A 72,089-nucleotide genomic window follows, 5' to 3' on the forward strand; every position below is an offset into this window, starting at 1 on the left:
TTCACCCTAGAAAAAAGTTACAGTAAAAGTACCTTGAAAATGTTGCTTAAGTATAGTATTTAAGTATCATTAAGACAATGTAAAAAGTATTAAAAGTCATAGCACTCAAGGCAAAAAACTAGTAACTAAAGCTGTCTGATGAATGTAGTGGAGTAGAAAGTTCAATATTTCTCTCTGAAATGTAGCAGTAGAAAGTGGTATGAAAAGAAGAGACTTAAGTAAAATACCTTTTTTTACTTAAGTACATTACTTGAATAAATGTACTTAGTTACATTCCACCACATCTTTGTGAGAATTGTGCCAAATAATAGTATGTAATAATATACCCTCAGGGAAATGTTCTATTACCTGAACCAACTGTTTTTCTATTTAAAAAAAAAGTTTATCTTAATTTATCTTACTTTTTTAAATGTGTTTTATACCATTACATCTGTGAAACACTGCTCAAAAGATATGTAGGAGCTATTCTTGCTTCTAGCGTGCTTGTGCTTGTTAATTTGGGATGCGAGACTTGTGGATACAGTGACAAATGAGCCCACAGTGTGTAATAATGTGACAGAAGCAAAACACGCTCAGAAATGGCTTGGTTTTCACAGGGTTAATTGATTATCAAAATAGTTGGCAATTAATTTAATAGTTGACAATGAATATTAATCTTTGCAGCTCTAGTTTATAATGATTTGAGACAGGATTTTAAAACTCTGCAGAGTTATTCCTGCAGCAATCTTTATATGTATTATTATCATATGTGATTATGTCTGAAGTACACAGTAAGTAGTAAGTAGTATAGGCCCACAGTTGCACATGCAGTGCTTTGGGGTCCTTCTTTAAGTTACTTCGAAATGAAATGGTTCCCGAGAATGCTGCAAGCAGCGATTCAAGTGGCAAAGCAATCAGCCCATTCCAAACAGGCACGTCTTGAACAGGCCCTGCAGTAGTATCCTAACAAACTCAGTGACTATGCATGATTGCTCAAGCATATGCAGTCATTTTATCTGTTTAGTGGGTAATGGAGGAACAGGTAAGAAGCTGGGATCCTTAACCTTACTAAAGGTCCATGACAAATTGTGAAACAGACAGGAATCAAGTTAGCATAATTCACTGTACACTATGGAAGTTTGATATTTACTTAGTGTTACTCATTTTACATGTAAGGACCATCAATTGCATTCAAATGGGAGATTAAGAAGGACAGAGAGAAATATAACAGATATTAACTAGAGTAAAATAAATAGCGAGAACAAAGGTGGAGCAGTATATAAAATGATTATTTTATCCTCACTCTTCAGCCTCTTGGCAGGGCATGTCTTTTTCAATTGTGTCCCTGTTGCAATGATACTGTCATCAGGCCCTCAGCGGATCAATATGCTCGCCTTTAATAGGCCTTTCATTAGCAACGCATCAATAACCTTCCAGCAAAGGACAGCCACTTGATGCCCGGCACCAACAACGTTTTGGCAGAAAACAAGTTTAGAGGGTTGAAGAGAGGTAATGATAATGGACTAAAAACATCTGGCAAATGGATGGTAAGAAACACAAAACCTGGATAACTAATTTAATGAGATTTCACATGAAAAAGGGATAATACTTCGCCTACTGTTAAGCTTGGTTTTGAGCTTTGGTGCATTAAAAGCCATTGAATATGAACAGAGAGAAAGAGATGAGAGTATGGGTGAAAGCTTGGAAGTCTGAACGATACGCATGATTACGATTGCTCATCATGCGGCAGCCGCATCATGCTGACTGAAAGTACTTTAAGGGACATTTTGAATTTTAGCTGGCCGTTTTTCTTTGCCAAGTTCTGGGTAAAAGAGCTTTATAATTTGTCCTTCAGCTTTAGTTTCTTAGAGTTGCCAGTCGCCTCATGTTGGTTTGAACACCAATTTTTGCTGCACTTGATAAGGATGGAGGAAATAACAACTTCTAAAATCCTCTTACACCTCTACCTTTATTCAGCAAACTTATCCACTCTGTAAAACACACTGATAATGTACTATGGCATGAGATGTTAAGTTGTTTTGGGAAAAATGCTCCTTTATCAAAATTCTTACCTATTTGGGGAAAAAAGAAACTTTGGTACTAAGAAACTTGGTTTTAAGTTATGGGCAGACAAAGGTATTGGTAAAAATTTCAGATCTGTTTTAAATTTTAACTAATGAGATTAAGCAAAAGATTGGCATAAACTCTAAACATTTTTTTGAGTACCTTCAGATAAGGAGATGCTTAATAAAGACAGATCATATTATCATAGCTGCATCAAGAGAAACCTCAGAGGATAAAAGATTAGCATGGTGTCTAGATCTTCCGGAAGGAATCACTGTGGAAGAATGGCAGGATATAAGTTTCGGGTGCCAAGTACAAACAATAATAACAAAATTCAAACTCCTCGGGTATAAATGGGTAATGAGACCATCCATTACCCAAGAATTACTACATCATATTCACCCTAACACACCGGATACTTCAAGTGCGGTGCACAGAAGAGTAACTTATTTCACTGCCTCTGGGAATGCACCCTCGTTCAAGAATTTTGGAAAGAGATCAAAACAATTTTATCAGCTAATCAATGAACAACTTCAACTATGTCCCAAACTTTGTATTTTTGGATGTCTCCCAGCAAGCTGTAGACTAAACAACAGCAGGAAGAATATGGTAATATTTTGTCTTCTTGAAGCTAAACATAAAATTGCACTGTCATGGAAATCTATTCACAGACAGACTAAGCAAAGCTGGGTTGAAGGGCTACTGCAATGCCTTGCCCTAGAGACTCTTACATATGTTGTTAGGTGAAATATAACACTTTTGTAAGAATGTGGGGCTCATTTATGCAGTTTCTGGAGGAGGGGGGGATTTTATTGCAGCTTTTGTAGTCTACCGGTTTCCTTTTTCTTTCATCACTGATCATATTTTGGAGTGTGTGAGCATTCAGCACACAGTGAATCCATCTGCGCATGTACTAGTTTGTCACTTGTCAATATTATTCCTTTCTTCTTAAACGCCACAATGTTAGTCAGTGTGTTACCATAGCAGTAAAACATACCACTACCATGTCTATATTGGAAATATCTTCAAATGCCTATTAGTTCTTATTGATGTGCCTTGTTTTGTTTTGCTCTGTTTTGTATCTTTGACTTGTAATTGAAAAACTCAATCAAAACATTTGTCAAAAAAGAATTGCCAGTCAAGATTCCTCATCTCAACCAAGTGGTGCTGAAAACTCTAAGATAATGAGCTAGCATGTGGTGAGTTGTGTCTAAAGGTTTCAATGACACTGTGAGATATAACACTTTTTAAATGTGTGACTCTGATTGTATTCCTTTAATAAGGGAGTTGGCTGTATTTTTCAATGATCACCTTGCAGAGATCCTTACAGCCCTAACAAGCATAAGGTACTGATGGCAAAGTAGCATCGGCTAACTGGAATATAAAGTAGCAGCACAGACATTAGTAAGATGGTAAAATCACATACAAAATTATTTTTTTTGCCTTTTGCATAATTTGCAAATCAAGGAATTTATTCTGTTAGACTCACATTTGGCCACCCCTAAGGATATCGGTGAGAAAACATTAAAGGGGCCCTCAGAGCAGGGCATAAACACAAATGTAAAGGCAACTGATCCAAACTGAAGAGAGAAAAAAGACATTTGGAGAAGAGCGGCAGAAACTGAGGAAGGTATGATGTGTTGTGGTCAGGCTGCCAAGCAGGCAATGAACTGCCAGCACTGGAGGAGACTGCTTTCTCATTTGTACGCCACTAGGCATGGGTGCAGGCATATACTCACACCTTATACTTCACATTCAAAAGATCTGCCTCAGTCTTCAACCTGAAGTGTTTGAAGATGTGAACATTTTGAATGAAATGTCAGTGCAAAGTCCAAAAAACATCATTAATTAGAAAGGAAAAGACATAAAAAGGTGCAGTATGCCCATGAAAAGCAAAGAGGATAGGAGGTGCTGATGAGCTGATGTCATGCTGCCAAGTCAGCCACAGATCACCAAGAGTGGAGGAGCTTGTCGGTCCATATTCCATTACCCATAAATATGCTAATTTTCTAAGTAGACTACTTAATGAGCCAACAGTGGAAGAGAATGCCTTTTCTCTGCCTCATCTATCCATAGGCATGGGGGAAAAGTAACCAAATTAGTCTGTCAACTCAAGTTGCACTGTGGTCTAGTAATTACGTTACTGTCAACGCATTGTCATGAAAGGGTCATGTGATATGTTACAAAAACTCATGGACTCATGCACAACAATTTGTATGATATCCTACAAAATTAGGGCGAGCAGTCGCATGACAGTTAAGTTTAGTGGTCTTTAAAGGTAAATTTGGCCTAGACAAGGTTACTGTGAGCCTGCTACAGAGCACCGTTTGACCCTGGATCGTTTAAGTAGGCGTTACAGTTTAGTTTAGCCTGCAAAGATGACTGTGAGCTGAGTCGAAAGCACCGTGAGGTCCCTTTTGTTACAGCAGCCGTTGCAGTATAGCCTACAAAAGATTACTGTCATGCAATGACAAAAGTTACGCTTAGGAACCAAAAGATTCAAGATTTTTTTTAAATTGTGGTTTGTGGTAAAACACCAGACCCATTTCCTGGTTGATAGTCTTGTGTTTTTCACATTAACTTCTTCGGGAACATGAAATCCACTTCAACGCTTAAAAAGCCCATTGTTTTATTATACATTTTTAAAATCCTCCTCCCCAACCCTCTTCCCAATGCAGCACTTTGCACTCTTATACATCATCAGTCATTGTGCTGCACACAGAAATAAATAAGTGGAATACATATGAATTACAATGCATTACTTTTTTAAGCAATACATAGAAATGGTTCTTGAGAACAGCCTGCATTTGAATGGTTTAGCACTGGACACCAGTCAGAAGTTATATTGGACATCTTTTTAAATCTTAAATCTTAAGCAATATATTTGTAAGGCTATTTAAAATATTCTACAATAACCAATTAGTGATTGTGACCTTTCATCGTACTACAAATGACTTTGGTCTAATTGGGTAGGACTCAAATCTTGACAGCTCTAATTAAGCACCTGTCTTGATTTAAAAAGGTACAGTACATGCAAAACTGGTTTATCTTTTAAGTGTGCCTGCCTTTAATACACACTAAGAGTCCCAAAGGATTTGAGACCAATCAAAAAACTGATTTAACATTGTTTTTGCGTTTTTGGATGCATTACATTGATGGTGTCTCACAATGATAGTTTGACATCTAGTCTTACAGTACAGAGTGCCCCAAGTGTCTCCAATGTGAGATTGGGGACATGACGTTCACTGTGAGCAAGTCTCAAGTTGATTTTCCAAATGTAATCAAATAAATGTGAACCAATAGCTGCCTTGAAGCTAAGAACCGCTCCCCCACCTCCCCAACTGCTTCCACACACGGCTCTTTGCACTCTTATACATCAGCAGTGGATGTGCTGCACACAGAAATAAATAAGTGAAATACATACAAATTGTAATCTAATACGTAGAAATGGTTAATGAGAACAGCCTGCACTTCAATGGTTCAACACCAGACACAAGCTATTGGACATCTTTTTAAATCTTGAGCATTGTATTTGTAATGGCATTTCAAGTATTCCAAACCAACCAATTAGTGAGTGGAGGTGTCACTAATTAGAACACTATGTGTGGCCTTTCATTGTACTAGAAATTACTTTGGTCTAATTGTGTATGATTCATAGCTTGACAGTTCTAATTAAGCACCTGTCTTGATTTTAAAAGGTACAGTAGCCTACATGCAAAACTGGTTGACTTTTTAAGGGTGCCTGACTTTAATACACACTATGAGTCCCATTGGGATCCTAGACCTGCTAATCAAAAAACTGATTAAAGATTGTTTTTGCGTTTTTAGATGCATTACAATAATGGTGGCTCACAATGATAGTTTGTCATCTGGTCCTACAGTACAGAGTGCCCCAAGTTTTTCCAATGTGAAATTGGGGACATGACGTTCACTGCGAGTAATTGCCTGACTGAAGTAAGTCTCAAGTTGATTTTTCAAATGTTATCAGATAAATGTAAACCAGTAGCTGCCTTGAAGCTAAGAACGACTAAATTGGTACCACTTTCTAAAAAGCTGGTGCATGAGTTGTGACTAATGGTTTTATCAATGGTTAATTGATCATAAATGCTGCTTATACATTAATAACTAATCATGATATCAGCCATCAGCTAAATGTTGTATGTAATCTGCAAAATGTAAATGTTTGCAAGTTATTATTTGCGTTGTTACATTAAGTATCACATGTCATAAATAGATTATTAGACCAAAAAAAAGATTAGCAATAGCATATTATGGATCTAAAAATTAGTATTAAATGAATATGTAATGCTAATAAATTATTAGTTAAAAATTATAAACCTTTTAGAAAGGGTGCCTCTTTCAAAAAGTGAAATGATAAAATAAGTCACTAAATTACTGACAACCAATTTCCAAAACATGAAGATAAAAATGGTCTGGGTTTTGGGAACTGTCTTCCTTCAACAAACAGTGTAAGTCAAACTATTCCAATTCTTTACTGAAGTAGTAAGTCAATGCCAGGCTGAGAGAAAAAGCAGTGTTTTGAAAGTATGAAGTCTGATGCACATCTGGCCACACCCACCAGTGATGTCACGGTGTACTAACTCTCTGAAGTACACTTCAAACAGCGAAAGCACACCAGGCGCACAAGTGTCACGTATAGCCCGCATAGCATAGATACGTACCCGATCATACATCTGGCTATTCATAAAGGTCACACACACAGGTCCTTCTCCTCTCGGCTCTCGCTCTCTCCTATAGACAGAGACAGGATGAGCAAATAGTAGTGTGCGTGTGTGTGTGTTTAACTATCTCTGTCCGCTAAACCAAGACATCTGAGTGCGTAAAGTTGTATATTGAAGCAATGTATTCTCATGAATAGGTTCAAATGATATCTTACGAAAACGTATGCACAACACTTTGTGTGACACCCTACGGAATAATAACACATTCTCAATCCCATTGTGTAAAATACGGACGCTTGGCCGAGTGCTTTTGGAGTTGTTATTGACGCTAAAAGTCTTGTTTAAAGTACGTTTACCTGACATGCGTCACAAGACCGGGACATTTGGGTTTAGGAAAAGATCGTGGATTGCTGAAGGGTGCTTCTTGCGTTGCATCAGTTGCTGAAAGGCGCTATTCAAGTCCGTATTTTCTGAGTTGGAAGTGAGAACGAGTTGCAAATTACAGCAACGGCCTGCCGCTCACCTGACGACTGGTCACATAACCAACAAGTTAAGCCGGTTTACAGGTAAATTTAGTGAAAAAAAGGTACAGAACACCGCGAGGAAGCCGACAATAAACGTAAATGTGCTGTATTTATATAGCGCTTTTCCAGTCTTAACAACTGCTCAAAGCGCTTTTACATCTACAGGAAACATTCACCATTCACACACTGTGGCCAGGGCTGCCGTACAAGGTGCCACCTGCTCATCAGATACACACTCACACACATTCACACTCCGATGCGCAGCACTGGGGGTAACTCGGGGTTCAGCGTCTTGCCCAAGGACACTTCGACAATGACTGCAGGGGCGGGGATCGAACCACCAACCTTCCGATTGGCAGGCAACCGCTCTACCACTGAGCCACAGCCGCCCGTACTGGGCCACCCAATACTGTTGTTGCTGCAATAATGTCAGCAACAACAGTATTGGGTGGCCCAGTACGGGCGGCTGTGGCTCAGTGGTTACGTTAAGGCACCAAAACCACTACTTAAAATTAGAATAAAAAGTTGCAGTTTAGATTAAAACATAATTTCCCTTAAGTAGTACTTGGGGGACAAAAACTTTGTCCCCATGTTTGAAAGCCCTGTGTTTTATGACACAGCCAATAGCCCCAACATCCTACCTGTGCGAGTCTACACGTCCTCATACAGTGGCACTTATTGTGGTGTACATGGTAATACATGGAATACATATGAATAACAGTGCTTTACTTTTTGTAGCTGTAATGGTTTATGAGAACAGAATTATTAAAGAGGGTTCATGAAGCTTCAGCTATTGGAAACAAATGTTCTGGCTCCTCGTTGGGGATCTAATAGGGTCAATACACCGTGTCAGTGTGTGTATGTGCATTATCAAACATATCTAGGAATCAAGCAGTGTGTTGGAGCCAGAACCCTGTCACATAGAAGTACAGCTCTGTCATCAGTAACAGGAGTCCATTCAGAAGCCTCTACCCACCCACACGCCCCCTTTTCTCCCTAAACCACATTCCCATACCATATCCCAAGCATTCATCTGAGGTGAATCACGAGCTCAGTTAACAGTGCAGGACTGAGTTCAGAGACAGCACTTGATCCCAGTGAGAGACGACATAGGGACACATTCAGCGCGGCATTCAGCGCGGCACAGCTAATCATCATTAAAGGCTTACAAGAGAAAAGTAGAGGAACAGGACGAAGAGAAGGAGAGGGAGGGTGGGAAAGAAAGACAGGGAGGAAAGGAGAGAGGCCAACAATAGGAAAAAGTAACAATAGGCCATCTGTTCCAGTTTTGGACATCAAGAAAGAGCTGAGAATATGGCAGCAGAGAGCAGGCAGACAGGTTGATAGGCACTTTTAAAGCTGCACTGAGCAAGAGGTTGCAGTGAAAAGCCACCTCTGCAAGATGCAATACAATAATAATAAAACATTGCAATACAGTCTGTGCACACACAGTGATATACAATATATCAGGGTTTCAACGGTGTCTTTAAAAGTATCAAATTTCAAAGTATAAATTTACTGAAGTATTGTGTCCTAGGTCTAAGATAATTGGAAACTACTTCTATGCTACCTCTCCCTCTATTCTGCAGTGTTGTAGTTCTTTCTTTTGCTAGTCCAAATATAATTTCTACAAATGAGACCAACATGCAACTAATATTGAAGCCAATCAGCTTTCTTGATATATCTTAACATATAAAGACATATAAAAAGATTTTTTTCTTTAGCTATTCCTGGGTTTTCTCTGGCCAAACTGGTCCAATCAGCAAACAACAGAGGGAGTGGCTGAGAATGATGACGTTAAGGCTCTGTGCTGGAGTTGTAGTTCCGTATGGGCGGACCTGAACGCTCTGGATCTGCCAAAAAACATAACGTTTGAATGTGAAATAGTTTTAGTAACACAAGAGCCTATCAAAATAATAGAGGTCTCTAAACTAACTCTATGTGTGTGTATGTGTGTGTGTGTGTGTGTGTGTGTTAGTGTTTGTGTGTGTGGCTGATGTGAGTGACATAAGTCACAGCAGGAGGAGTATAGGGGAAATAACAGTCCAAAATCTTTTTGGATTTTTCCAAAACATACGGAAGGTTAAGAAGTTAGAAATTACCAATATAACCTGCATATTTCTTTATCATGATTGTTTTAGGCGTTGTATTTTTTTAACCTCATGTTGCATTACGTTATGGTGTGGCTCCAAAATTAACTAAAATGGTAAATGACTTCTTACTTTTACTATATTTAAATTTAGAGTAGTTAGAGAGAGAATGAGGGCAAAAGAAACATCCGCTGATGATGAAGAGTACACACTGCACCTAAAAATTGTGTGTATGAGAGAGAGAGAGAAAGAGAGAGAGAGAGAGAGAGAGAGAGAGAGAGAAAGGGGAAAGCCTTATCATATTCCAACGATGATCCTCCTACAATCCCCCTACAGAAGGCTGGGCTAAGCCCCAATGTTCTAAAATCTTAGAAACGCCCCTGTAGAGATTGCTGTACTTTGAAAAAAAAAAAAAATCCAAAAGCTTTCCCGGAATAACAGCAGCCATTGTGTTGAATTTGACCAGAAATTATCATGTCGGATGATGTGAAAAGATCATATTGCTTTTTGAGCTGCGTGCCATTAATTTGACTTGACTGCAACCATGATCCCTGAGCACAGCATTTAATGTGAAATGACAAAATATTACAACCAGCTCTCTCAAATGTCAGCAATCTTCCCCAGTGCAGCTCACAAGCCTTTGTATGCCTGCAGCTTTTGGAGTTACTCAGATATGGATTTGATGGAGAAAAAAATGCACATATGAGAGACTAAGTAAAACCTTAGCAACAATCTGACATGGAATAGATGGTGAACAGCAATGTTGAAACCTGTGTAAATATAGTGACAACGTAAGCGAGATAATATCTTTACTTTTCGATATACATGTTCAAACTTAAGCTTTGTCAAATGAGTTTAAAGGGAAATATAATTGCTGATTCAAATTGAAGCATATCTGTTCTGTCAGACACAAGGAGCTGCTTGCACAACTCTACACATTGTTAGAATAATTCTTTCCAATATAGGGTGAATGACAGACTGTGGCCGACTAGTGTCCCCTTGCGGCCAAAATGAAAAAAATAATTAGGGTCCGCCAAAATAGCAGAGGGCTGGCGGTATGACACAGACGACTCAACAACAGGCCGGAAACATCCTGTGTAGACAGCTTGTTACTGGGATGTACTGTACAGTACTGATTCAATAAATAACTTCATTTTTTGATTGATCTTTTTAAAGATGTTGATAATAATGATCTCAAAAAGCTTGATTTTTTTTCATGAAATGTCATGCTATGCGAAAAACATTGTTTTGTTGTATTTCAATCAGTAAAAGTAATACACCAATCTCATGCACAGTGGCAAAATCAGGAAGACATCAGCCTATGTCAGGGAAACAGGGGTTTTAAAGCTATAGTGCATAGTTTATTTTGCCCCCACAAGGATTTTAGTTTAGTTTATTTCAATCAATCAATCAATAAACCAGTCACATTGATAGTGTCACCTTAGTCCATGTAGTGTTATCTTAACTTGTTTATAATCAATACAATGTAATTCTAGTAGTAAGTAATAACAACAAAGCTGTTGGTGCGTACACATGATACAAGCCTTCTGTGATCACACACAGCCCCCACCCTTCCCCTACACAATTGTTAATAGCCAATGAGGACACGGAGGAATAAAAAAACACTTGATGGACCCTTCAGAAGAGGTTATTCTCTTCACTTCTCTTCGCTGAGATATCCAGAGAGAGTTGTTTGGAGCTGATAGTCTTAATCAGCTTTGTATGAACTCATTTGGCATTGACTTGAATGTAACGGACGTTCATTAATATCAAAATGTTAGGCACTAAAGCTTGTGGTGACATAAAGTTATTCAGGCCAATTACCAGATAAGAGCATCGATATTGGACAATAATGCAAGACCACAGCTTGTGTGATTAAAGATTGTTCTTTGTGCTTTTAAGCAAAATTTTTAGATGCACAGGAAGGGGGGGGGAACAGAAGCAGCCAAGGTCCGGCTAGTGAGCTAGAAGGTGCCCTCAGGTTATTCTATTTGACAAATGTTTATTCGTCAAATGACGAAAAAAATTTAAAATATTTGCAGATGGCCACAACACCATGGTTAAGATTAGTGAACAGGATTAAGGAAATATTGTGGGTATGGTTAAGAGAAAAGCATAGTTTAAGGTCTGTGAGAGGATTATTGCCCTACCTTTACTTTCCACCTCGCTACAAGGACACACTATACTTTGCGTTTTATTGTAAATTCTGCGGTGAGGAATTATACAGTACAAACAGAATTCCAAGGGATACTTGGCCAAGGTATACACACACAACAGCAAGAGAAAGCCCCTAGGGCTACAAATGAATATGTTTGAGTAAGTGAGGTCAGGACATGATGAAAAGCCACTGAAGCCAGTTCAATCACTAGAGACTTCATTGCAAAAGGCTTATTGTACAAATTCATAATACGGAATGTACAGAGTCTTTAGAGATTAGACTCCAACTCTGTGAATTCACATATATAAATTAGAAAATGTCTGCTCCCAAAATTCTTCAGCTGGCTGAAAGCAAGACATCTTAAGCATAAGACGAAAAGCATTGTTCCATATAGAGTGCTACATTCACATCACATTTATATACTGACCCATGCATGAATTTAGACTGTAAAAGACAAAGAGTGAACAACACAATGAGTCATCACTAACCAGTGGCAAGATGAACAACGAGCTGACATTGTAAATGCCCTGTTTAAAGCAGCAAATTTTAATTTCTGTTGGCATAAAGCAAGAATAAAGCAAGTATGTTTTTGTAATTGTTAAAAATAGAAGACCCTTCACTGAAATTGAGAACCTCATTCTTCTAAAACGTCTTTGCTTGAGAACTTAATCTGGGTTGTCAGGCTTGACCCCCCCCCCGACACACTCCCTCCATCCTCTACTACTCTTCACAGCACAGTCCTAATTTCAGACTATTTCCATCGAAGTCTTCCACCCTAATTTTCTCCTGGCAGGGGATGCTACCTTTAGTGCATGGAGCAGGTATTTGCATTTAAAGAGATCAGAGTCGTTTCCCCAAATATCTTGAAGTAGGGAAAGGTGAAGAAAAGAGCGAGAAGACAAGCCAATGGGCAGAAATGTAAATGTAATGGAAGCACACCTGGGTAGCAAGAATGACAGAAAATACATCAGAACACTGAACGCCAAATAATGAATTTATCAGCTCTGGCATCAATTCCAACCCGGTAGGTCAGAACAATACCTTCTGGAGTCCTGACGAGGCTCCAATGGGGTCAAAGCATCAATGTTTTTTAATTAAATTCACTATGTACCGTATGACTCATTTCACTGTCGATATGACTCAGGCTGACTCAGAGTCTTCATGCTGAAAGGTAAGAGGAAAGTGCATTTCTGGCTTCCCATAGTTTCTTTGTCAGTGTGAAGATTGAACATACAAATAAGTTTTTTCGTTGCGTTGCCAGCACCCACACTAATGCACTCAGAAAAACTCTGCTCCAGATAAAATACTTTGGTGCTACTTCATCAGAACAGATACTCAAGGACTTCTATCATTGTCTAAAAAATTCAGCAATTGGTGGTCTAAGACATGTACCACACATCTGAGTATGAGTTGTATGTCATCTCTCTTTGTCTGCCTGTGTTTACTGCCTTTCAATTATGCACATAAAACAGCAACACATTCAAAGCATTGCCTGTCGCTGCCTTAGTCAATGTCATTGGTTACTTGAAAGGTAGAAGAACCCCACAAGCTGACAGGTAAGATAAGATCAAATGTATCCAGAGAGAAATAGTTGCGGTACAAAGTACAAAGGATTGTACAAAAAGCTAAAAAATATACACAATTTAAGGGTAACTTGTGGCTGGTATTAGATCTATGGCATCTAATATTGTGTGATATGACTCTCCTTGTGTTGATTGGCATATAAACGGAAAGAAAAAATACATATGAACTAGGATTGTCAACGTGTTATCGCGTTAACGGAAATTTGTTTTAGCGCTAATACGTTTTTTGACGCCCTAACACAACTTCTGTCATGATTGATCATGAAGTGCAGTGTAACTGTACAGTTCTCTGGTTTATCAGTGAAGCGTATCCCTGCCGCCTGAAATCTGAATGGGTCCAACAGGGTAAATGTGCATCGTCAGGTCTGCGTTATAAATGTCTGGTGAATGAAATTTCTGTATCCTCACTGCACTGCATGTGTGCTTTCTCTCCTGTCAGCTCTATTACTAATACGCCAATTTCACATTAATGACCAGGGTTTGGCAAATATGCTTTGCTTCCTCATAATTGTGAACATAAAAAAGGAATACGCTGAAAAATTGAATCTGAAATCTAGAAACTATGAAGATAATAGACTTTTTATAAAGTTGACAAAATTATTTTTGGGGGCTTTTCCCTTTATTAGACTGACAGTGGTTAGACATGAAAGGGGGAGAGAGATTGGGGACACAGGTTGGACTCGAACCCGGACCACTGCAGGACTCACCCTACATGGGGAGAACACTTACTGGGTGAGCTAGAGGGGGCCCACAGTAGACATGTTGACATGTTATCGGGGGAAAAGCACAGATGTATTCAAAACCATTAATGATGGCTGCATTCCACTCTGGAGAGGCCCTGGTATTGTACATCACTGAAATAGCTCACTGGGACACTTGATGAAATTGAGCCATCATTAAGGTTATCAGTTTTAGCTGTGCTTTTCCTACTATGATAAGTCAAAATGTCTGCTCGGAAAAAGGTCCATTAAGTGATAAACTCAATGCACACTGTAAACATGACTGTTTCACAGAGACTTCATCAATAACCCACCACTCAGCAAAATATTGAGGCATTTTCTTACTGTTTTTTCATGAATGGGCAGTTGTCTACACTACTGTTCCAGTGAACTAAGACTATAATTAAGGAGGATTGTACAATTTGGATATGTTTTATAATTGTAGAATACAATCCTCTTGAATTGTAGTCCCAGTTTACTGGAGAAAACACAAAGTGTGTGATCAGAATGGCATATAAAAAGCATGAATAAAATACATGATCCTTTCTTGTTAAAGAATAGCAAAATACATAAATCATTTAAAAAAGATCTATTGGTCTCTGACCAGTCAGCCATTGTTAGAATAATTTTTCACACTTTAAAAAACATTGTCTCACTAACTACTAGCTGCCTGTCCCCAGAAAACACTGTAAAAAATGTGATCTCTCTAGACAGCCCAGGGTCTACAAATGGCAACAGAAACAAACTTTGCCTACCTGCAACACGAAGCATACACAAACAGTGTTCCAGTGTTCCAGCCAATAACTGAAAGAAGGATTTTTGGGGGGGGGGGGGTAGTGCATGGAAGCGCAGAAGGTAGTAGGGCGGAATGAGGAGAAGGGAGGGGCAAGCTAGTCTCGTTTTGTTTTGAAAATTCTTTGAACGTCAACTTGAAGTAACATCAAACAACATCGCTTAGAGCACCTTTAACAGCAGAAAAAAAGGTCTGTGCGCCAGGCGCGTGGTTAAAAAGGGCTGTACTTATAAATCATAGCCGTGTTTAACATGCAATAAAACAATCAGAGTGTCATGTCCCATTCCTTTCAAAAAGGCATGTTTGGATCTTGGCGAATTGCTATTATTATGGTGGATACAATCTGTAAAAATTGGTGGATACAATCTGTAAAAAAAAAAACTCATTGTACCAGATGAATCAGATGATGATTGAATATATCAATCAAATCAATGTGTCTCCAAGAGCACATGAATTCAGCCCGATTTTGAACCCAACAGACAATGTTGTAGACAAATATTATAAGTCTGATGTTGAGGGCTGGGACCGACATCGTGCGTCTTTACCTCTTGTAGTGTGATATAATCAAAGATCTAACATCTGGGACGCTTTGGTCTGTGAACCTGTTGGTGACATTCTTGCAGCCTTGCCACTCTTCTCTCCAAGACACAGCAACATGTTTTGGTGGTCTTGTTTTTTATAGTTTTCATCGTAGCCATAGGTTCATCTGACCATTTTCAACTTTTCTTGTGTTTTCTGTTTTCAGATACATTTGAAAACTTTGACCGGCCAGGCCACTAGAGTCAGCAGGAGATGGCTGAGTTGATTATTACTATCTTGATGAGCAGCTCATAGTCATGAGATGGCAGCTGAGATAGTTTGGCTAGCTTTAGCTCATCTTCTCCACCTTGTTCTCTGTTTTTAGTCTGATGTTAACATTTGAAAATTTGACAAGCCAGCTGGATAGCTAGTCAATGCTAGAACCGTAGGCAGGGGGTTAGCTGAGTTGGCAGGAAAGTTGATTTCCCAAAACTGATAAAAATATAGCTACATGCACTCACCTTCCAACATCAACCACATAAAACACAACTAATATTTGTAAAATAGACAAGTCAGCACAAATAAGCTGACGAAGAGGCTACTGGAGAGGTCAGTTATTGAAGCCTAAGCCTCTAAACTCTGCATATTCAACTATATCATCAAAGAGTATATGTAGGAAGTAAAACCCCACTCCGCCCTGCCTATTTAATGCGTATGCATTCATGAACCATGTATTTTGGTTGATATCCATGGAGTGATCTTGCTTTGCCAGACCATCCACACATTGCAGAGCAAGAGGTCTGGCTAGTCCACATAGCATTCCGGGATGGGAAAGAAATATGTGAGCTGGATTATCCCTGCTCAATGATGTTTTATATTTTTTACGTCAATTGTCATCACACTATGATTAATGTGTTAAACAATTATCGATTCATACATTTAGAAGATACAAAGTAATATTAGCATACATTTGGAGCCATGTTTCGGATAGCAGTTCCAATTTGTTTACACTCTTTTGAGCTCTGCTTTTGGACTCCACAAACTCCTAACTGTGTCTGGCTACCGTTTAGTGCCGAGCAGGTGTAGTTAATTTGTTACAGCTTTTTTGATCATAGCAGCTGCCTTAAAATTCTCTGTACTAGAAGTTTATCATTTCGAAAGATCCTTTTTGCATGAACATAGTCAATTCATCCACTTTTCAAATGAAATATGAATTATTGCAACTTTAAAGCACATGCAGGTGGTGACCTCAATTGCAATTGTGAATGTATCATCCATTCATTTATCTATCCATACATTAATCCAAACAGGCCTTGACCAACAGCACTGACCCCTGCAATGACAGCCTCCCACCCACCCCAAGTCATGCTTTTAGACACATGCATAAAAAACATGCACAACATCACCTTACCATTAAACCATCATAATGATGGTAATTTGCCCTGGCTGTCAGACAGATTTTGGTCAGAGGCGTCAGTGGTCTGTCATCATGATCTCAGCACTGTGAAACATGGCACAGTGTGCAGCCTCTCAGCACTCAGGCTGGATATTACTTGGCTGTTACATGTCCAATTAACAAAATGATATCCTATGGCTGACACGGTCTTCAAACATTAACTACTTACAGGGGAAACACAACAAGCAAGCAGTCCTACTGAAGTGCAACAGTTAACTTCCATTAAATGACAGTAAGCACATATGAATATACAGCAGCACTGTCTCATTGTGCATCTCCAATCTGTGTGTGATCAAATTCACAACTAAGCCTGTTATGACGCATAATGATGACCAAATCTCTTTTCTATTATCACAACTTTTGATAGATGGTGGCACAATTTTAGACATTTCTCTTTCTTCAAATAATTTATTCCATCAGAGTTACCCCTATTTTCCACCAGGTGCGTCTGTGCTCCGTTCTGGAGGCGCATTTGCGGCCATTCAAGTCAACACTTGACATTTTTTCAACATTTTTGTGACTTTTTTACCGTTTTCAACACTACGTAATACAAACTTATTAACTTTAGTTTTAAAGTTATTTTCGGGATTTTTGGTTAATACATAAAGAAATTATACCTAATGTTTGAGTTAAAAAAGCAGAAAGTAGAAATGATTTAGAGTTATGTTGATGGATAATCACCGACTGGAATATATCAACTTTTACTCAATACTATATAAAATTGAATAAGACTTTTAAAATTAATGAAAGTAGAGATTTGCACTTGCCATAGAGCGTTGTGTGGAATCAGTCATGTTATTTTGGGTACTTAAAAAGCACATTGATGTAGGAAAACGGGTCATTTTGACCTGAGGACAACATGAGGGTTAAGATGAACTTTGTCAATCTGAAATGAAATGATTCAGCACCTGCTTGGCTTATTTCTGCTTAAAATGTTTCCAGACACACGTTTTGGTGATCTATTTTCATAAGAGATCATATTCCGAACGAGCCGCCTTTAAGAAACCACCAACTGTTCGTCCAATCAGTTGCAGCCATGGGGGTTGTAGGAGGGTTTAGTGGTCATTGAAGAGAAACTGGAACAGTCACTCTTTTTTGTGATGCCATTGAAAAAATGTTTAAAGCTATAGCGCGTAGTTTCTGCAATATGTTGCATTTCGGCAGAATACTGAAAGCATCAGTAATGCAGAACTGAGTACCATTTACTATCTGTTTCATTTATCGCAAGTAATATCGTTATTGCATATCGGATATTTTACCTTACTACGAAGCGTCCCTCTTCGGGAAAGTTGAACAGCGAGATCATCCAGTTAGTTTACCAAATGACACCCCCCAATATCATGTATGTCCCCTCTACAACACAACGGACAGCGCAAGATTAGTCTTATTAATTATGAAATCATAGATTATTAAACATGTGATCGCCCTGTAAAGTACTTGTATGGACAATATAATACGTGAATTGGGCAGGTAAGACGCTCTCCTTCTGAGATGCTCCTGGTGTGATATAGTGCGTGTAACAATCAAGGTCTAATTCTAAAAAACATCCTTTTTCTATCCCTGCATTAGGAACATTCAATGAAATGATGGAAATGGATATTTTTTTCTAATATAAAATATAGGGACAAAGCCCACAGTCCCACTTCTGTGCGGAGTAGGTCTGTTCTTAGGGTTATCTGAAGTTTATTTAAAGGTCCAATGTGTAGGACCTTCTCCCATCTAACATTGAGATAATTTATCGCAATCAACTCTCTCGCGCCATGAAGTTTAAAGTACGTATTACAGCTACGGTAGCCATCACGCTTCAAAAAGCCAGCCTTTTGCTTTCTCTAGGCGAAGAAGAAGACTTCTGTTCCTAAAATGGTGTGGTCCTCCATGTTTCCTTCTTCAAGCTTGCCGGGGCCGGAAAGCAACAATTCCCATTAGCAGATTAGCAGCACTTGTGATCATTTGACAGCAAAAATGCAAAAGGCAGTATATCCTGTATGTCCCTTACCGGCTAATGTATTTCAAGATAACGCATAAATACGGAGCGTCTAACCCAGTTCATGCCAATAAGAATACTTGGAATTGACAGTGGTAAATATTAATAAGCTTGTGAACGGGCAACACCAATTTTGATAATGAACTAAACACATTACACACTGGACCTTTAACAATAGACACACTATTTTTCCTAAAATACCTTTTCTTCACATAACTATTTATTGTTATAATGATAGAAAAATGTTTAGAAATCCAATGAGATGGCTCTTTGGTGAATCCACCAACAGAAGCGCCAATGAACTGTAGTTTAATTTGACAGTTTCTCTCAGTTTTTTTAAATGAAAGATTCTGCAGCTTAAGGCAAGGTTTGTTGGTATACTCTAAAATACAAATGTCTGATTTTGATATTGAACTGAGTGAAGTGGTAATTTTGAAAGAAAAAAAGTATTTTCAACTCAAGGGCTGTGTCATGTGAGGTAGTTGTTTGTGTTTGCATGGAAATAAAATAAGAAAATAATCACATGTGAGAATGCATGGTATGGTTATTTTGAACCACTTCCTTATTGAATAAAAAGAAGAATAACTGTATTGTGATACATATCATTACCATTATATACAATTCTTTTTACCGTAATCAAAGATTTTGGCCATATCACCCACACCTACCTAAAATAAATTTGGGTAAATATGTTGAACTCCGTCACAAGACGTGTTGGTGCAGTTCTATAGTTTTAAAGCGTGAACAGGATTAAATATTTACTGTAAATGAAAGCTAAAGAGTGTTAAAGCAATTGTTGCCTTGATTTAACACTGGTTTTAATCTCTCAGCTAATGTTACTATGTGTCTTATTTTCCCTCCATTTTCTAAATTCATGCTTTCTTGTGACGCATCTTGTAGTATTTCCTCAATGCTGCTGTATAGATTATCATTCCATGCTCCAATTTTCTGACCAACAATAGGCACATTGAACACGACACAGAGCCACATTAAAAACAAGAATTTGCATCACATTGGATGTGTGTCCACACAACGCTGCTGTTGACGTGCTTTCACACTCTTCCTCCAACGCCTCGTTATAAACAGCCTCCATTCATCTCTAGAAATGACAAACTGAATCGCACATTGAAGTGACAACTAGATGACATGTGACACAGTGAATATTGCTATGGAAATGAAATTTCTGGTTTGTAAAAACAGGGTATTCTGACTAGAAAAATTGCGTTCATGTGTTGAATTCGGTCTGTTGGGCAACAGTGTTTGCCTCCTGCTGAGCCTGCTGAGTCTTGCAAGGCTGCAGACACATCATTAATAATGCAAGACCAGGTCAGACAGTGTCATTGATCCAGCTGTATGTGCATGTGTCGCAGGCTGTGTATATGTTCAAGGAAGCATGTATACAGAACATGTGGGAGCTAGTGTGTAGTTTTTTACTCTAGTGAGTGGGTTCTTTCTCATGCATGTGTGTGTGTGTCTGTGTGTGTGTGTTAGAGGGACTTGTCTGAATGTCAGCCGGAACAAGCAAGTAGCCGCTGCTGCCGCGGCTTCTGCTACTGCCGCCAGTGGCACCACTGTGGTCTCCACAGCAACCCCTGCTTTAAGGATTCAATGCTTCCCTAAAGAGACACTGAGGCAGGTTGGCATTATGTGATGTTGAGCAACACAAATGCATCATAAAACAAAGGAGAGATATATAAAGAGCTACATCTGATCCAAACAAATATGTCTCTTTTTCACTTTCAACATGTATATGTACTTTTAAGCATATAACTATGACCCAATTATCCATATTTTTTACACCAGCTAACACACATTGCCTTGAGTGCCTTCCTTCTACATTGGCAGCTGCCTTGTTTTATTATCTATTATTTTTATTTTAGGTACGTGTGATTTGTCTTATTAGTCCTGCAGAACAAAAGACTGCAGTAAAACATTTAAAAGGCCTTCCTCACAGGTGTAATTATTAACCTTAACGATGGCTGCATTCAGTTTAGGCGTTATAGCTCCAGAGCTCCTGTATTGTGCATGCTGGCTTACGGGCATTCATATACTGGGACACCTGAGATGGAATGGTGCCCATCCTTAATGATGTTATGTTATGCTCTTCCTGCTATGTCAAGTTAGAATGTCCACTGTGAGACAGGTCTATTGAGTAAATCCAGTAGAGTAGTAAGACTGAGCAAGTAGCCTGCAAACAGAAATGTTAACGTTTCTGCAACCTGTTCTCATTTCCTACTCATCACAAACTGACACTTTGCTAGAAGGCTGTTTTAAACATGTGGGTAACTTTGTGAATTAAAACTATAACTACATGGTTAGGTTCAGGAAAAGAATGTGGTTTGGGTTAGAATATGTATGTTTTTTTATGCAACTTCATTTCTCCTTCACACGGGACAAAAATTGCGTCTCCTTGATGAAATACATTTCGTATCAACATATCTGTGATTTGCGGAAATTGTACGATGCCAACATATTTGTCTGGCGCCTGGGCTGTAAATTCTTTTTAAATCCTACTAGTTGTTTTCTTGGTGATGTCATCTAACGTGCATTTTACAGAAGTACTGTAAATCGATCAAACGGAGGAACATTTTTGAAGTACAGTAAGTATTATATAAGAAAATGATTTGGAAAAGACACCCAGAAGCCATGTTGAAAGCATTCTATCATTTAACACAACAGCATGTTATAGCAACTTGAGTGCAAAGAGCCAAAGACAAACTCTCCAATATTGTTAACACTGCAGGTGAGAAGTCAGAAAAACAACATTGCAATTTATTTGACAGTGCTGTACACACAAAGTTGCAGATAACTCATTCACACCACCGAGGTGGACAATAAAATCAATATGATCTAATCTAAAATAAGGAATTTAAAGCAGCAAATTGCAATTTGACTGCAGTTATGTTTCCAGGCTGAACACAACCATTCACATAATTTAATTTTCATTAATGCAAGTCATTTTGGTTGGTTAGTTGTGATCAGAACTATTCAATCTGACATATTAGTCTGTCTTTTTATGTTAATACTTTAACCATTTAGTCTTTAAAATGTAAAATAATTAACACTTCACCAGGTCAGGTTTTTTAAATTGATTGCTTTTTTTAACTGTCCAGAAACCCAATTGTTACAACATTGTAATGACATCAAACTGAAAAAGCAAAAGAAAAGTTATATTTGAAACGATGCTACCAGAAAATGTGTGGCATTGTTGCTTTATAAACAATTAATCAATAATCAAAATTGTTGTAAAACTAATAAATTGTTAATTTCTGCAGTATTTCCTGGAAGGCTGGAATACAAACTAGGTGAGTGTTCAACTGCAACCTATACAACACATTCTCTTGAACGGGTCTGCATGATATTGTACAAAAATGTATGCACATCATTACATTTATTATACTGCAAAATTAGGAACCTCCGGCTGGCCATGAGCTCCATGATGCCAAGCGGCAGTTGCTAGCTGTTTAAGCTGCTACAGAGCTCCGCGACGCGGGCTACGGACCTCCGTCACAGCTCGGTCATATCAGCGACAGTTAGTGGATTAGTTTCGCCAAAAATGGCTGACTTTGTTGGGCATACAGCGGTTTAAATAAATCCACAAATTATGAGCATTTTCCCATGACGAAAGTTAAGATTAGGCACCAAAACGACTAGTTAATATTGGGAAAAAGATTGTGTTTGAAAAAAGGTCAAACTGAAATGTAGTTACCCTTTAACATCTCCTTCTTTACACATTGTTAGCTGTTTTTTTACAACAATGTTTCAAATGTTAACTTTTTTTAATAAAAGCTCAGGATATAGAAAAAATAACTGCAGGTGTGCCAAATCGCAAAAAGAATATCAATTTTAGGCAATGTTGCTTTAAGTCACATGCTGACATCATTATTGCTTGCAGCCTTTAAATTTGTCACAAATCAAATACCTGAATTTCTAGTTGAGAACTTCTAACAAAAGAATGTTCCTTTCGTTTTGTGGGACAATGAGGAAGTACGAAGGTTATTAAATCTCTCACTCTGTCTCTCTCTCTCTCTCTCTCTCTCTCAAACACACACGCACACACAATAGTGAACAATAAGGTACTTTTAAAATATTAAAACAAAGTGGGAAACAGCCAGCGGTCCCAGAGCACATCAAAGAAAACATACAGAGACTGTGTGCGCACACACACACACACACACACACACACACACACACACACACACACACACACAGTACCAAATTGTGCCCAACTGTGATGGAGACACATTGATATGCTGTGATATCTTTAAAAGAAAATGGATTCAAACAATGCTTGTTGCATTGAATGTGTCCACAGGGAATTGTCTGCTTCACTAAATGACAAATATTAATTTTCATCAAACAATTCGCCCTCTCCCTCTCAGTTTGTGTGAGAGTGTGTGTGTGTGTGTCTCTGTTTCGGTTTCTCTTGGCCTTTTCTCAGTTGTGGGCCCCTGGGAGACAATGGGCTGCTATTTGAAGCTCAGGACCTAGTTTCACCGCCACCATGGGCCCTGTCTTAGATGCACAGAAAAGAATGAAACAGCGGGAGAAGGAGACAGAGATAGAGTAGAGTTTTGTGAATTTAAATTGTGCATAATACAGTTTGATGAAATTTCCCCCTGGAGTGCTCCATGTCAAATTAATTGAAATTAGGTCAATCAAATGTGACAAGAAAGCCTTATTTTTAATTTTTTTAACGTTAAGGCAACAGAGGTAAACCATGTGGTGAGTTGCTGATCTGTCCTGTGTGTTTCCCTGCCACCTTTCCCATTGTCACCCTGAATTGGAGTGAGAGAATAAATGAAAAATGACAATGAATGCATTATCCTTAACTCTCGTCTTTTACAGACATGTAATCTATAGAACATCACAGGCTTGCTGCATCTCCCTTTAAAAGTAATGCTTGTCATGCTTTCAAACCCAGGTCTCCGTTGTAAATGTTCCATAATGGCTCTATTTAAACATGACAGGACCATTGCAGATTGTGTTGCCCGTGTGGCATCTTGTACACAGAGGAAATGGTAGACTGCTGGAGAACAGTGATAAGTTGAAATATGGATGAAAAGAAAAGTTTTCTGTTCTCATCTGGAATGAAGTAATTGATGACTTACTGTATATAATTCTGCTGACAACTCAACTTTTAAATCAATAAATAAAAGCCATTAGAACAAAGCAACACCATGGATAAAAATTAACAAAACATTAGTTTTAGAATACCTAGTTCTTAGACACCTACAGTATTTAAAGTGGGAGGAGAGAAGGACTGTAATGTAATATTTAAATTGTCCAATTCAGAGTATTTTCATTGGGTATAGCTGATTATTTTATGGCTACATTGGGCCACCTGGGTATCTCTGTTGGTAGAGCGTGCACACCATGTACAGAGTCCTTGTTCAGTCGTGGGATCAATTCTGACCTGTATGTTATTCCCCCTCTCTCTCCCCGTCCATGCCGATACTGTCCTATCAAAATAACGGCCTAAATGCCAGTAAATAATCTTTAAAAAAAAAATACAACTACATCTAAGTTTTCAACCGAGCCGCCCCATTGTAAGTGTAGTTTTAAAGACCATTTAAAAAAAAAAAAAAATCTCACTCCCATCTCGTAAAATACGGAAGCTTGGCCAGGTGCCTTTGTTGTTGTTGATGTTAAAAGTCTCCTTTAGCATCATATAACACGCGCTTGGTCATCTCCTTTAGCTAGTAGCTAAAACATCTTGTTATTTGTCAGATGAACACCAACTTCCACATGCCAAAACGCTGAAATATTGCATTAGTGTTAGCTATGTTAAGAGGAAATAGTGCTTATCATGGGGTTTAACAGCAACAAAGCAGTTTCCCAACCCTTTGTAGACTAGCAACTTTTTCCTTCCTTTGTTGACTGGTGCCCGAATATGTTGCTGGGGAAAATTCAGATTTACTGTCCATTGCATAGTTACAATACAGCGATCTCAATCAAAACTAGTCCATTCATTTTGCAAAATGAAAGTCGGCTTTTAATTATTGGAGGTTAGTAACCTTCACTTGTTTTACCAAGAGCAAGTTAGTACAATATCAGTGGTCGTTAGTTAATTGTATCTGTAGCAAACCTACCACAAATGATAACCAACTCATTGAAAACCAAATACTGTTTATCTACCTACAATTTCAGTTTACCGATGGCCGTTCTAATAGAAAAACAAACAAGCTCATTACCACTTAACATAATGTAATCCTTCTAGAGTTCCATATTTTAGGGTCATATAACACGCGATTGGTCGTCTCCTTTAGCGTTATACAACACGCGCTTGGTCGTCTGCTTTAGCGTCACATAACGCGCTTGGTCGGTCTACTTTAGCGTCACACTAACACACTCTTGGTCATCTCCTTTAGTGTCACATACACTCTTGGTTGTCTCCTTTAGTGTCATATAACACACTCTTGGTGGTCTCTTTTAGTGTCATATAACACACTCTTGGTTGTCCCTTTTGACATTGTTAGGTTAAGGAAAGCTTGTGGGTGTGCTTACGGTTCTGTGACACTCGGGAATACCAGGCCGGTTAAAGAAGAAAATGGCTTCCCTGACACGCGGCAATAACAGGACAGTGAAGGACACATGCAGGACACAAACCCCGCCCTCCTGGGTGAAAGTCCTGTTTTTGACCCATCCACCCCCTTTTTCGTCGCATCAGACGTGGACAGCCACTGTCCAACCGTCCGTATTTTACGCGTTCGGAGTGAGAACGGGTTAAAAAAACACAGTCATCAAACAATTATTTTCCGGGCTCCTGGGTAGCTACATATAGAGGTTTACTCCTCGATGCAGCGGCTGCGGGTTCAACTCTTCTTGTAATACACTGGGGGAAACCCTATACAGACATGTAAAATTGCCATTATATTTAAGCTGTATATTTATATTTATTATTGTCTCACTGACCTGCCGAGGGACTAAGGTTGGAAAATAGCACTTGTGCTACAACCCGGAACAATGCATCTCTCCTTATTCTTATACAAGGTCAATGTTAACTTGTGCATTGTCCCTGTTTAACTAAAATAAATATGAATAAATAATTAAGTGCCTGTTTGAAAGGGCCTTCTGTCACACACAATTTTATTCAAGGGGAGAATCACTTTCTGGGGGATTTCTGACGGAACCCAAATTATTGTATGATGAAATCCATTTCTGTTCATTAAACCTTCTAATAGGAAATAATAAAAACACATTGAAAAACAGATATTCTCTGCTGGTGATAAGGGATTAGACAGACTCTAATCTTCTGTTACGGTAGTCTGAGTGTTACATAAATGACTTGACTTCAGTGGTAATAGACCGGCAAAGATAATGTAGTTGAGACTAGGCTGGGTGAAAAGAAATCAATACAGTGTATCGCAACATTTTCTGGGGCAATACTGTATTGATACACAGACAATCAATCTATAAAAATATGTGTTTGTCTGCTTGAGTATCCCATTTTGCAGCAATAACATTGAAGTGAGATGAACAAACAGAGAAACAGATGTTGACAAAGTTTCTTGTTGGGGACAAATTTAAATTATATATCGCAGAATATTGCAATTTGTTTAAAATCCCAATAACATCCCATTGTGATATAATTATCGTGATTGTATCGTATGGTGAGGCCTCTGGTAATTCCCACCCTTATGTAAGACCCAGGATATTGATTTGTAGGATGATCAAGTGAATAATTTCATTTGACTAATCATGCTGCAAAGAAGACTCCCGCACACAGTCTAGCTGTTCAGTCTAAAATTTTAAACAAAAACTAGACCGTCTTCAGGCAAATGCTGTTATATCTTGAGAAGCCATCTTATGTTGAAGGTGACTGTTTTTTGTGCACCAATCAAAACTTCCATTTGAAATCAGGCATAAGTGCATAACATTTACATTTACATATCCATTACTATTAATAGAGCTTAAACTTCAATACACAGTAACCATGACGATCTATAACCAGTAAATCATAACAGAGCAATCAAAAGTACATGGATGTCAATTTCTATATGATGAATCCGTACAAGAAATTATGTAGAGCATTCATGTGCAGGGATATTTCTAAAACCTGCTGGTACCTTAATAGAGGAAAAAAAGCAATAACTTCATACTTTACATTGCTTTTTTGTGTTGAAGGCGCAGTATGTAATACTGACAGCTAGTAATAGTTACTGCTGTACAAATTCAAAACACTGGAGAGAGTTGTCTCCCCCGCCCACTCGTCTCCAGACTCAAAGTTCACGTGGTTGCCAGTCTGAGACCGCAGCATCCACAACCATGTTTCTAGACGCTCGTCTCACATAGCCAGACATTACTCCACAGCACACAGTTATATTGAAAGTCATAAAAGCCTGTGCTCATGCGGAGCTCTGCACCCAACTGACGTACTTTTTCGTCTTAGAATTACGTTAGGAACCGCTAAAAACACTTGTTACCTCGTCGTCCTCTCCACCTGATGGACGGACACACTTCCTTGGCTTAGAATTAGCTACAGTAGGAACCACTCAAATTAACACTACCTCGCCTTCCTCTCCACCAGACTGAACACACTTTATTCGACGCTGAACAGGCTGTTATTACACGTTGTTGACAGCCGTGGCCCGGGAAAGTTAGCGGTTAGCGAGGTTAGCATTGCGGCCCTAGCCAGGACCAGTCGGGATCACTTCACTGGCTGTGTCTCAATTGTTTTTTCAAGTAACCAACTTAGGTACAATAGGTATATAATTCAATGTGAGTACACAAATGTTGAAATAACATAAAAGGCCAATCCCTAGTAGCCGTGCTAAATTAGCCTGAAGCTAATGCTTACCTTTTCAAGGGGAAATTAGACAACTCACCGTCCTTTTGGGCTCTAAGCTTTCTCCATCTTTCATATACATCTCAGATATTTACCCGGTGTTTGTTACGTATCTGGTCATGCAACTGTTGGAAACATGCTGTTTTTCTAGGTTGGGTAGAATCTATCTCTGGTGATCCTGTTGGTTAGTTTGCTGCATTCATGGCTGTACAACTATTACAGCTGTGCGCTAAGTTAACATTTTTACAGGTAAATCTGGCAACCCAGCCTGGCTGTCCAACTGGGCAGTTGATAACAACACACGGGCCAAAACACAAACAGAAACTTTCAACTTGATGATGCATTGGGGTCATTTTGGGAATTATTGCAGTTAAAATATTACATATTGGACAAAAAACATACATGCTCTGGTATGAAATACTCTATAGTTTAAGCTATATCTATAGTAATGAATGAGGGCTTTTTCAGGATGTAACATAATTTGCCTAAAAAAGGTCTAGTACCAAATTGTTGCCTACTATTAAATTTTTATATATTTTGTGCAAGTTAGACAGTGTGCAGGACTTTACTTTGCAACTTTTGACCTGCTTGTCCCCCTCTAACACACCTGTCTCACGTTGAAGATGTGCAATGTATTTTTCTGTACTTCTGTACTTCTGAAATTTACTATAATGAACCCTGGCAAAAATGAAAGCAATTTTAATCCAAAAATATCATCATCAGCTTTTTACAACCTCAGCACAAGCAACTTCTGCACAACTGTAACAAAAAGCAAAGGCATAATCAGAAAATCATTAATGCTGTGGTGAAATACCTGTCCACAACATCACAAAAGGCCTTCATTTACAGAAGCTATATTATAAATCCATTTGCATCTTGTAGTTTCCAATTTATTTTCTCATTCTTCTTCAGTCAGAACAAAACCATTTTGAATTTGTCCTCAGTCGTGACCCAACAGTGGATTTGCACGACTAAGAGCATACATTCTGTGCCTGCTTCAATTGCTGTAATTGTACTGCGACAATGCAGTCTGGGAGCTTTCTAAATGGATGAACTGATGGTAAACAGGCCAATTTCACTCCCGAAACATTTATAATTTGGCACGCAGAGAAGAGTGTCATAATTAAAAAATCTAACAAAAAATAGCTGCCTTGACTGACACACTCATGACAGAGGAGGAGATGAACTAGAAAGAGGAGAGGGAGGGTGAAGGCAAAGAAAGAGAGGGGAGAGAAAGATGTATATGAGTTGTAAAGGAAGCAGGGAGGTCGGGGACAAGAGAGGAGGCATAAATATGCATCGCCATGGGCTGTCTTTGTAAAGGAGCTTTGACGTTAGCTGCAAGCTAGAGCTAAGGCGCCTCTGTCATTCTTATTCATTTTTTTTCAGCTGCTTCTCTCTTCTCCTTCTCCAAACTTTCCCTGTTTGACGACACATACTAACACACAGAGCCATGCGTACAGTCACAAGACAGCCAGTGTTGTCAGTCTCTGGTGCATCAAAACCAATATCAGCTCTCTCCAAATTAATTACCAGCTCTCACCCTGGTCTGCCTGAGTAATAAGTCTCTCAGGGAGCAGAAGTGATGGGCGATACTGTGTCCTCTTCCTCCCTCCACACAGGCTGACAGCTATTTCCCCCGAGCGCCCACCCCCCACCACCACTACCCAGACGCCCCCACGCTGTGTCGGGGGAGGGAGGATGAACCTGTGAAACAATCACCCCCTGAATTGGCTTTGTGTCAAGGAGAATTAAGTCATGTTCCATAACAGGGCCCCGCACCACAGACATAGCCCAGTGCGTGATGTGCTGGCCCAATGTAGATGTAAAACAACTTGTTGAATATCAACATATGTGGATCAAGTGTTCGGTCACAGTACAGCAGGATATTATTATGAAGTAACAGTTCAGATGGCCCAGGGTGCAGCAGCGGCGAGACTTTGATCAGTCATCCTCCTGGCTACCTGCCCAACATGACTGTCAGTCTGAACAACACACCAATACATAAATTGCAGTGGAGCCAAGCTTGGTAACAAACAGTTCTGAAATGTAGTAAGTTTGGACTCTCTCCAGAATGATGCATAAATCTGCCAGATATTTACCAAAATGGAGGCCCTGTGAGCCTCGCACTGCAAGCTCCTGAGATACAGTATAATATCTGAGGTTTGTAAACCAAGGTCTCTGATATAAAAAAACTCTTTAAAACTGTGAACTACCTTTGAAACATGATTCCTGAGGTCTGCAAGCTATAAGCTTCTCATTGACGTCTTCAGTTTTTCTTCACCACTGGCCATGGTTACATTATCACACCATGCTTGCTCTTGGGGGAATTGTTGGGACTTTATAAATTGTAGAGTGTGGTCTGGACCTACTCTAGCTGTAAAGTGTCTCGAGATAATTGTTGTTTTGAGTTGATACTATAAATAAAATGCGATTGAATTAAAAAAAAAAAGTATCTTCAGATACACGCTAAGATATAACAATCTTATCTTAAAGAGCTCATGATACCTTACTACCCCACCAGAGCACTGCGCTCCCGGAATGCAGGTTTACTTGTGGTTCCTAGAGTCTCTAAAGGTAGAATTGGTGCCAGAGCGTTCAGCTGTCAGGCTCCTCTCCTGTGGAACCAGGTTCCAATTTGGGTTCAGGAGGCAGACACCGTCTCTACATACAAAAGCAGGCTTAAGACTTTCCTCTTTGATAAAGCTTATAGTTAGGGCTGGCTCAGGAGAGTCCTGAACCATCGCTTAGTTATGCTGCTATAGGCCTGCCATGCTGGGGGAGTTCCCATGATGCACTGAGCAACTCTCTCTTCCTCCTTCTCTCCATCTGTATGCAACGTCATCCCATTAATGCATGTTACTAACTCAACTTCTTTCTTTTCCCGGAGTCTTGTGCTCTCTCACTTTTTGGTGTTTGGAGTAACCTGCTGCCTCCAATGTTACTGTTTGACACCCTCTGTTACAATTCTCCATGTCATCTTTGTCTCTTCTCTCTCTGGTCCGTCTGTCTGTCTCTGTCTCTTTCTTTCCACCCCAACCAGATGAAGCAGATGACCGCCCGCCCTGAGCCATGGTTCTGCTCAAGGCTTCTGCCTCTTAAAAGGAAGTTTTTCCTTGCCTCTGTCGCCTAGTGCTTGCTCTTGGTGGGAACTGTTGGGTTTCTGTAGATAACATCAAGGAGTACGATCTAGAACTGCTCTTTTATGAAAAGCACAATGAGATAACTGTTGTTGTGATTTAGAGCTATTTAAATAAAATGGATTTGATTTGATAACAATAAAGGTCTTTTAACAGTTTGAGGTATAATAATGTTGCTATTTTAGCCCGCATGCATGTTTTGAAAACAACACTTCTGAGAAACCTGGAGTCTGCTAGGTGCTTCATGTTGTGATGTTAATATGGTTTAGGCATAAAAACCACTTACATACTGGGAATAATCTTGGTTTGGTTTAAACTGGGTGACTCTTGTTCTTGTCATGGTTACATTAATAACCACTTGGTTGAGGTTAGGGATAGATAGATAGATAGATAGATAGATAGATAGATAGATAGATAGATAGATAGATAGATAGACGGACAGACAGAGAGATAGATAGATTGTCCCACGAGGGGGAGATTTGTTTTCATAGTGTCTAATTCATGCACATGGCAGTATGAAAGGACAAATACATCAGCAGACAACGTAAACAGACACATAGAAACTAGATTTACAACGACACTGGATCTATACAAAGTCAGCAAGAGTTTGTTCAGCAGTGCTATGGCAGAAGCGAAAAAATTGAAATTTGAATAGCTGTCTCCTAATGAATCTGTGTTTTGTTGATCCGTCCATCAACCTTGACTTCCCTTCAATGTGGACGTTCTGAATGCATAACCTATGTACTCCTTTGCTTTCGAAAGATACAAGTCATGAGTATAACCACTGGTGGGCCCTGTTTGCATTTTTCAGGGATTGCTTAAACAAGCTGATGCTTTTTTTTTAAAGGAAAGTCTCGCTACATGCTAATCCACCACTTTGCCCTCAACTCCCTTACTTTCCACTGAATCTCACTGTTGGACAAAATTGAGAGGCACAGAATTGCCAATATGAATAAAGTGGCAGGAATTCCAAGTGATGACAACAAAACTGTCGGTGCATCCACTTGATACAAGCCTTCGGTGATCAGGCACAAAACGTGCCCCTCCTCCACGCATTTGCTTGTAACCATGGTGAACACTGAGGATTAAAAAAACATGATAGGGGCAACCTCTAGCTTACCCAGTAAGAGCGTTCGCCCCATGTTGGCTGAGTCCTGAGAATTTTTTTAATAAAAAAAAATAAAATAAAAAAATAAACATGGACTCTTCAGAAGAGGTTTTATCTTCGCTGAATACTGAGAAATAGAGAGAGTTTTTTTGGAGCTGATTAGTTGGCTTTGAATCAACTCATGTGGCAGTGGCTTGAATGTAACAGACGTCCATTAATATCCAGTAAAAAGGTTTCTTAGGATGCTGGTCTATGCTACCTCTGTAATAGAAAAATTGAGATCTGCGAGCTGTTTGTTAGGAAGAGAAACTGCTGCCAGTTGGCTTGAACTGAATTATGAGAAGAAAAGTCTGGAAGTTGGTTAAAAGGTATCAAAGCTGTGGTCTGTGCCTAGTGGTCGATATGAAGCAAATCTCAAAGCTCCTGCTGAATGATGAAGCTGTAATCTCTAAAATGCTTCTAAATTATAAAAACCAAGAAGCTTCTGAGGTGAGAAAACAGAGGTCTGTAAGCTACAAAAACTCAGAAGTACAATTTACAGTTAGGTCAACACCCAGAAGTCTCTCAACTTCTTAGGTGTAAAAATGTCTCAGACATCAATACAACCTAATGTTGCACACTGTGCCCCTTATTGGTCAGAAATCTTACTGGAATAATTTGTCTGATGGCCAAATTTCCCTTTTTGTTTTCAATGGGAAAAAAACAACAAAAAAGGTATTTTAATTCCATTGCTGGTCAGGGTCAACCCATGGCTCATTTTCGCAAGCCTCTTGGTCTTCTAGCCTAACATTAAGCTGCCTACACATGACATTCCATACCAATGGGTAGGGGGGTGGAGCCCAACATTGTACTGTGCTACCCCTGGCGTTGCGCACCGCTCGGATTTGCTGCTTTGCGCTGCGCTCACGAGAAACAGCTTCCTTGCTACCCTTGATGACAAAACTCTGCGCTGTGCTTTGCTCTGCACCTTACCCAAATTGATTATTATGTTTAGGAGGCTTTAAGCTTCAGTAAGCCGCCGTTGTAAACCTGTCAAAACATCCCATCATGCAGGAGGCAATCAGTTGGTCACCTATGTGTGAAACACAGTTCAGTCAGTTGTTTGGGTTGCTGGGTTGATTGCATTCACACTGCAAACAAATCGCTCCAGGGATCGATTGGTAGCATGCTGAGAACGCCCTTTCATGGTGATCTCGGGCTGCTTGCAATTTCTGTGTTTATATATTCCCAAATAAACGGAAAAACTGCTCCAAATGAGCCAGGTGTGAAGACCAACTAAGATGAACCAAAACTACAATCTTTATCTGTATCTAAGGGTTAAAAAACAGTTCTGTAATTTTTGCTCTTTGGTGGGAAAACTAATGGCTAAGCGCAGGTAGCAAGGTTAAAAAACTGGGTCCATCTGAGGCATAAAATCTGAGGCTTCTAAGCTGCTTTTGTGACATAAAAATGGAGGTCTATAAACTGCTTCAGTATAAAACTTGATCTGCAAGCTTTAAAACGTGTGAAGGCTGAGGTCTGTAAACTGCTTCTAAAGCAGAATAACCGGGATCTATAAGCTGATTCTGGAGAAGAAAAAAATCCCTTCTGATAACTGTAAAATTTTCTACACAGCCCGCATGGCAGAGGCAGCACGTGAGAAGCGCAGCAGCTTCAGTCCTCAAATGTGTCTATACAGGATGCATTCAGGCAGAGTCTTGAGTGTAGGTCAACAGCTATTTGGCAGTGCGCAAAAAAACGCAAGCTATTAGTGTGCCTATGTAGACAGTTGGAATGATTAAAATAGAAGCCTATCTGCCAGACGTGTCTTGAAGCACTCTCTGAGGTCAAAAAACCGAGCTAGAAGGTAGAAAAACATAAGTCTACAAGCAACCAGGAAATACGTGGGGAATTAGCTGGACCTGCTCTTGAATTATATGGCCTGAGGTCTGTAATTTGCTTTTGAGGCATTAAAACGGAGGTCACCATATTCTTTGATGATGTACCCATGATGCACTCACTAAAATACGTGAGTATCATTGTGTGGCCTCAGTCCATCTACCTACACTGATTTGCAACAGCGATTCTCAGGGGGAGCAAAGTCACGGTGGCTTGTCAACAAATGTTTCATTAAGATGCATTTCGAAGGAATTGGAGGGAGAAGTAAAACCAAATGACCACACACCATAAACAAACACACACACACACACACACACACACACACACACACACATACACATGCAATCACACTCCCTTTTCTCCAGGTGTTTCCTGGGAAAAAAAGAAAAAACTCTATATTTAGTCATATAATATTATTTCTAATAAACAACACAATGGGCTCTTTGCTTTCCACTTAGGCCGTTAACCGGGTGACTCCAGTGGCAGCATGGGGGGAGCCGTTCCTCACTCTAATGCGCATGTAGCAGCGGCAAGGATTTCCAATACTCCATAAATTCAGGGCTTATCTCCAGACAGTGACTAGTAAATGGTAAGCAATGCTATCAATCATGGAGCTCCCTGCTGTGTGATTCATAGTAATGTGTTTCCATTTAAAACTCCCCTGGGGTGGAGAAGAGAGGAGAGCGGAGAACAGCAAGTCTGTAGGCATCAAATTCCCCACAACAATCAATACATGGAGCTCAAACAGTCTGCCCAGGGAAAATAAATGTGTTAAGGTAAGGAAAATGCATTAAAAGGGAAAATGTATTTAGGTGAAAGGAAAATAATCAGGATTGAGGAATCAAAGAAAAGCTTGGATGCATATTGAGAAACAGCCATCTGTACAGTAAGAAAGGCCTGAGTGGAACAGCTTTGTAATACAGCGCCACTAATGGTACATAAGTTCAAAAGTACACCATTGGAGTTTATTTTGTAGAAGGAGCAAGAGTCATAGAGACAATGGTAACAGTTATAGTATACAAAGGTGACATTAGGACAAGCTGTGAGACCATGTGGGTGAAGTTAAATGATCACCCTTAACTGCATTGCCAATAGGTCTCTTTTTGTGTTCATTTCTGATCAACATCACCATTGCAATGTAACAACAGGGCCTTAAATACAGTACATTTCAAGTATTTTATTACTGTTTTTTCTCTTTTTAAGCAGTGATCTTGAGCTCACTAAAGTTTTGTGAGCCCAAGGTGAGTTCTTTAAATGGCTTTTGTTGTTGGACCAACAGTGAATAAATCAAATGTATTCCATTGAAAATAATATATGTAACAGACAATCAGTAAATGCTCCCATTTCAGATGCTGGAACCAGCAAATATGTAGTATTCTTTGACTAATTCAATGACTTAAACAACAAAATTGTTGTCAATAGATCTTCTGTCAGTCAGCTAATTGACAAATGGTTTCAGCCCTATTCAAAGTTTCAACTATTTGCATATATGAAGAATTTTGCCTGATTGTTTTACTGCTCTGGAATGGAATTTTTAGCTGTAGCACAACCTTCCCTAAGGGCCACACAGAAAACAGTCTAATAAGTCTACAGCCACAATAGCCGCTCAGTGAGACTCTAATGTTCATCGAAAAGAAAACCAAGCTTTGAGTTTGATTAACCAAAAGACTGGAGAAAGCTGATAATGGCTCGAGATGAAGTTCAGAAAGAACACAAAGTCTGCACCCAAATGGCATTGCATTTGATCACAACATTGTTGATTTGTTTGATTCTAAACCATAAACGTCAACCTGCTGGTAGTGCTAAAGGCTATGTCAGGAAAAGACCAAAATCATTAGGATTCTTCCTCTGGGTACCAACAACATTTATTCCATGGCAAACCATCAAATAGTTCAGAAATTTCATTCAAATCCTCAAACATCAACCTCCTCACTGAGATAAATCAGGGAATCTACTGGGGACCATAAATGTCCGTACAAATTTTAAAAGGAATCCATCCATCCATTGTTTGTGTGGAGTTGTGTCTTTTATTAAATTTGTATGTATAAACTTTGTTTCAGACCCAGGGGGATCCATATCAAAATGAAAACATACACAAACACAAAAATACAAAATACAAAGCCTTCCACAATGTTCAGTGACTAATATGCAGACACATTCGCCAATGGTTCCACAGTCTGGGAGATAATCTGACCGAACTGCGTACAGGGTTAGCCAAAACAGTCATTATGTCATTTGACTCAGGTACCACACACATACTGTAAATCTATTCATCAGGTTTTGTAAAACAGCAGAGCAGCTAGGTAACCCAACACTGAAAAACTGCTTGCACTGGAGCTTCTTGGAGCTTTCAGCAGCAGCCTCATGCTGTCATTATAAGCCACTAGGAATTTTCTAATGATGCCTTGCTTATAATGACACCACAGGTAGGCCATATACAAAGGTATACAATACGCTCTAACGAGTGAGATTTTCACAGGTACAGAGCACATGCTGAATTTACGACACAGCATGTTTCCTTGAGCATACAGCTTATGTGTTTATGCTGCCTCTAAAATGTGCCTCCTACACAGTCCTAACCCGCTATTTAAATCTATCTAGTACAATCAAGACATGGAACAGGTGTAACAGAATCATTTACAGTTAGAGTGGTGCATATTTGCAAGATAAGAATAAAAAAATCACTGAGAAGGTTTAAATACTTTTCAATCGAAATTCAAATAACTTGATAAATATCGGAATAGTCTAATAGTTCGGGCCAACACATAAGGAAAAAAGGTGAAATGAGTGCAGCCCCTTTATCAATCGCTCTATCAACAGATTAATGGAAATGAAACAACACTAATTTCCTTCTCCTGCACACCATTCATAGCTGTGAAAGCTGAGTGGGCCATAACACCCCATTCTCCATCCACACAAGTATCGTCAGCATCTCTGTAAGAAGCATCAAGGAAACACACGTCATCAATCAGAACACCACTCTCTGAGGCAAATGAAGAGTACATCAATCAGAGACTGCAGGGTTTAAATTTGATTCAACGGAACATGGATGAGAGACAACCTGATAAGCATGAACTCTCCTGGTAATCAAGCCTTCAAAACAACAAATTGATGTGTAGTATATTCTCCACATGCTAGCTTGCCCTTGATTCCCAGCTTCGTGCAGATGGCCCAGGCTGTGAGGAAAAGTAGGCACAGCAAGAAATACAGGCTTCCTGGCCTCTTTGACTTACACAAAAGTAATAGCACAAATTTCTTTATTCAAAAGGCTTTCAATTTAGGTTGCTATGGTAGCACTTGATTTTGTCCAATGCTTATGTGCTGCCACGCATTAGAGTAATTCCTTCCCTTATACTGTGCAAGTATTAATCCTATTTGCCTACACACAAACACATATGCCAGGTATTTAATACATACATAGTATTATATGGCTTGGGGGTTATAGACTTTTCTCACCTGTGTCAATGTAGGATTTCTTCAAAGCAATTATTTATCAACCACAGCAGATAGTATGGGCAATTCTCTCTATGTGAACAATGAATCACCAGTAAATCACTCTGTACCACACATCTGTTAAATCATAGGAAAACGCCTGCATTTTCCATACGAATGCATTAATCTGCTACCTATCAAAACTGAATTATGTAGTAGACCACAGTACCCAGGAATAAAATCCATATTGGGGGATTCCTCTACTCACTATTTACGGCCAACGCCCATGCTCAGGGCCAATGCAGGAGGTGGTGTGCCCATGGACAGTATGAGCTGGAAAATAAAGGTGTGGAGTTAGTGAGTCTGACTTCCTTGCAGGGGATTACAGTTCCAGTCCTGTCACAGACCTGCAATTAACATTTGCCTTTTTAAAAGTCTATATCCTCGATGTTCCACTTCTGGGATTGCTCCGTTGATTAATGACGATGTTGGTTAACCTTTTTTCAGCATTCTGCAGGGTAAATCCAGACAGCTAACTAGAATATGTGTCCAATCTGTTTTCTGTTGTACGACTAAAACAACTTTTGAACATACAGTACACATGTTCCAGCAAAACAAGTTCCGTCCTGGGTTTATTGTGATTTACTGAATAGGTTGAAATTTGCCAAAGGACACATGGACTGGCCAAAGGAGAAATGGCGCAACATTCTGTGGACTGATGAGAGCAAAATTGTTCTTTTTAGGTCTAGGGGCCACAGACAACCCCCATGAACTGAATTCATGTCCCAGTACACTGTGAACAAAGTAAAGCATGGTGGTGCAAGAATTGCGTTATGGGGATGTTTCTCATACTGTGGTGTTAGGCCAGTACATGAATGCTGTGAAGCCAGACCTCTGGTCAAAGACTTTTTGAATCTCACTGAATCTCTGGATCTCACTCGTCAAGCACATGAAAAGGTACTGGTGCTGTGTTATGTTTCGTATCATCTAATTTTTTTTACTGCTAAAGTCCCTTGTTTTAAGCTAGTCCTGGACAGTACCTCCTTGCGATTAATCTTTTAACTACATTATACTCAATGCATTCCCCTTAACAGGGTTCGTATAACACACACACAATTATGCGACTGCTGGCCCATATGATATTGTATGAAAATGTATACACACCACTTTGTATGATATCCTAGTGTGATGTATGATGACCGCCAGCTGCTCATGTGAAGCCAAATACAGAGCTACGTGAGCTGTCAGTCGTATCAGCTACCGCTTAAAGTTGAGTTTAGACAACAATTACTGGGAGCCAAGTACAAGGCTCGCGGTCTACAGGGCTCGACTCAGGGAATCACACTTTCATGCATGTAGACAAACTGAAAAGAAGTGGAAGAAAGACAATTTCCAAGTCGCCTGAATTTTGAATTCTGAAAGGAGTGCTCATCAAAAAACCTTACAACTGCTTAAACTGTTTTACATTGCATCTATGTCTCTAATAGCAGTCATAATCTCAAATTGGTTTAGTTGTTTTCTCTTACAAATCCTTGTGATACAGATAGTATTATGCCAATGCCTACAATTTGTGGACATGTTTAGTGTCTTTATCAACATGATTTCTGCTCTTAGGTATTAACCTGCTTCCTTTACCCCAGACCCTTCTGTTTATCCTCTGTGTCCAGTGGTCCTTGATCAATTTAAGCCTGTGTCATTCTCTTTACTATCAGGTAGTGCATCATCTGCAAGCTTTAAATTGCCTCAAACATAGCTTTCCTTCTTAGCTACTAAAATATGTTTTTCAACCATTGGATCACGTGTTCTTGCATTGATAAACATCTCTTATCTTAGGGTGTGTTCCAGTGCTTGAAGCCTCAGGTTCTGATTAAAATTCTTGATATGGAATTTACCTTTTAATTTGTCGTTTCCCCCCTAGTTGATAACACTTGATATGACCTTGGGTAAATAAAAATATAAATAAAATAAATTAAATCTTTTCTGTGCTGGTTGAAGACCACTCGGCATTGTAACTTATGACAAGTGTGACCCAACAAACCCTGATCACCATCACTTTTCTTCATACCAAGTCATGGACACTCCTCCTAAAGCAGTTCTTAATTTTCCCATCACACCTAACCAAAATATGTTCCATGTAACTTTAAATGTACTATAAACAAAATTTAGCTCAGCTTCACTTCTACTTTATATGGACACAAAAAGTAACTGCATTTGGTAAAAACATGTTTTTTTTTTAAATTGTTTTTGGAAGCTTTTTCCTTTTATTTCAGAGTGAGAGTGGATAGACAGGAAAGGGTGGAGAGAGATAGGGGATGACACGCAGAAAAGGGCCTGAGGTCAGACTCAACCCGGGCCGCTGCAAAGAAATCAGCCTACATGGGTCGCATACACTCTTACTAGGTGAGCTAGAGGTCGCACCGCAAAAAACTATTTGTTCCATAAATTCTAGAATACCGGTGGGCGCCTTCATTCATCAGAACTGCAAAGAGAACCAGGCTTTTATTTCAAATAGGCTTATATTAGTGCCTGGCCTTATTCATAGTGTCCCCTGTTTTATAGGAGCACTTGATTGCCTAATCTGGTCCTGTCTTAATTTGCCATTTCTTATGTTTGCTGGTAATGCAAACTTAGTCTCGCATTGCCACACGCTACAGAGGAGGGTCTAGCTAGTCCACACAGCATTCTGGGATGGGAGAAACATGTGCTCTGGTTTATTGGCATATCTTTAAACCAGTCACAATGAGAGCTGCAACAACAAATCAATGTCATTGATAAAAAAATCAAATATTAAGATTTTTGGTCACGATCTTCATTATTGTTTTGTTGGATCTTAAGTTGTTGCACGCTGGGGAACGGAGCCCATGAATCAAACCCTTGGAACTGTGCCCGCACACATTGCCCTGCATTGTGCAGGCTCATGTGATGGTTCTCCTGAGGTCCTGTAGCTGCTTTAATGGCTACCAGGGCTATTGGCTAGTGGCTAACATCGACGGTAGCGAGTAACGTTACTTAACTAGATACATTGTTATTACATCGCCTTGGTTCTCACAAAACATCCATTGTTAATTTTGATAAGCATTACTAAATAATACATGCCAAAGTAAAGTGTTATAATCAACATTTTTGTTGACTACTGATGTCAGCTACACATCATATCAGTTCACAAAACTGCAGGCTAACCTTAGTAGCTTGCACTAGCTAGTAGCTAGCTAGTAGCATGACATGATTACATGTTCTTGGTTGTCTAAATACATCCATCGTTTATTTAGATTAGGGTGACCAGACGTCCCCGGTTTCCGGGGACAGTCCCCGATTTTGGCGACCTGTCCCCGGCTGGATCTGTCCCCGGAAATGTCCCCGGTTTTCACTGTGACTGACAGACCCGAAATTGGAATGAAAGAAAGAAAATACTGACCAAACGTAGCCGATGGTCGCACACCCAACACTCGCAGGCTGAAGACAGCCAGAGCCAGCGCTGCTCAGAGAGGTTTTAGAAGCCGTGTTTTACGATGCTAAAATCACTGATTATTTACATGGAATCTGGTGGGTAGCGAACGCAATTTCGCGGACTTTTAAGTTTTAAAAAGGATCTTAATCTTTAATAGAAAGGTCGACTTCCTTAGAAATCTCTTCCATAATGTTGTCAGACACTTAGAATATTAATCTGAGTCTGTCAGCAGCAAAACGAGCACTTTATGAACGTAAACACAAGCTGGACAATTATCCTATTAACTTCCATTGCTGCTTGTTTCTGCCGACTGGAGCGATCTCGTTTAATACTGCGACATGTCAGAGGAAAATATGTCCTCAATAGTTTTTATTGTATCTGATTCTCAAGGAGCTGTTGCAGAAACAAGCCTTGAGCAATAAAGCAAAAGCTGTCAGTAGTTCAGTACATTACAACATTATGAAATAATGAGACTTTCTATCTTGAAATATTAAGACTTTCAATCTTGAAATATTAGGACTTTTTATTTTGAAGTATTAGTATTTTTTTATCTTGAAATATTAGGACTTTTTATCTTGGATTTTTAGTATTTTTTTCTTGAAATATTAGGACTTTTTATCTTGAAGTATTAGTATTTTTTTATCTTGAAATATTAAGACTTTCAATCTTGAAATATTAGGACTTTTTATCTTGAAGTATTAGTATTTTTTTATCTTGAAATATTAGGACTTTTTATCTTGAAGTATTAGTATTTTTTTATCTTGAAATATTAGGACTTTCTATCTTGAAACATTCCCCTCTGAGGTGTAGTAGAGTGGAGTATGAAGTAGCAGCAGGGGTGGGTCTAGGATCAGACCTGGGGGGGGGCTCAACCCCTAATGAGAACACCTCTAGGTCTAATGTCCCCCTTTTAAGTTTTACAAAAGTAAAAACATTACTTATTTTGGAGGTTAATACGCTTCGGAGCTGAAAATGTCCCCGGATTTTGTCTGAGAAATCTGGTCACCTTAATTTAGATAAGCACGTAAATGATCAGGAACAACAAAAACACAATGTGTAAAGTGTATGTTTTTGACAATAAAACAAGTTCATGAGTTTTCCACGAATACCATGGATGTATTAAGAGAACAAAGTATACTTGTATGCGACAGAGAGAAGGAACGTGTTGCTACAACAACACAAACAAACTGTTGTTGTGTGCCATCCATAGTGACGTCACCTGCCAGTCAACGCGGAAGAACTAATACATAAAATAAAGTGTTTTCTTTTTTAGTATTTATTATATTATTATTTTAACAGCTCAGGTCTGTTTAAGCATGGTAAGAAATACCAGTTTTTGTTGGCACTGCTGAAAAATGAGCATATGTTTGCACATGTATAGCATACATTTAGTTCTGTTATTTGTCTAACATTTATCAATTTATTTATCCAATTCATTGCTTATTGAGGAAAAAATCAAAAGATTAATCGATTAGCAAAAAATCACAATTGTCATGGGAGGTGCTAAGCTCTGCACGGAGCCGCTGCAAAACAAGTGGAACATGTATACGTTCAAAAATTGTAGAGAATTGTCTAGCTAGCTGTCTGTACTAGCAGTTAATCATAGTTCTAATAAATCCAACAGAGTTTAAAATTCCAACACAAAAAAGCGGAAGTAAACGGACATCAGCCAAAATACATGCGTCAGGCGGAATTTTCCGCGGAACCGAATCAATCACGGAAGTGGACTTTGGGGATATAGAGTAATGCAAACTCAACACTTCCTCCACATTTATCTGTTGCCCTGAGACTTGGAAAAAGGCCTTTCCATATCTATCATTATAAAAAGATACAAGGACTTTCATTGTTTCACATATGATTGAACACTAGTTCATTGCTAGTTTTTGTTAGAAACTAACAAATATGTAAAATGTTTCAGAAAAGTTTGCTCTGTGGAGTCCTCTGAAAATGTAACTGTATAAGAAAAGTCTTTGATAAATACTACGGAAAAGGAGTAGGGCCACATGTGAAAAATGTGTTTGAGTTCTCAGTTCAAAGTCAGAAATCTAAGAAAAAAGTCAGAATTTAATACGTTTTTGGCCTTTGGCCTTTTCATCTTTGGTACATAACCGAGCGACTGATTTTTGTTCTTTCTTTTGTCTTGTTTTTCATACGGAGAGCAGGCTGCCACTGACAAATCCAAAAACAGGACTCTTAATTTTCACTTTTCAATCCCTTTTTTTGAAGGCAACACAAGCAGAAGTATGAGCTCAAAAACACAGGTGTGGTTATTCATGCAGGCCTAAACATGCAAGCGTAAAAAAAAAAAAGAATTATTTAAATTGCTCCCTCTTGAACAAATTTACAAACCCATGCAGTAAGAAATGAATGCATACATACTCACAGAGCAGCAACTGAAGTCACTTGACATTTTAAACACCCATATTTTGCTCATTTTCAGGTTCATAATTGTATTTTGAGGTTGTGCCAGAATAGGTTTACCTGGTTTCATTTAAAAAAAAAAACACAATATTATTGTTGTTCTTCACATTGCTGCATATCCTGTATTCCCCTGTTTGTTTAGGTCTCTGTTTTAGCTAAAGAGTGAGACATCTTACGTCTATACTATTTTTTTACAGAGTTGGTTAGTGATGTAAAAAGCCTTGCAGATGTTGAACAGCTCACCTGGACACTGAAGGCAGAGGACATTCAGAAACTATATCTCACTCATAACAGCATGGAGTTTTTTTCAAAGTTTGTATGTGTGTGGAAGCACCAGAGACACAAAATAACACCCCAAATCCCAGAATACAAAATAATATGGGTACTTAAAGTAGGCTGAAAACATGTTAGCAGAAAAAGCAAGGTTAAAATGGAATGCAGTGTGATGTGAGAGAAACCGCCGAGATCTGATGCCCTATTCAACACCAGGACTCTGTAGCATATTCCCATTAAATACAACAAAGGCCCGACAAACATGTCACCAACCAAACACAACCTAAATGGGAATAGGTCTGCTTTCATTTTACTTTCATCCTTCAATAATCACTTGCAGACTTGAGGGAAATGGAGTTCGAGTAATGCTTGGTGAGCATAAAGAAGCCTTCCCTTGTGCAAATCCTCCACTTAGACTTTCCCTTCAGTCTGTGCTTCCATCAAGCCAACACGGTCACACAACTATAAATATATTTGACCAAAGTCCATTAGTGGTCTACAATTTTGAATTCAACGTTTCAAATAATCTCCCCACTCTTTCATAAGCCTATATGAATGATAAAACCCCCAATATTCTGTCCAGGAAAGTATCTTTATATTTTTTGTAATCACACAACCCAGCCCCTCAGTCTCCTTCAAGTTAAATTTGGATGGTCTGGGAAAGTTGTTGAAAGGCTGTGTAACAGAGATGGAAAGGATAAATGGATGGCTACTGTCATTCTAAAGGCAGATTTCTCATTATGGTCTAGTTAAATCAAACCAAGATGACAATTTAGGGCTGATTAGGGCAACACATGAGCAGAGCTGAGATTATGAAAGGGAGACCCATCGTAAAAATGTAAGAGTTGATAGAGTAGCTGCTATTTCACATCAGTATAAATACAACCACTTCATGGTAATGGCTTTTGAAGTGCTGTCCCCTAAAACTAAATTATTTGAGCGGATCTTCTACGTATATAGAAAGATGTCTTTATCAATCATAGTCCTTCAGATTATTTGCAGTCAAGAGGATGGATGTACCCCTTAAAGTGAAGAAAGGCCTCCAACTATTTGGCATTGATTTACATCCAGCGATCAATACCCCATTATTTAGGTATCTCTACAATGCATGCCATTGTACAGTATAATGTTTAATACCTTGCGTTTAGCAGTTGTGGTAGAGGTAAAAATACTTTCTATTCTAATTGTTTCACCAAATTGCACCCTATTACAAGATGTAATTCTGAAAAGTATCATTGCTGCAGTACATTACTAACTAGAGGTGTCAAGTAACAAGATACATATACTTTATTAACTTGCTTAAGTACAAGTTTTGGGTATCTACACTGGACTAATTATTTTACCGCAAACTTTTTACTTACTTGAACCACAGAAATGATTTTGGAAACATTATTTTAAGGTACAATAGAATCTTTGGTGTTGGATCGATCGATATTGAAATTAATCAATATCAATAAATGAGGTTTCTGTTGTATTACTGTGTTGCATTGTGGGATGTAATCAGTGACAAAACAATGCCGCCCCAATGTAAAAAACATAAAGGTTTGCATCAAATTGTGGGTCAAAAATTGTGATACGAACTGAACCCTGGGTTTGGTGTATAGTGACAGCCCTAATACACAAACACACACTAGTGTGCTGCATGTTACTTTTACAGTCAGGCATCTTATTAATCATCCAGTCTTTCTAAAATGTTAAATACCTACTATGCCTTTCTGTCTGCTTCTTCAAAGTGTGGTTTTGTGTCTTCCATGGGTTGTGTGTGTGTGTGTGTGTGTGTGTTTGTGTCAGATAGCGCCAGAGGTAGCAGCATCGACGGGCTAGTGAGGGTGCCGATGGCTATCAGTCGGCTCAAGCAGGGACAAAACAGCCTTGATGATTCTACAATAAGAATCCACAATCCTTGTCTATCAAAGTATGCCCAACTGAGAACGGCAACACTTCTGTGGGGCGAGAGACACCCCCTCCTACTTTCGATTTTTCTCTGGAGGACTTTTTAGAAAATGTTGTTAAAAGGGATGTTTGAGCCGACAAACATTATTTTTAGATAGTGTCCCAACCACCTTCGCCCCCCCCCCCCCTTCTCAATGCTCGACAGGATTTGTTGCTCCACTGAGAAAGGTAAGCTTGGCTAAATGTGGGCTTAAAGGGGGTCAGGTAACTAAAGAGCTGAAAAGCTGCTCAGGTGAAAATGTTCACAGACTCTTATAAAAAAACGAAGAAAAGAAGAAAAGCCTTAAGAGAATTGGGAGCTCATATCTCAGGCAATACCGTTTGCTGAACCTAGACATATTTAAGAGGTGTTTTGGGTTTAAAAAGGTCTAACTGGTGTTAATCTGTTAATCTCACTCTAAACAACACTGCTATCTCTACATCTACCATAGATCATCTCCCTGTGTGCTACCTGGTCCCCTGAGAGAGACAGGCTTGTCCCACATTATGCCTCTCACCAGCCAATCCTCTTAGTGTCTAATAAGCTCCTTTATTCCAAATAGATATCCACAGTTAGCATCATGGCACCTAGCAGCGCCCTCAGCCACAGTCTGCAGGGCTGAATTGACTAAATCTGATCCTGAAGGTGATATTGTGCATTAAAAAGGGATATTCTAGGATTTACTTCAGAAAATATGACTATGCTGTCTCAACAGAATTCTAAAGAAATGTGTGTCATTATGAATGTACAGTGCTGATGGGTTTGTGTACATTAATAAATTAATTTTTGAGATTTGATCATTAGCAATAACAACGCCCCTAAAAAAAGTTACATGAAAAAAAGAAGAAATTTACACCGCAGAGCTTTAAGTCATGCCATCAGAAATCAGCAGACAAAAACATCACTACATTTGCAGTGCCAGTCATGTTAGAGGACATGAAACAATTTCAAAATATCAATAGAACAGCTGCCAAAAAATGTGTCATCAGAGTGCAGTGCAGCACTGTGACTGAAATTAAGAAGGAATTATTTAACATGAGGTTGGACGCTAAAATGCGTCTTTCTATACCAAAGACACCATGACTAATATGAGAGGTGGTCGTGTGACAGTTGAAGCATCCCTGAATCAGCTGCAATAGAGCATTTTCTGACAACTTGTAATATATAGTAAAAAAAAAAGAAATATAAAAAAGAAATCCTGTTGACATGAATTGGGGTGGGTGTTAACACACAGCACGTTCAAGTCAGAGAGCGGCGTTCGCTTGCCAGGGACAACTAAAGCCTTTCACAAAGGCGTGTTCCTCATGTGTGTTTTAATCCAAATCATTATTTTTTTCCTAAATTTAACTAATCTAAACTTAACTAATCATTTTGGTGTCGATCTGAACTTTTGTCACAGCAAAACACTCATATTTTGTGGACTAATTTCAACAGTAATGTTTACCAAAACGACTGGTAGCTCACTGTGCTGTGTACCTGGCTCAAAGTTCGGGTAAGCGGTAGCGGCTTCAAATAACTAGCAACTACCGCTAAGCATCATGAAGCTTGTAGCCCGCGAGCGTCACATTAACCAGTCGGGTGTATCCTAATTTCGTAAGATATCAAAGTTCTCGTGTGCAAATATTTCCATACAATTTCATTGCGAATGCGTGAATTACGAACTTTGTAAATTGGCGAGCCAAGATCATGAACTGGTCAACATGAATATTCATTTTGCATAAAGTACTTTATGTCTTAGTTGAATATTTGATCTTGGTTAATGTCACTGTTATATTTAAACTTCAAATTCTTCAGAATAGGCCTAAGGTTTTTTGATTCCAGGTAAAATACTTGTTTTTTTTAACCAATTCAAACATTCAGCAGTTTAAATATGTTTAGTGTGTTGTAACTATGGCAAAATGTTAGCTTCTTCATAGCAATGGTTGCCGACACTGGGTATTGTATTCAGAACGATAATTTAAACCTATAACATTGAATAATCCAGGAGACTCCTGTGTGTTTCAGGAAGACCTAATTTAATCAATCCTCTCTTCCTGAATGGAATCAGCTGTTGGAGGCGTTCACCTTCCGGTTTAACCACTCAGAATAACACACAAATGGCAAGGGACAATCACAGAGTCAAAACCCTGCTTTAAGGGGGTGCAAAGAGTGCAACCCTCCACCCACCCTTCCACCTCCATCTACTCCACCTGACCTATCTCCATCGTCACCACCACTGGTATCTAGTTCCCATCTAGGGGGGTCCAATGGTTCTCTACCCCTATACAGATATGCAGAATATTCACATGGGTATGAAGTCTAATCTCCAAAGACTTTGTACATTTTATTTGAGCTGTACAAGAAACCTCATTTGCATATCTGCCATCATGTCTCTCCTGATTGATTGATTTGGAGATTGTGTACACAGTACATATGCCTACTATATGTTCATTCTTATCAGACTATTCACTTTTACTGAACCATTGCTGAACAGTCACCTTTTCAGTATTTCAGGATTTTTGCAGTTTGTATGGCTAGCCATTGTTTGAACACGGCAACATCTGCAAAGGATTAATGAGGAGAGGGCAAATGTGATCCTGTTGCTCTTTGAGGTCTACTTCATTTGATTCAGATTTGTAGAAATGACACTTACTTGGTCAACGCAGACAATGACATATTTGACATTTCCTTTCAGTTCAGATGGCAAACCAATTAGTCCCACTCATAATTACCTGGAACAATTTATACATTAACTGAGCCATTAGAGTTGCCGTTGCCACCGATGGTGCCAGCTGCGGTTGCTAGGCGACTTTCTCACAGCCTCTTTCATGCTGGTTCTACAGCATAGCTACAGCACATATACTCATCCTCTAACTATTTTAAAGACAAAATAATTACGATTAATGTCACTCTCCTCTTTATCTTGTTCATTCTGTATATCTTCTGATATGTACCTGCCCCCTATTGCTCATATCTTATTTCTCTTATTCTCTTCTCTAATTGTTCCTCTTTCTCCGTTTACCTCAGAGCTTTCGACAGCTACAGAGTTCCAGCAGTTTCAAAGTATCAGCCCGAACTCTTACATATTTTGTGGTTTTAAAGCAGCAACATTTTAAAGGGAAACATTTTAGTCCAGCAAAGTGTGGTTAACCCAAGAGATTGCTGCTTATACAGATGGTTTAGTCCTTAATAGAATGGGTTTCCAAGGTGATACTGATCTTTACTGTCAGTGTACTGATCATTGGATAAAAAAAGATTAATGTGGAAGAAAAAGTTCTACATGCAGTTTTTTAGCAGCACAAGACAACTTTACATTTGATTGCAAAAAGTGGGAGTGTTGTTTTTAAAACAAAGCAGTCCTTCAAATTTAAAAATAGGGAACTGATTTTCACAGCAAAGACCATGACCCTATGTTATTCTTTATGACTATGATTAAAATGAGTAAACTACATATGGTATTAGCCTGTTGAGCTTATTTATGGGGATGATAAAAATTTCATTGTCAATAATCATTTCATGAAATGTAGCCTTGCATCAGTAGTTTTACTATTTATAAAATAACACAAAGCTGAACTGAAGAGCCAATGGTAGTTTATGTGGGCAGGTAAATAAACTAAACTATCAATATTAGTGATACTTTGACAGAGTATTATTTTTTGAGTATAACACACACACACACACACACACACACACACACACACACACACACACACACACACACGTTGGTGGATCTGCCATACAATGTGCTGGCCTGACCATTGGGATCACCTTAGGGTTCATTGTCCCGCTCAAGGACACTTGGACATGTGGACAGGAGGAGCCTGAGATCAAACCCCCAACCCTATGATTAATGGACAACCTGCTCTATCTCATGAGCCCAGCTGCCCAAGATAATTAGTTCAGATCATTCACACAGAATCCATTTTGTTATTTCAGAAAAGGTATTGTGTCTAAGATGCATGTGATTAGTATTTCAGTAGTAAGGTTTGGCAAATCCTACAGTGTTAAAAAGTATTCAGATGTATCCACTTATTGATGCATTTGCCTCAAATTATGGCACATGCCTTTTTTTCTAGATGCTATAAATAAATGGAAAAGGTGTCCTTCTTTGAATTGATACTGATGATTCTGGCTCTGAGGCTTGTAGTTTGAAGGTGGGTTCCATTCCTACCAGTGTACATTGCCATGGTTATTTCTGCTGCAAACTCAACCTGCTCTGTAGCAGGTTATGCGTGTAAAAGCACCACCTCCTGACCAATATGATCAACTATCTGAGAGATATACAATAGATTCCTGCCGGAGGGACTGACTTGTTGCCCTATGTTGGCAGTTTCCAATGTCGCAAACGTATGCAAATGCAAGGCCTTGCGTTACTTTAGTATTGTATTGGTAATACAATATTATATTATAATTGTAATAGTATTGGTTTTGTTTTTCTGTATAGTATTTGTTTTGCTGTTGTATAGTATTTGTTTTGCTGTTGTATAGTATTTGTTTTGCTGTTCTTAATTTATGAATTCCCTGTGCGGCGTCCTTGAGTGCCAAGAAAGGCGTCTTTAAATAAAATGTATTATTATTATTATTATTACTTTGCTATGGGTATTTTTTTGTATGCTATGTGTGCTTTTGTATACAAATATCATCCTGATATAAAGACGGATTGAAGCACTAAAGCCTTGTACTTAAGATGTGTAAGTAAGCCTACTCTAGCTTTGAACTGTGTTTTTAGATTATTTTTTTTATTTGCTCCCAAGTCCGTTTCACAATGCCCGGATTGCAGTTGAAAGAGTAAGGCTAAAATTTAATTTTAGCTAAAATTTAATTTTAGCCTTAAAATTTAATTTTAGCCTTAAAATTTAATTTTAGCCTTACTGTGTCCATTTTAATGGACTACACAAATGAAATTGCTCTACTATTTTAACCCATTTGACACACATACACATATTTTATTTCCACTGTGGTCTTTTCTTTCTTACTTGTTCTTAAAAATTTACACAATTAGCAACACTTTACCAGCTGTCCTTCCTGTATTTGGCAGGTGCTCCTGTGTTGCGCTAAAGAACTGCAACTACACTTTTTTTTAAACTTCTTGTTTTATTTCCAACATTATAGTTCTCTCTTCATTTATAAGATATGCCACTCTGTTGCCAGTAGACTTGTCCATATGTGGGATTCGTCCTATGCTACAAACACTGCCCGTTTACTGAGAACTCAGTCATAGCTAAATTGGGTAATACTGGGTTGATTTACAAAGTTTATAATGATCGTTGTGTGACCAAGTGTGATTGTGGTTGTTAGGGTTAGAAAAGCATGAGTTTAAATACTTCTTCAGGAAGACAGGAACTTCAGATGTTTAGATGGTACCTATACTGTACTATGGGATCTTTATTTATCCTTAATCAAGTCTCCATTAAAGGTTCCTGAGTTCTTCATCAAGGTCTCCAGAGTCTTCTCCACGTACGTAAATGATTGAGTTTTTCCTTAAAGTTCCCATATTATGCTCATTTTAGGTTTATAATTGTATTAACAGATTGTACCAGAATGGATTTACATGGTTTAATTTTTTTTTTTTAACTTCACATTTTTGTTGTACTGCACATTGTTGCAGCTTATCTTTTAACCTTTGTGTTGAGCACTGTTTCAGCTACAGAGTGAGACATCTCACTTCTTTTCCATCTCTGTTGGGAGTCGCACATGTGCAGTAGCTAGGTAAGGACTACTAGCCATTAAGAAACAGAGTATGTGGGTGTGCCATGATAGCAGCTAGGCAAGCATTATAACGTGTGTTACAAAGTGACACACGTTTGTCACGGAAGTAAAGGCTGTACAACAATAGAGCTGTTTGGAGAAGTTTGTGAACAGTGATTTCTGTTGGAATCATCCCTTTGGGTGGACTTTGGGCTTTTTTACCTTGTAAACCTGTGACAAGCACAAAAAGATATACAACACAATAAAGCATAACAAATAGCATGATATGAGCAACGGGTATGTTGAAAGCTTTGTAGTACAAGTCCCCAATTTGGTTTCAGATCAAAACCAAATTGGAATTTTGCCCACTCCCATAATAATAGCTGCCTCTACATACTTGTACAGTAGTTCACTCACACTAGTCATGTGTGAGTTAACTACTTTATGATGAGCTCGAAATGGCAAAGATGCTTCAATCTATTTTTACCATTGTGATGGCGCTGTGCTGATTTAATTACATCTGGTACATTGCATCTGGACATCTTATATAAGGTCAACATTTCATCTCTGTGCATTCAGTACAAAACAAGTCGCTGAGCACAGAATCTCTCACTCAGAACTGAAAAAAATATGACATCCAGTATGCGACACCTTTTAAGACATACCCTCATCTTTATCTGTCAACTCATTAAAAAGCAATTTGTTGTAATTAGCATAAAGTAGAGTGGTTGACGTGGTATATATATGAAGTTAGGAAAAGTTTGCAATGGTATTTTTTTCTGGTGGTTGTTTGGCTGGATAAATATCATTATGTCAAGGTATTCATCCTGTATTTGCACCATTGCATCCCTGCTCACACCTCCAGGATGAGCTATCTAAGAACGGTACTGTGAACATGATGTGCTCTCGGCTGACTGAACCTGACTGCCAAGTCTGTTTTCAGTCCAAGTGAGCATTTGTGAGATACCTGGGAACTAAGGTTTTCACAGTACAGATCCACTACCAGCCCATATAACACGGTTGTTGGAAGCATCTGACCTGTTGGCTGACTGCTCCGTGGAATACCTTTGACACCTTAAAAGGTCAAGGGCCTGACAAACTGCGATGGTTCAGAACTGGGCAGAACTGTGTGTAACTCTGTATTAAGCCAATGTTTCTGTATTATGTTGTACACTGCCTGCACTAACATAGCAGTATTGCCTTATTTCCCGTTTCAGCTCATTTTTTCAACCTTGTTCAAATCTCCATCTCAGAAAACAGAAAGTGACTGCATAGGGTAACATATCATCATCAATACTAATTACCACCCAATAAGGTGGTAATTGGTGGAAATGAATGTGGTACAGCTAATTTACATATTCATAATAAATGCAACACCACGTAAACACAGCTGGGAAAAAATAAGAGTGAAGCAAGCAACCACTCTGATTGATTAATGTAAGCCTGAAAAAAAAAAAAAAACAGAGAAGGACATACATGACAATGTATCTGTTTAATTGAAGACAGGGCCTCATCCACCCACTTATTCATCGGAGGGTGGATATGGGTGGTTAAAGTTAACCTCCTGTTGAGTTCAAAGAGACTCAAAATCCGAACGAATTATGTCTAGATTAGAAAATTCTACACACTAGTTCTGCAACAGAAAACTCAGATTGGACCGATAGTCTAGCTAGCTGTCTGGATTTACCCTGCTGAGATCTGAGGAGCAGTTAACCATAGTCCTCAGAAACCCCTTCGGTGTTTAGAATGACCAGAATGACCAGAAACCAGAAGGTAACGGACATCTGGGCGAAAAGAGCGTGATTCTGCGGATTCTTTTGCAGTACCACAGTAATTCCGGAAGTGAAACTTTTTGGACATAGACTAAAGAAATGCAAACAACCCATGGCGTTTTTTCCCAACCAATCCATGAATATATCTGTGGTGTAGCCAGACCTCACTCCACAGCACTGTAGAGATTGATCAGGTTTCTCATGTTACTTCCTGGAGCATTTTAAAAATTGGAAGAGCAAAATAAACAAACCCGGTTTGCCTTTACAATGGCATATCTAACCCTTCTTTTGGCATTATGGTTTAATCCTACCAAGACCACATCTGCTCGGCAGCACCAACAGAGAGGTGCATGGGGGAATGGTTTGACACTCCCATCTGACTCAAGCCTAATGGGGCGGCAGGGTCATGCTGTTTAATGGCAGTTAGCTAGCTGAGTGACAGCACTGCCCAGGCCAGGGGCTCAGCTGTCATGGATCGCAGGTGTGCTGCTGAGTTATGTGTCATTGTAGGATGCGATAAGGTCGAGAAAAGACTGGGTAGGAGAGTGAGAAATTGATAGAAATAATGGAGAGAAACAGAGGAAAGAGAGGGAGGAGTGCGGAGAGAGCCGAGCAAGCATTTGGCTGATATGCAGGAAGGGACGTCAAGTATTTCTGATTCTGAACAAATCAAACCAAAACAGCCACAAAACTGTCACCTTAACTGCCTTAAGATATTTAAATACAACATTGTTCAATCCATTTATTCAGACCAATTTTTTCATGGACTGACAGAACCATGCAAGTAAAAAGAGACGCAGAGAAAGGGACTTTGTCAGTCGGAACACTGCTGATCCCACCTGCATGACTCGCCCCTGTGTGCAATTTAAGTGGGAAATGTCAGTGGCAATTATAATGCAAAGGTAACCTTTTGTGAGGGAGATTACTGCATCGATATTTTGTAGCTTGTCATACATGGTGACAAAGAATGGTTTCTTGACAATGCTCTGTAATTCTGGTAAGGGAAATGGCTATGCCTGTGCAACCTGGGATGACTACACAATACTGACATAACAAAGCCTTATTCAGGGCAGCTGTAGTTTGTGTTGAACATTATAAACGAGAAAAAAATAAGCCAATGTTCATAAATTACAATGATCACGAAACTACAATCCTTTGGTTTTTACTCAATAAAGTTAATCCAGTTTACCCAGTAAACCTGGAACATGCCCCAGTTTAATACAAAGCATAGGACCGCATCTTCAACATCAAAGAATCCAACCACAAGGATTATTTGCTGTACTGCGACACTCCCCCCGGGACCTGTTTGTTGTTTTTATTATTCATAAAATGAAGAGAACACTCACAACAGCATTCATTTTCTGTATAATTATAATTATACAGTTATCACTGTAACCAAAGGTCCAAAACAGTCTGCATCAAAGAGGGCATCACATTCCTGAATGCACAACCCCCCCATCTGCTTTATTTTTACATTCTAATTAAATTGAGCTATTTTCATATTTGCTATTTATACTGACAATTCTATTTGTCCTGTGACTTTATTCAGCATTTCTGATGTTCTGCACACTTTCTTTTCGACAATCTAATCTAATGTAAACATAAAATGGTGGGAAGCATGAAATAAGGAAGATTCCACCTTTTGGGCATGATAGATAAGACATTTATTGATCAAATTTTTCTGTTAGTTACTGGATTCTAAATAAAGAGAAATAATGATAGAAAAAGCAAAACATGCATAAAAAACATGGTACGTGAATAAGAATAGAATAATTTCTGGAACTGTTGGATAGACCGACCAACTAACCAATGGCATCCTTAGAGTGGCGTAAGGAGCCAACACCGGGCCTTTATGTAGGATTATCAAGGTGGGCACCCTACTACAGCACGTGATGTCGCAATGTCCACGAGTAGGCTACCATGAGTAGGACAGGTTAGGATCATAGAGACACAGCATATAAGAGATGAGATGACTGACAAATTAGGAGTTGTACACCACAACAACAAAAAACACTGGTGAGGGGAGGCCTATAGCTCGCTGTGTAAGCTCGCTCGCCCCATGTTGGCTAAGTCCAGCAGCGGCCCGGCCTGCGGCCCTTTGCTGCGTGTCATCCCCCATCACTCTCTCTCCCCCTTTCACATGTCTATCCTCTGTCTAATAAAGGGAAACCCCCCCCCCAAAAAAACAAAAAAAAACACTGGTGAATGTGCACCATAACACATAATAAAATCTACTGGTGATGGTGTACCATTACACATGAAAAAACACTGCTGCTGACGGTGTACCATACCATAAAACATTGTCACTCACTGCTATGACTACACCTATGACGTCCACCTCAGTCAACTACAACAATACAAAGCTTTTATATTACTGCATATGATTATACTTAGTCTACATACTTTCACAAAAATAACATTTTTTAATGCAGGATTTTTACTTTTAACTTTTATCCTTGTGTTGTGTTCCTGTCAAAATTGAAAATCAACACTTTTGTCGACACTTTTTTATTGATGTTTTAAAGTTTTTTTCATGTTTTTGTCCTTTTTTTAAAATGTCACTTTTTTGACGTTTTCAACACAACGTAACACTAACTTATTAACTTAGGTTTTACAATTATTTTTGGAATTTGATGTCAATAAATCTATTTTTTAGGAAATTGTACTTGATGTTTGAGTTAGAAAAGAAGAAGTTAGGAATTATTTAGACTAAAATTAAAGGATTTGATGTTGATGGATAATCACAGACTGGAATATGTCAACGTTTACTCGATACTATTTCAAAACCACTTAAATGTTTTTTTTCTAATGCTATAAAATTGAATATGACACCTCAAAATTCATGGAAATAGAGATTTGTACTTGCCAAAGAGCGGAAATCAATAATGTTATTTGGGGTAATTAAAAAGAAGATTGATATAGAAAAACGGGGCAATTTGACCCAAGGACAACATTAACTTAACAGGGTTAAGTACATATTACCTAGTAAGGTTTTTGAATTTTTATTTAATTTTTTACAGTGTGTTATTACTTTTACTTCAGTAATTTATCTACATACTTCCACCACTGCCAGTTTTTGTACCACACACCATAAGTTTTCTTTAACCTAAACATGTGACTTGTGGTGAATTGAGGTACACTGTAGATCTCTGGTTACCAGAGGTCTACAGTCTGGTAGAAACTACTTGGCACAGGTTTAATTAAAGATGAAACCGGATCCAAGATACTCAGAGAAATGACCCATTCTGGTTGGATACACATGCAAAGAGGATATATTTGCAGTGACGGCCATATAATCTACCTAGTTCTCCTTGATGCTGTCGGATGAGCTGCTGGTGTTAGCATGGGTGCCTTACTCCCTTCATCCTCGACATTTTCACCTCCTGCATCGATGCTGCTTGATCCACTGGTGCTAGGCAGGTAGCTGCTACGACCAACGGTCGCTGCAGGTGCTTCCCTGTCTTGCTCCAGCTCAATCGTAATCCCCCCCCCGTGCTATCTTTTTAAGCAAGCTTCCTATTATTGGTAATTTACTCCTTACTTTATCCAATTGCTGTATTCATTTTGATAGCCATTTTTGTTTGGCTCATGTTCAGTGTTTTTTTACCTTTTTGCACGCAATAAGCATGTTCATTTTTATATGACTACCATATCCCACAATCCCCAGTCCCAATTCAAAACAAATTAAACCAAAATCCATTATTGTTCGTTTCAAACATGTATTTAATAATCAGTAAAATATGTTTTTCGTAAGTCCTTTATAGGCAATTATGTAGTTGGATGCAATTCTTAAAGAGGGACACCACTGAGTAGGAACCTAGCTGTTACAGTGAAAGGGCCCGATCGCGAGAAAAAAAAATGCGATCGTTGGCCATGGCTGTCAATATATTTCTTACAGTCACGCAGGCCCCTGATTGGTCCAGGCCGCAAGCAACCACATACCCTGCTAGTTACGTCACTGCATCCTTAAGTGTTCATATAGAGCTGCTGCTTCAGGCTGACACCAAGAACAATATAGGTGGCCCTTTGTGTCAAAGTAGTGTTGTGCAACATAGTAAAACTGTTGCCCTAAGCGAAGAAAATATCATCTCACATACAGATGCAAAAAAAAATTGTATGGGTTTGTTGTAAATCTGTCTCTGTGCAACTATTAGGTCCTTAAATTCCATTCATCTGGAGCCTCTGGAGGTTTTAAAGGTCAGATTAAGTCTGATAGTTGACAGAGTTGTTGCTGTGGCTGCAACCAGACTGTGGGTTCGAGCTCGCCGAAGCCTTAGATCAAATGAATGAGTCAGAATAGTTAAAGGGCATTTTGAAATCTATCTGTTACGTTGTTATTCTGATTTACAGGTTCTTCTGGGCAGTGTTGTTGCTTATTGCTTTCAAAACAAGTCGTTTTTCATTTGTATCTATATTTTGTAGGTTAGATGCTCTCTCTCTCTCTATCTCTCTCTTTGAGATTGGATGACTGGATAAGTCATTTGTGGTACAAAACAAGCTAACATCACTGCAAATCAGAAAAAAACATTTAGTTATACTCTTGACACAGCAGCACAGGCCATCAGTCTCACAGGGAATCACTTATGTAAACACAGTGGGTGTCTTTGATGCACATTAGCAATCGAAGCTGGCAGCTGTGGTGATAGGAATCATAAACTGGAGCAGAGTGCAGGCTAGGGTCAGTCACAGCATTCCCTGTGGGAGCAGACATATAAGATCATGTTCCACTTTGTAAAACAAGCCTTTAATCAGATCAATCCAGATTCCGAATATAAATGTATCTTGTGTGGCTTATTTGTAGTTGTTAGCATGCTGTCAGAGATAAGTTCCTAAATGGGCTTAAGAAACATCATAAATCAGTATGTTTCTTTTGTTGTTTTCTATTTGCAACAAATTACTTATGCGTGTAAATATGAAACATGTCATCTTTTATCAAGTCATCTTTTATGAGATGCATCTTTTCCATCAACAACATTTAACATTGTTAACCTTTTATGTATTCTGTCCCCAGTATAGCTTTAAGTATACTTTAAATTCAGATAACAGGCCATGATTGCATGTGTGTGTGGCTTAAGTGGTGCACTGGAGTGAGTAATGGGAGACAATGAGTGGAGAAATAGATGACTCCTCAACAGTCACCTTGAGTGGATAGAACTCATCATTCACATGCCATAAACACAAAAAACACACACACATACACAAAAACACACTCTCTCTCTCTCTCGCACAGCAACCGACCAAGGTCTTTGTCAATGTTAAGGACACCAAGCACATTGTACTAGGCTTGGTGATATTGATCAGTTATGTTTTCTACCAAATCTGCCTTCATCATCACTAAAGATGACAATGGCGTACAGTGTCGCTCTAACCCTGTCTTCTGCTGCTGTTTCAGTATCATGTTTAATGGGATTTATAGGTTATCCTCACATTTTTACGTAAGAGTTGGCATTGAACAGAGTGTGACCTCCTGACCAGGGGGCCTTTCACACCTACCTTTCAGAGTTTTTCCGACGTTTGATCAGTACCAAAATAATAGGTGTAAAACCTACCATGGACCATGGTCCGCACTGTCCCAACCGTACCAACAAAAAATTAAAAATACTTTCACATTAGTAAGTAACCGGGCCATGGTTCAAACCATGATCCGGACCGAGACTTCCTCATTTGGCTGGCACCTCATTGTTTATCACTGATGTATTTACTGTTGCCAGAAAGCCTGTCTTCTTCACTACCTGCTCATTTACAGATAATTTTGTTTGTATGCCTGTGGTGTTTCGGATTTCCGATTGTTGAATACTGCAACAAACAATTAAGCATTAGAGATGCACTGATTACAATTTCTTAAGCAAATTCCGATTTCTCTGGGTTTGACCTGCTGATACCGATTTCATTTTTTCTAACCACTTTACAGCACACACAAATATTTATTTTCTATCTTTTCTTTTATAGACAATTTTAACAGATTTTTTTTAACAGATAATCAATCACTATAAAATAGAGCTATATAAATTACTCCTCAATATGGGAAATTCACATCTAAACAGACATCTAAAGTCCAATGTTATGGAACCATTTACTTTTTTTTCACATACAATATCCAACTATTAAATGTGATATATTTAGAAAACTATACTTCTGCATGAAAACAGGGAAAACATGTAATGCATTATTTACATGCTACAGTTACACTGCATTAAGATAATACAATCATAGTGGATTTATTGTTATTATTTGCTAGCCTATAATATAATTCCCTTGTGTAGGGTAGTGGCAGTGAGTCCGAAAAAAACATTCCAAAATCAGGCAGATGATACAAGAGGATGGGTAAGCTCCTCTACCAACCAATTAATTAAGACTGGCGGGAGACGCTCACGTATGTGATGATAACAAGACGTAGATGTCAGTTCTTAAGTGTGCTTGCATAACTGCAGTGTGAAATCAAAACTAACCGGATAAAACGTATACAAAGCAGTAAAAACAAGAAACCTGGTTGGGACATTGATTCGTACTTTCAGGTGTGAAAAGGCCTTTAAGGCAAGCAACAAATGAGGCTGTGGTGAGGTAAATGTGTCTGTTTTTTATGTTATGGTCAAATGTGTTAAAGAAAGTTTGCCTTAAATCCTTATATTTCGACTTGTAGTGTTATTTTTATTAAAACTATAACTAAGGTTAAAATAGGGTGACCAGACGTCCCCGGTTTCCGGGGACAGTCCCCGATTTTGGCGACCTGTCCCCGGCTGGATCTGTCCCCGGAAATGTCCCCGGTTTTCACTGTGACTGACAGACCCAAAATTGCAATGAAAGAAAGAAAATGCTGACCAAACGTAGCCGATGGTCGCACACCCAACACCCGCAGGCTGAAGGTAGCCAGAGCCAGCGCCGCTCAGGGAGGTTTTAGAAGCCGTGTTTTACGATGCTAAAATCTCTGATTATTTACATGGAGTCTGGCGGGCTTAGCGAACGCAATTTCGTGGACTTTTAAGTTTTAAAAAGGATCTTAATCTTTAACAGAAAGGTTGACTTCCTTAGAAATCTCTTCCATAATGTTGTCAGACACTTAGAATATTAATCTGAGCCCGTCGGCAGCAAAACGAGCACTTTTATGAACCTAAATACAAGCTGGACAATTATCCTATTAACTTCTATTGCTGCTCGTTTCTGCCGACTGGAGTGATCTCGTTTAATACTGCGACATGTCAGAGGAAAATATGTCCTCAATAGTTTTTATTGTATCTGATTCTCAAGGAGCTGTTGCAGAAACAAGCCTTGAGCAATAAAGCAAAAGCTGTCAGTAGTTCAAGTAAACATTACAACATTATGAAATAATGAGACTTTCTATCTTGAAATATTAAGACTTTCAATCTTGAAATATTAGGACTTTTTATCTTAAGTATTAGTATTTTTTTATCTCGAAATATTAGGACTTTTTATCTTGAAGTATTAGTATTTTTTTATCTTGAAATATTAGGACTTTCTATCTTGAAACATTCCCCTCTGACGTGTAGTGGAGTGGAGTATGAAGTAGCAGCAGGGGTGGGTCTAGGATCAGACCTTGGGGGCTCAGCCCCTAATGACAACAGCTCTAGGTCTAATGTCCCCGTTTTAAGTTTTACAAAAGTAAAAACATTACTTATTTTGGAGGTTAATACGCTTCGGAGCTGAAAATGTCCCCGGATTTTGTCTGAGAAATCTGGTCACCTTAGGTTAAAATCATGTTATTTTCTCTTTCAAAAGTTCCATTGTTTTGCTTGATAGTTAGACAAATTGTTGAATGGGTTAAGGTAGAAGTATCCAGTCAAAATGAAATAAATGAAAATGTTAAAAATATTAGTGCCTTTAGTGTCACAATTGAAAAAAATGGCTATTTCATCATACAAAAAAAAAAATCATTAACTCCACTTTCTTAATGTTATCAAGATAAAATTAAATAGCTAAAGTGTAAGTTCACACATTGCAAAAAAAAAAGTGAATTTATTTACCTTTAGTGTTTTCTAGCTATGGAGATAGATTTGGTTATTTTTGAAGAACCATTCAAACCTATTGCATGTTGTAGAAAGAGATTGTGTTTTGGTTTAAAATAAGTACATGCTGCTACGTAAATTAAGTTTTATGTTTACTTTTCATCTCTTGGGTGAAGTTTTGTCTGACCCAACAATTCACCCCAACCACACGTAAACACATACATACTTATGCACACATACATACATACAAACACACATACAGTATGTACATACATACTGTACTTATGTAAACATTTATACATACATACAGTACATACTGCCATTATGCACACATACTGTACATAGATACAGTACATACTTATGCACACATACATACTTATACACACACACACAAACACACACACACACACACACACACACGTATGAATAAGGTCAGTATAAATAGACCTTACTAGTAACATTTAAAAACAAAAATTACCAGACGCCTGGGATTTTTAAACAGATTGGTATGGACAAGTCTCTTGGGCTCTGACATCCATCAAAAACCATGTTGATTTCAATACAACAGATGATCTTCTATAATATTTTCCTGGTAAGTGGTGCTTCAGAAACACAAAGTAACATTATCTTGCATTGAGAATTATTATTTAAAATAAACAGCAAATTAATAAATTGCCTTGTTACTGAAATTTGTTAAACAAATTACTCTACCTGGGCGAGCCTATGACAACTCCTGGCAGGTTGTTATTAGCATTCTTGATTGTGCACCTCATGAAGATGCATTTTAGTATGTAGCCCTGGTGCAAATCTAAGGGATTAAAGTCAGTATGTTTTTACATGAAGTATGCGTAGGAAAAAAAAGTTGTCAGTAATGCATTTTCAACTGAAAGTAATTTAGTTTAAAAGATCAAGATCATTTAAAAGAAAATTCTGCAGGGCGCAGAATGATAACAATCCACTCTCATCAATTTACACAAACAGAGCTCTAATCTGCTCAAAGTTCAAACAAAAGCAGTTTGTGTAGTCTAACTGTTCATCTCGGTTTGCCACAAATCTTGAAATTAAATGAACTACTACTACACTTTTTAATCACTGTTCCATTTTCCTAATGTGATTGTTATTGCCACTGTTCATCACACCCCCAACCAGCACTGTCAGACACCGCCTACCAAGAGCCTGGGTCAGGTTTTGTCCAAAAAGTTTTTTGCAAGGTTGCAACAACAAACCACCGTCTCCGCCGACAAACCCAAAATAGGAAAACCTTTGTGGTAGCTAGTACCTTAAAGAAATGGACCCAAATACCTAATTATTCCAGCCTAAAGTTACTTGCAGCTTGGGCCTTATATGGAGTGTTGGGGTACTACAAGTACATTTTTGAATCGCCTGGCCCACTAAAAATTCCTTCCTTTTTTCATTGGTGTGTAAGGTCTTCTATGAACTAATTACTGAAATCTGCTACAGGGCAGGCATTGATCTAATCAGTCCTGACAAATGGGCCATACATGAAAAAAGGTAACAAAGATTGTATTACCTGTTCAGCAGTCGCAGCCCAGTCGCTCTGACCTTTCTCCGTTAGCACATGTATAGGACTTCATGTGTGTTAGCTTGTAATAACAGCGTGTGAATTGTAATTTCCTCAATGGGGATTAATAAAAACTATAAATTACAAATTATGGTTAATCAGGGGACATGACTCTAAGAGCTTGTGTCATGCCTTGAAGTATCTTTATATTTACTAAACTCCACTAACCTCTAACCTACTATATTTTTCTCGATTTGAGCTCTAATAACACAGATGACTGCACTGCTAGAGGCCATGAGGGTTCAAACTCCCGTCCCTCTGGGCTCTATTATAAGATCATGCTTTCCCAATTCTCCTTGACAAGGTTGTGTTTTTTCTTACTCTGGAAAACAATTAGCTACAGGGGGTTATGTTGGGAATTGTGATTGTAATAAAACTTCAGTGCCTTATCCCTGCGTGTTTTCAAGCATCACCTTTGAACCCATAATGTGAACATTGACCATTAACCTATGCACTCAAGGCTGGCGTTTAACCTCTTACTGCTCTGATAGAGTTATTCAACAGGCTCCAGTAAAAGAATGGGGTTGTGTGGGCAGCTCCCACATGTGTTAATGAATGAGTGGAACACCCTGGACCACCTCTCCCGGGCTGTTGCTGTAATATCCTTGGCATCTCAGATACTTGATCTTTGATTTGTTAGAACTACAAAGTAAAACAGCTCCTAAATTTGCACTTGTTGCGGTCATGCCTTTAAGACAACATCAATTCAAAGCAAAAAACACACTCAAACAAACCACAAACATCTACCAAGCTTGCAGCTGATTTGTAAATTTCTTCAGAAGCCAGAACAATCTTCCCCATCAACATTCCTTCAACTTTGGTCTTTCAAAAAATGCAGCAGTGACAACAGGGCTCCAAACTGCATTTTGCCACCATGTTTTGAGACAGTGTGATAACTCCTTTTTTACAACTACTTGCAAATGGGCTACCTGCCATAGGCTACCTGCAAGTAGAAAAAACAAGAAGAGAGAAAGTCCACCAGAGTTTGACCAACGTGTGTAAGAGGTTTAGGGTTCATGAGTGATTAGCCAACTTTGTTGGTAACACGTGGATGTGGTCTACAATAGTGTGTCTCTCTTTCGTGGAGTCAACCAAGTGTTATTTTGGATCCCACATAACTATTAGGTAAGTCCCGCCTTGTGAAGCAACTCAATTGGTAGGTGTTAGGGATTGACCTCAAGTGGTCAAGGTTAGGATAGCCGAATGGTCAGGGGATAGGACCTGAACAAATGAAATTACTTTGCGTAAGCATGTAGGCCTGGCCAATAGTAGTGTGAATACTATTAAATGGTTGGTCTTGCCAAGAAGTTGCATGGGTTCCATAAGAACGTAGCAAAACGTGCACACAACACAGCTCTGAGTGGTGATCCGAAGCCAAAGTTCATCCATTTTGTTTGCTAAAGGTTGGCGTGGAAAATGCTGCGCCATGATAGCCAATAACTAGTTAGCCTTAGCCTAACGTTAGCCCTCCGCCTCACACTTTATTTACGGTCTCAACCCCTTTGCAGTCACTGTTTTATTTGCATTTTTTAGTCAAAGTTAATGTCCGCTCCAACATTTGAATGGTTTCTATGAAAGCAAAAGTACAAATAGGCCGCTAAATATATATAACTATTTGCCTTGTAATTATAAATAGTGCTTGTGTGTTATTAATGCTGAATTTAAATACTACCCCAGGAGCTAGCATATTAGCTAGCTAGCAAGCAAAGTAAGTCAGCAAACAGCAGCAGGACATAGCAACCATTGCTAAGCTCATAATGGCCCAACTGCTAGTCAGTGCTGCGAACATCCTCTACCCACCAGAGCCCAGAAGTGACGAAAGCAGAAAACAATACAAACAAAAAATATTGAAGGAAAGACCAGAGGATCTATTTGCAGTCCACTACAAAAATGTTGATGTGAGTAATCTCACCCTTTTTACCCAACTTCAACTCCAAATGCGTGGCACTCAGCCATCTGCTTACACTACAAGTCAGTCAAAAGAGAAGGGATCTGCAAAGTCAAAATTAAAGATCCTGACAGTGTTGCCATCAAAGTCACCGGCACACCTACACAAATTGGACAGTTGTGGTACAAGGTGACCGAAAACACTTTGAAAAAGATTGAGAGAGAAGACAAACCTCACATCTGACGCTCCAGAAAGAGAAAATGACCCAACCATTTCAGATCAAGCTCAGATACAAAAGACAATGAGCCTCCTTAAAGAAGAGTCCATCTGGTCCATCTGAGAGAACAGGTGAACAGACAAGAACCAGAGAACACCAGGAAAGAGAACTTGCTCTCCACCAGGCTCAGATACTTTGAAATAGAGCTGAAAAGTGCTCAACAAGAAAGAGACCATCTGAAGAATGAACTGGCTGGCCTGACAGAAGTAAGAGAATTTCAGAGAGAGAGAGAGAGAGAGAGAGAGAGAGAGAGAGAGAAGGCAGAGCTAAACATGCTGACTGAGAAACTTTAGAGGAGAGGGAGAGAAGTTGACAACCTTCAGGAGCAGCTAGGCCACCCCCTCACCCACTGCACCCTGCCACCTGAGAAAGCCACAGTACAGTATGTCCTCCACGACTTACTGCTGACCCATCAACCCACATTGCACCCGTCTCCCCCACCCAAACCAAGCTACACCTGCCTCACTTCACCCAACCTGCCTTATCTCCTGCACCATAGACACAGTACGACTCCACTCCCTCCAGACCCCAGATTGTTGTCCTAATAGATTCAAATGGAATTGATAAAAAAAAATTACAAACTTCCCTACAACTACAGCAGCCCTGGAGCTGCTAAGTGAGAACAGACTTGGATCTCCCAGGCACATCATCATTCACACTGGCACTAATGACCTGCAGACCCAACAAGAGCGAGTGACCTTATCACTAAGGAGAGTAATGGAGAAAGCCAGCAGAAACCTCAACAACTCCCACATTGTTGTATCCACCCTTCTCCAACGAGAAGACCTCCACCCTGCTACCATCCAACGGATCAATGCCGGCCTCTCCCAGGACCGTTCCCTAAGACCCATTGTGCACCTGGCCCACCACCCCACCCTTGAGACCTAGACTGCCTGTATGATCCCGTCCAGCTCTAAAAGCAAGCAGTCACCATCTTTGCAAAGACGCTGAAGAATGCCACCCTAAACCTCAACGCAGCCCCCCATCCACTACATCAGCAGCAAGGACCCATCAACCCAGACCGCCCCCCAGCTATATCACCATCCCTGCTGCATCACCGGCATGCCGCCCCCTGTTCTCATCCCTGAACTGTCAACAGCCCCCACAGAGAGACTGACTGACAGGCAGGGCTACGCCCAGACAGCGACAGGAACAGCCAACTGAATGACATTCAGCAAATGGTAAACCTAATCTGTTCACACCTCATGGCACCTTAGCACCATAAGTACACACACACACAAACTTTAGTTTGCTTTTTATTATAATTTTTAGCTAAGAAAAGAAAACATTACATATATCGTTTACAAGAGTTTGCCTCATTTAGAAACATTAAGTATTTTAAAAGTATGATGTCTTTTTTTATCTCTTGTTGGAATTCCAGGACCCCCAGTCCTAAAAAGTAAATATGCACAGTTCCTGAAGGAAATCAATACTATCGACATTGTTGTCCTCCAGGAAACATGGTGTAAAGGTTCGTCAAGTGGTCGTCCAATATGTTACAGAGAAATGACTGTCCCGTCCACCAAATTAAAAGGAGTTACTCAGGGGAGAGAATCAGGAGGAATAGGATTAATAGGATTAATCAAGAGAGGTGAACTTCATATCTGGATAAAGATCTAAAAACTAAAAATCTCAGCAGACAAAGATATATTCCTCTGCCCCACATACATTCCTCGTTCTGAGTCACCCTATTTCAATGAGGATAGTTTCTCCATACTCAAAGGAGAAATAAACCAATTTCAGAGCTCTCTCCTCTATCTATCTATCTTTCTATCTTCCAATTTTGTGTGCATCCATGTCCCAGAAATGCTTGTTCTTTCCTTGGACTCAGTACCGTTGATTATTTTTATCTCTGACGTTGATATTTTAATATCAAGGCATTCACAGTTAATCCCCTCACTCCTGTCTGACCATAGAAAAATAACAATCTGAGCAGAAGAAATCTTTAACACAAAGAAGCAGATTCTACTAATCTACAAACCTTTACCCAATCCTACAGATGGACTGGGAGCAGCACTGATCTCTACGTAAGGGCAACAGTCCACAAATCTTTCTTTGTACAGTAAATCCTTTCCTTGCAGACATGGTGTGAATTTAGCTACTAATTAACATTAATGCCATTTTGACAAGGCAGCAAAACTTAAAAATTAGTTTTGTAGAAATCTTCTACATCTACCAAGACACATCCCAAATAACGCCTGCCGAGCAGAACTAGGCCAATATCCCTCCAAATACATAAAAAAAATCCCCTCCAAATTAAAACTGGAAAAAAAACATCAAATTCTTCAACCACCTGAAAACAAACTACCCCTATATTTTCCTCTACAAAGCACTACAATACCAAGAGAGAAACACAAAGAAAAGGCCCCTCAGTCAGTTGGTCCTGTCCCTCAGCTCCCTCCCCTCACAGCCCCCAGAACACCCCCCAAACCATCCGGCCCAACCACATCATCTGCAGACAAAATAGAAATACATGACCTTTTGGAAAGACACTACTAAACGTCAAAGCAAAATGAAGTTTTTCCAGGCCTCTGTGGCCTAGTGCTTGCTCTTTGTGGAAATTGTTGGGTTTCTTTAAATAACATCACAGAGTACGGCCTAGACCTGCTTTTAAATGAAAAGCGCTTTGAGATAACAGTTGTTGTGATTTGGCGCCACATAAATAAAATTGAATTGAATTGAATTGTTAACTTTGCCATGAACCGAAAGTACACAGTAGCTGAATACTTACCATACGTAACCACAGACTCAGAAAGACTCAGAGCAGGTCCAGGCTGAGCAGACACAGTCTGGCTATGGAAACTGGCCGCCACAGACACGCCTGGCTGCCTAAAAGACAGGCTGCGTCAGCTCTTTCCACAGAGATAGGTGGAGACAGAGCATCACTTCGTGCTTCAGTGTAGCACATGCACTGACATTAGAGCTCAGCTCTTTACCAAATCTAAATATACACTTCCAGATTTAAATTCACTCTCTGACCAGACAGAAATGCAAAATCTACTTGGAGAAAATATTGTGAGTGCTGTAGAAGAAGCGACAAATGTGAGTGCATGGCACAGCCTGAGAGACAACCAGGACAACACGTAATATCAGGAGTTCATCTCCCTACAGTTTCCTCTGCCATCTTACATAGTCCTCTACTTCGGTTTACTCTACCTTCTCACATAGTCCTCTAATTCAATTTACTCTACCTTCTTAAATAGTCATCTACTTCAATTTACTCTATCTTCTCATATAATCCTCTAATTCAGTTTACTCTACCTTACTCTACCTTCTTAAATAGTCCTCTACTTCAGTTTACTCTATCTTCTCATATAATCCTCTAATTTACTTTACTGTACCTTCTCATATAGTCCTCTACTTCAGTTAACTCTACCTTCTCGTATAGTCCTCTACTTCAGTTTACTCTACCTTCTCATAAAGTCCTCTACTTCAGTTTACTCTACCTTCTCATTTAGTCCTCTACTTCTTTGGCTTTTCACGTATTGTTGCATGTTTGCTTCTGTCTTTGTTTTCTATCTTAATTTTGACACGAGACATTTGACTGTATATTAATAGATTGATACTGTTGATTTTCTGTTTTTATTTTTTTATTTTTTATCTTAAATGTATATATCTTAGTTTACTAAATGAATTGTATAATGTATTTCTTCTCACTTTATTATCCCTGATGCTTTGGCAACAATGTTATTTCTGACATTCATGGCAATGAAGCAAAATTTACAAAATTTGATTTGAAAAATACTCTTCTTTCCAGGGAATTGTAATCACCTTGGATTTGATTGTTGTTTCAATGTTAACAAAAAAAAAGACAGAGGAGGGAGAGCCTGTTTGTGGCAGAGGCAGTTATACAGTACATGAAAAGTGATACCACTTTGTTTACACTTCTGAATTGCAATTGTTGAGCACCATTCAACTAAAATGTGACTGTGAACAATTGTGACTGTGTACTAAAAGGAAGCAGCACATTGTAATTTTTGTATTTATTACCAAATAATTGCAGTGATACATTTAAAATGGGAAAAATTTGCTTTTCAGGTTGTTAGGGGCTACAGAGCTCCTAGTAACAAAAATTAGTCTGGAGCCCTGGACATGCACTGGTGCACAGTCTATTCAGCACAAGGCTTTACTTCTTGTTATTCAGCCGCCATGCCAAATGTAAGGTCGGCTTCAGAGAGCACAACAGGTGTCCCACTCAAACACACACACACACGCACACATACACACTTAGTCTAAGAAACCTGCTGGCGTTGGTCCACTGATTCCTCGGTGAGCGACATGCATCATTAACAGCTTTTAAACCGCAGGGGCGTCCTGCCTTCAGGATCTTTTTACGTCCCGTCTCCTCCTCACAATATCCCGCCCACTTCACACACACTCTTCAAAGTGTTACTAAAGAGGCTTAACAGACCATTCCAAAAAGCCTGCATGGGGCACTTGTACTCCGTTGAAAAAAACACTTCTATCTACAAATGGTACTTTACTGAGTGCCCTTATGGAACATACACCAGTTGATTTGCTGAGATGGTTAAGTGCAGCAGCAGGTGAGTACAAGCATTTTCTCTCCAGACACACTTGTTTTCCAAAAATTGCTCAAAGTGGCATGACAATTGTTAGAAGTCTTTAAAACCTATTAAAGCATACATATATACATTTTTTTAGTATTGAGGATATACATATGTCAGGATGTGATGTGTGGTATTAGTGTGCAGGTCTTTTCTTAAAAGCGACTGATGGAAGGTAATCCTAAATGAAAAATAAGTTTCTATGGCTGATTTGCAACATCAAAATGAGCATTTGGCTGGTTCAGAAGAATCGACACACTGCAGGATAATGGATCATTCTAACATGCCATTAAAAACATTACATAGTAAAATACAGAGCGGCTCATATCTGACAATAGAGCTTTAAAGAAGTGCCAGCGTTTGATGTCAATTCGGTGCGGCTGCATTTAGCAGTATTATGTTGAGGATGTGTTGTTATGGTAGAGATTGAAGGCTGTAGTAGGTATTATGGGATATACATGTATAGTGAAGCACACACAACTCTACCTCACTGGCATGTTTCTAAAATGATATGACTGTTAGTGTCATGGTGCTGAAGTGAAATCCTCGTAACTGCACTGGATTTCATTCCACGAGATTAAACATGCATTAAAGCGATTAGAAAACGGTTTGGCAGCTACAAACTGTAAGGCAAATTTAAAATGGCTTCACAATTCACAGCAATGAATTGAACAGTAAAATCAAAGACTGTGATAAAAGAAAATTGACACATTTTAGTATTTTGAACGAGGTACAGAATGTAAACATTTTGTGTTGTGTACAAATTTGGAATCCTATAAGGTGGATGGATCTGTTGGTTCAAAAAGGCTACTGCATTCATTTTAATTGAATATTCTGACATTTATTGTTGTATTCTGTAGAGCTTTTTTGCATTTCACGGATCGAAATTAAACCTTAAAGCTTTCGTTTGATTAATGCTTTTATGCTGCTAATGATGGTAAACCGTATTATTGCCAGTATGGGCTTATATTATTTGAAATTCTCCTGCATAGCAATAATACTTTACAATAATTGTTATATGCCACCATACAGTGCTGCAAAGAAAATGCACAAATATCCAAAGATTTCCGCCCCGAAACAAAACAAGTAAAACAACATGTTCCCAAAATTACTGAATAAAAGAATGGTAGCGAACATAGGAGATCAAAAAGGTGCAGTGTGTCTTTAATTCCCTGCCTTTGTGGCGGCGGCAGCAATAGCGAGGGCATCCCAGGCGAACCACAAAGCCAAGGGTTAAAAACGACACCATGCTGACTCTACCTAAACGACATGCTACGCCATTTTACTAGCTCTTTATTTTACCGTCATCGCAAACCAGCACCAACTTCCTGCTCGCTTGCATGCCATTCAAGGACGTGCATAACATGGGGGAAAGAGAGGACGGAATCGGTTTCAAAAACATTAAGGGAAGGTCATTGTCTACTGGCTTACCCTGGGAGAGACGGAGAGGGCCTGAACCTGCCAGAACCTATCCACGGCGACCGGGAGCGGGACCTGCGAGAGACCAGAACAACAAAGACAGTTTGTGACAAAGCTGAGGCGTTGCAGTCCGAGAGGAGTGAAATCAAATGTGACATTTTTCATTTATTTGTAAATGCCTCCATGGCGGCACACTCACTCGAAACGACAGTTGGGCTCTTACCAAGTTAAGGGGAGCTGATGGTAGAATAGAGGGATCCTGACAGAGGTTGTAATGAGATGCCGCATTAGGGCCGCTCTCTCATCCACTCTACCCTCTCTCGCCCAGGAGCACGCCCTTCACTTCCAATCTACTACCCCAACAATTTGGAAATGGTTAACCCTGTGAAAAACTGCACTAACCCTCTTTGGTGCTCTGATAAAACATTCTTTTTTGGGTTTATTTTGTCAGAGATGCCTTTGATGCTATACATGCCTTTGTCAAAGGGATTTTGTAGCATTTGGAGTCTTGGGAAGTTTGGAAAATGATTCAAAATACCGGCCCAAAAATAAGAGCATTGTCTAAGATTCTAAAGCACAGAATTGCAGTGATTCAAAGTAACTAAGAACATGTACTCATGCAATGTTTAGTACAAGTACAAATGGGAGGTAATTTTTACTTTGCTTGAATATCCATGTTGTGCTTAACAATTCAGAGGGAGACATTTTAATCCTAGAGATTCAAGCTTTGATATACACTTTAACTTTACAAAATGCAATGTGTTGTTAAAGTTAAACTGTGTCCCCAACCTTTTATGGCTTGTGTGTCATTGTCATGTTTTGGATGTCTAAATATCTCAATTAGTTTCATTAAGTAATAATTTGATTAGTTTAGTTGACACTATTTCTGCTCTTTTACTCTTAAATGCATGCATGTATGAGTAAAATGATCTATGTACTTATCCAGCATTCCTGAATTGTATATTATATGATATACTGCATCACAACGTATGTTTAATACTATATGCGTAGACGCTTTAACTACAAAAAGTCATATAAGCCGTACCAAGAGGCCCTTAACATTTGACACTTTGGAAATACAAAAACATCTTTTAAAATGATTAAACAACCAATGAAAGTAATGATTGAGTCATAATTTCCCCCAACAAACTAGGTCACGCTGGAAAGAAGTCTCAGTGGAGGAGCTTGCAAGGAAAATGAACTATTACCCTGTACAAGTGTGTGTAGTGCCCTCTAAACTGTCCTTGCAGATTAAGTGTGCTGTATAGCAGGCACCAGGTGAGCAATGAGTTATGTACTTCATTAAGCTCAAGTAATTTCCCTCCCAGATATAACGTCGCCTTCAATCCATCCTAGCCGCCACCAGCTATATTTGGCTCTCTGGACCACAATCACACAGCTCATCATAACAATGTAGGTAACAGTGTTAGAGCGAGGCAAAGTTGTACAAAGTTTTCAAATAGAAAGTAAGATCATGGCTTGTATTAAAGAACTGATGATGATGAGTGTACAATTTCAGTTGCAACTAAGGTAACATTGTAATTTATTTAACTTGAAGTGTAACTACCTTTTTTTTTAACCTTAACCCTTTTTTTTCTATGCTTTTGTGTCTAAGTGACTGATGGGAACAACAATCTTTGAAATTGGTCCAGTATAAAGCCAGATTGCTGCAGTTGGCAGCGGCGAGTCAAGCTAAAATGTAAGTTAATAGGGCAATTGTCCAGCTTGTATTTACCTTTCCAAAAGTGCTCTTGGCTCAGATTACATTTTTTAGTGTCTGACAACATTAAGGATCCCTTCAGAGCTAGACCTTTAACACCTCTTTGAGACCAGCTCTGAAGTCCCTAGCCCACCAGTCTCTATTTAAAAAAGCAATACTTTTAACATGTATAGAGTCATCATATTTTCACATATAAAAAAGTTGACTATGTGTTTATTTCGAAACAGCTTTTAATAGTTTTTATTTTGTTTCTGTTGACTTTGAAT

The sequence above is a fragment of the Etheostoma cragini genome, chromosome 9 (assembly GCF_013103735.1).
Source record: "Etheostoma cragini isolate CJK2018 chromosome 9, CSU_Ecrag_1.0, whole genome shotgun sequence".
NCBI lineage: Eukaryota > Metazoa > Chordata > Actinopteri > Perciformes > Percidae > Etheostoma > Etheostoma cragini.